General features: G+C 41.8%; 1 long non-coding RNA gene across 1 annotated transcript; it reads left to right on the top strand.

Annotated features, from left to right (window-relative positions):
• The first annotated feature begins 15,171 nt into the window (after positions 1–15,171).
• LOC118974016 (uncharacterized) lies at positions 15,172–40,042 on the top strand. Its single transcript, XR_005063608.2, has 3 exons — positions 15,172–15,380; positions 36,564–36,985; positions 39,629–40,042. It is a non-coding gene; the product is annotated as an uncharacterized lncRNA (long non-coding RNA).
• Positions 40,043–72,089: the final 32,047 nt, after the last annotated feature.

Consider the following 72,089-nt stretch of genomic DNA (forward strand, 5'->3'; position numbering starts at 1 on the left):
AATTACTGGGAACCAAAAGCATGTTCTGAGCAATACTGCAAATCCTTATGGGCTGGGCCAAGAAGAGAGGGGCCCGGGGCCCCCAACAGAGATCACCGCAGAGAAGTGAGGATGGGTGAGGTCGATCTGAGGGCTCCTGAGGCTTGACCCGTAGTTTCAGGTGATGAACCAGTCTGATGAGAAGGGTTAGGCTGGGTGCAAGGAGCCCCCACCCACTGCCACCAGGAGCTGCCCATCTTTCACTCATCTATGTTTGGCATCAACATTCCAAAATGCTGAATCAAGTATTAAAGATAAAAGGTTTTTGCAAAAAGTCAGAGCATAAAGACACACTTGCACGGGACGAATAATATATAAATAAAAAATGAAAAAGCCCAATTATTTGGGAAAACATTCACGGGTGTGTGGATTCCACAAGCTCATCCATGCAGTCTACACTGGGGCTGGGAATGGGTGCTTTCTCCCGCAGGTGTTCGTGAGGAAAGCCAGGCCCGGCGTGGATCCCAATCAATGGGCATTTGCTTGGTGCAGTTTCAAAATAGGGCTTCTTTGTTGTCTGAGGAGGTTACTTCTGGAAGTCAGGTGCAAATGGTCTTGTAATTAAATTAGACTCTCAAAGAAATGACATCATGGATCTTAATTCTTATAAAAAGCTAAAACTTTTTCTAGAATAAAATTCCCATTGCTTCATTGTGTCACCAAAGTCACATGCTTGTCAAGGGAAGTCAGTCCATTTTAAATAAAAAGAAACATTTGCTCCAGTTAAACCACAGTTTCCATCAATTATGCTCTTTTTCCCTTGAACACAATATTTTGTGCTTGGAAAATGTCCTTTTAATATTTCTGCTAACTCCTTTATCACACAGTGGAGAACGCGTTTTTCAGTTGTAATGTTCTTGTTTCTTAGCCATCACTCAGTGTAAAAGCCAGATTTAATTTACACCTGTTTTCCCAGATTAAGTCTTACTGACTTGCATTTTGATAGGAGAGGGGGCAAATGTCAGCCTGCTTCTGACTGTCAAATAGCTTCTAGTCAATCAGGTGGCAAAGGACTGTTGCAGGGACCCAGGTCCCTAACAAACAAAGAACAATGGTGAGTACTTAAGGGGGTGCGAGGACGTTGAGGTCAGGCAGATTGAGCTGTTACCATAGTAGCAACAGGGAAACCGTCCTGTGTGGTCCTGGCGTTGGGCATTCAGGGCAACGTCCTTCCTGGGCAACCGCCTGGACATCCTTTCCCGGGCAGCTCAGTTGCTGGGTCAGGTCCGACTACAAGGACAAGGGTTATCACTAACAATGTGTTCACAGTTCCTACTTTAAACAGTTCATCTGGAACAGTAATATATTAGTATAATAAAGACATTGTAGCCCTCACTTTATTGCCAGAGTATGCAATTGAACTCCACAAAGTTTAAAACTCTTGTCTACAGCTAATAAGTGGTGATATCAGTTGTGTATGTTCAGGGGTTACTTAGTTATGCTAAAACCAGATATTCTTCACTTTTATATAGAGGTACTTTTAATTGGACCGTGAAAAATTCCTACTTAAATTATCCTTCAATATTACCTCCTAAATCTTGTTTAAACATCAGCTAATTACAGAATCAATGAATAGATAAATTTACTGCCATCAATCTAAGGTCCAGTCAAGAAACTTACTGTTATGGTTTCACCATTTCCGGCAGGATCCCCCTTTGCCGTCTGCAGGAGAAGTTTCTCCAACCAAAGGCCTGGCTTGCTGAGTCCTGGAAAGGGAGGCACCACACTGCTGCTGCCCAAAGAAAGAAGTTTCCAGAAGCTGCCATGTCCTCCTTGCCACTGGGCAGAGAGGGTAGATCCTGAGTGAGACCAGCTCCCAGGAAGTTGGTACAGACATCAGTGGCGCCTCCTGCCCAGCAAAGCTGCTGGGAATGCAGACACCCCAGAACATTTACAGCACTTGCTAAGAGGGTTCAGAATTTCCTGCGTACACTGACCTTCAAATATTGACCCCAAATAGCCCACTATTGGGTATGCTTCCATATCAGAGTGCTTTTTTAATGGAACATTTGGGTTTAAGAGTGGAGCATGAGCAGTTGTGCTTGATGTCCTATAGCCAGTTTTTATTTCCTGATCAGTATCTTTTCAGTGGAGTTTTTTAAATGAGTCCAGCTTTTTCTGGTCAAGTTTCCACCACACTTGGGCTCACCTGTCTGCCGAGGGCAGGGTTGGTGAGCACCGTTCACAGTTCCTCATGAGTAAGGACAATTACCCATGCCACACAGGTTTGACCATGTCCCACACCTCTTTCCCCCACAGCTGTCCATGTTCCAATCATACCATGGAGACCTCTCAGGCTCTGCAGAAAATGTAAGTCTTGTCTTTCTCCAGCTTTTACCCAGTCTGGATATCCAATCCGTTGGCTATGCATGCAGTTATCAACTCACCCTTCCTAAAATGGACTAACATGGAAGCTCATCACGTACATTCTTTGTCAGCCTCATGCTGGCTCTGAGTTGTATGTCTGTCTGCCACCGTTGACCTCTTTGGACTGTAATATTTGCAGGGCAGGTGCTGGGTCCCTGCCATGCCTGTTGTGCAAAGCTCAGCCCCACATTCCTTCCTTCTGGTCAGTCACTTTCAGCTGGGTTGCCTGCTTTTGTCTGGATGATGAGAATGCACACAGAGCTACCAGGCAGGGAGCAGCAAGTGCAGACCTGCACGTGACTCTTCTCAGACTGGAGAGGCGCATGTACAACCCCCAGCATTTCCGTTTATCCTCAGCCCACGTTGTTCCGAACGGATTGAAAGCACCATCCTGGAACATGGATTGCAGCAATGAGGGAGAGGCCAGCCTTCTCAGAACCTCTCACGGAGCAGAATTACTCCTTGGTGACACACGGTTTTGTAGTTGTGTGTTTTTATCTATTTCTGTCTTTTAGCTCACTTACCATGTTTCCTCTTCTTGTTGCCCTTCCAAGGTTCTTTATTCTTATATCACCATTTCCAAATAACAGTTCCTTTAACCTTTTTTTTTTCTGTCCAAGGTGCTCTATTAGTTGCCTAACAAGCACAATCTTCCCTAAGCCTCAAAACCACCTGTGCTGTTGGGTGGTGGGAAGGGGCATTTGAATGGAGCGGGAGTACCTTGGAGGGTCAGGGGGGCTGAAACCCATCTCATTCAGGCCTCCGGCGGCTGGACAGAACAAACACCCCATGGTCTGTAGGAGGGACAGCAGTGAACCATGGTGCCAGTCAGGCCCGTAGATGGTCGTCAGGCAGTGCTGAAGACATCTGGGTAGGGGACCTCCTGCTTCAAAACAGCTCTGGGGAAGGCTTTTAGGAAAGCTGCAAGCTCAGGGATGTCTCAGAAAGGCCTGGGGGCTGTGCTAATTGAGGGAGGGGAGAGCCACCACCCTGCTTATCCAGAACTTGGCTTTAAATCAGCAGACGGAAAATTGGGGATTTCAGTGGCAGTTTTCTAGGCTCTGCTAATATTGTTCCTGGGTCAAATGTTCTGCTTGGTTATTGGGTTTAAGTGCAATCCCAAAATGTCCACCACTGCTTTTCCAAGACCATAATTAAGTTGGATTTTCAAAATGAATGGTCTTTCATAGAATGTTGCTGTCAGAGAAAAAGGGTTTCTACAGTTTGTTTTCCTTTTGTGGGAAAGTGCTAGGGATGCTTCGCTGTGGAACAAGCACAACAGAATAGACCCAGTTTGAGTTACTGTGATGAAGCTGTGTGTCCGTTGCATTATCTGGGGACAGTGTGTAATTCGTAGTGACAGTCATGGGACACGGAGGAGCATGAGGCTCTGACCACCTGGCAGATTTTGTTATATTCTCTTGGGGGATAATTTAAATACTGTAGAGGTTTGTTGATCACTGAGGACTTCTGGGTCTTGAGCAGTTTTGCTGATAATGTAGATGAAGTAAATCATTCCTTTTCAAGGTTCTTGAATTTTTTGATCACAGCAGCACATTCAGCTTATTATTTTTTTTTTTTTTGAGTAGGGAAGACTGATGTACACCCAGGCAACACCACTGTGATGATGGCGCTGTTAAATAATACAATATTTTGGGTCTCAGAGTTATATTATGTGGGGATAAAACTCAGTTTTTCATTAGATAAAACACTAATTTATGCCTCCTTGGTTACTTTGCTAATGAAATTAGTAACCGTGGTGGGAGACCCACAAGCTACATACACTTCATGGTCCCTGATAAAGTCACATTACTGTGTTTCACAGAATTTCTACAGCAATGTGCAGCTTATTCAGTAATGCTGACAGGAAGATGAGATTGGACGAGAACAGAACAAGGTGGTTTTGTTGATTATAGCTTTTTATCATCAGTGGAGAATGGGTCTGGCCTCACTTGGCCCTTTGGTTTGACTTGATTCACTCCATCTTCCCTTCTTGAAGCAGTGGCTGCCCTCTGCCAGCTCTGGGGCTGAGAGTCCTCCCCTGGGAACATGCTGTCACTTCCCAGTTCCTGTGTTTGTGGCATCACAGAGCTTCGCTCCAGCAAAGCCCTGAATGGCGTCTTTGTAATACCCTGCGAGATATTTAAGATGCTAAAAGGACCACAGTAGGAAAGAACATCTTTAAAGAGAGGAAAATTAAAGGACCAATAATAAAGGAATCTTCACAAGTCCCTATTGTATCTTTTAAAAACAAGTACTGATGTATTTAGGTCTAACCTGTCAAGGTCCACAGGAATTTGCCAAGCTCCTGCCCTGCCTGTCCCTGGGCATGGGAGCCAGGCTGGAATCTCAGTCCAAATTAATGAATCTGCTTCTGAGTCAAGGAGGAAGTAAACCACAGCTGTGGGTCTCAGGTCCCTGGGGATTTGTTGTGAACTTAACCAGTGTAGAGTCTCTGAAATTATTTGATTTGGGAACAGGATAAAAAATTGATAATATCTAATTTGCAGATTAGCCCTGGAGGGGAAAATACTAATTTCAAATATCATTCATCTTCTTTTTTATCTAGTCTCTTCAAACAGTAATGAAATTAACTGAGGACTCGGTCCAGCTTGAGGAAAACTCAAAGGAATTTGCACACTGAACTGGCAAATTAATCTGTGAATGGCCCACAGTTCAGCATTTATTTAGTCAATGTTCAGTGAATAATAAAGTTTGAAAGCACAGTTTTTAATTTGTCCATTTATTCATTGAAAAATATTCAATCAAGGCTACACCTTGAGATTTATTTCTCATTTCCAAAATCATGAATTTTCAGCTTAATTGAAATTTTTTCTCTCTTATTAAAGCCTGGACTATTCAAGTAAATGTATTTAAAAGTTAAACTTAAGAGACTGGATTGGAGGGAGAATTAGAGCAGGGCTCAGAAGATAAAAATATAGATTCAGTTCAGTGGAAGAGCTTATCATGGAATGCTCCCAAAGAGTTATGCAACTAATATAATAGGAGATATTATCCAAAAAATAGAGAGATAAGCTATTAACATTGCACATCAAAATAGGATTTCAGAATCTGGGGATCATTACAAAATTTCAGCTCATTGGGTATATGATATATGGGACATAGTTACTGCATATTATATCATTCCAACATTCTTGGGAGGCCAAGGGCATTATCAGTTCTTCAATTTATTCAATAAGTGGTGAGGCCACATAGAAATTTATAATAATATTTATTGCGTGAAATTAGGTACCAGTCCACTAAGCTTGAATCTGGCTGTATTGCTTATCATCTTTGAGAAGTCGGGCAAATCACTTGAACTCTTTGAGCCTTAGTTTCTTCTCTTTTATAGTGGGGATGACAATAATAAGTAAATGGCAGGGCAACTTCCAGGTTTCAATGACTTAATATATATAAATTGACTGGACTGATGCCTAGAACTTAGAAAGCACTATTAAAGACTTGTTGTCATAGACACTTGCTATGTACAGACTCTGTTCAAGGTATTGAAATGGGTAAGATCAAGTCACAACCTTCAGGAGCTCATGGTATGGTCATGGAGGAAAGCATGTTAACAATGACAAATAACAGCATCATAAATTCCACAACAGAAGTCCAAATGAAACACAAAGTTGGGAAAACTTTGCCTGGAAAGGTAAAGGAAGGCTTTTACAGCATGGAAGAGAAAGTCAGCCTTGTGTATGCAGAAAGCAGAAATTGCTTTTCCATGCTCACATGTTGAGGATAACAGGTGGCAATCACTCAGTGATATTTAATAAATAATTGACTGAGTGATGAACAAGTGGATACATGGAATCACAAATAGACATGTGCTCATACAGCCACAAGGAGAGGAGGAGCTACCTGGCTAGATTCTGGGAGAATTCCTGTGATTATGGTTAAAGAAAACACATTTACCTCTGATCCACTCCAGATAAGATATTTAGAACTTGAAAAGATATTGGAGATAATTTCGACAGAAACTCAGGCCTCCCAAAACTCTAAGATCAAAGAATTCATGGTGAGGACAAGACCGGTGTTCTCTCTACTACATCATGTGGCCTCTGAATAAGTTTCTCTACCATAAATGATTCCAATTGGAGAAATGAGTTGCCATGGGTCAGAAAGGCTCAATAATGAGAGAAAAAAGACAGAAAGAGCTGGGGTGGACGAAGGATAAGATGTTCTAAAAGACTTAAGAGAAAGGAGGCCTGAATAGAGACTTGCAGGGAGAGGGAGTCTTTAGGGGACCATTTTGTGAAATGACACTAATCATGAATCACTCACGCTGCCCTGCTTTTATGGGGAAGGAACAGAATGTGTCTTCTGTGTTCTGTTCTTAGAACTCTATCTTGGGATGACTTACATTCTGGGAAGATAAAGGAGACAAACCTGCCCCTGACCTTTAGGTTTTCATTCTAATTAGGGATACTGGTGCCCTGTGCTGATGGCAAGGCTTGTGGGATATCCTGTGGCACATTTGGAGATGCCCTTTGAGCTCTGCTGATTTGTGAAAGGCCTCCGGGTGGGAGGAGGGAGATGAGAGGGCCCAGGACTCACAGGAGAGCAAGTAGCACAAAGGAACCTGCTTCCGGGCTCTCGAGTTTTGTTTGGATGCCTGAAAACTTTCTGCTGAAAGTCCTAAATGCCGGAGTCAAGGCTGTGCCCTGGAGCGGCCGGGGCTGTTCCTCATGCGGAGCAGGCTCCAGTCCAGTAAAAACCTCCTGAGAAAATGGTGGGCTGGCATGGTTGCCCACCTCATACTGTGCCAGCAGGATGTAATAAGTCAAACGAAATGGGTGAGCTTTCACCTCCTATATGTCATTATACTCATGTAAGAAAAAAGACATTTTGATACTAAAAAGGGAGGAGGTTAATCAGAAAAAAGTAAGACGATATCTTATGCCTATATTTAGCTTTACAGAAAACTCCTAACACTGTTATTATTTTTTCTCATTTTACTATGAACCAATAAAATTTTGGCAAGAGTTTTTGTGTCTGATCTCAGGACCCAAAATTTAGATGCGAGAAGGATTTTGTATCTCTTCAGCCTGACTGTCAGCGGTAACTATTTGTAGTCAAATGCAACTATTCAGAACTGAAGGGCTCTGATCCACAGACACATGAGTCTCTCTTCCTGATTTTCCTCCTTCCCTGGAGACACTTCTATGTGTTCACTTTACCCAAATCTTGGAAACGGAGAATCCTGCTCCCTTGCTGGCATGTTCTGCTGGCCTCCCATCCTCTGCGGAGGCAGGATAAGTAGTGCAGGTGGTCTAATAGCTCCCAGGACCCGCATCTGTAAACGCTAAGCTGGGCCCATTTTAGCTGTCTGCACACTCTTTTCACCGCAGCTCCCAAATGTAAGGTCAGCAGGCCTGACTTCCATCGGCAGGTTCCCAGCCATGCGGCTCGTGGTGCCGCCTGCACATGCTTCTGCAGTGTGTTCAAAGCCTATGCCCAGATACGTCCGGGCTCTGTTGTGTCCTCATGATGATACTGAGAGGTTTTGGAATTAAACTCCATCTTTCATCTTGCTCACATGCAGTTATTTTATTTTTTTTTGTAATCTCTTGTGATTTACTTGAAGTGTATCCTCAACCTCTTCCTTTGTTTCCTGATTTGAGGGATACTGGAGTTGAGACAGAAGTGCCTTTGCATATTGATTGAATCGTTACTTATAGACCAGGATCCAGGATCCGTACATGCGCCTCCTGCTGTAGGACTGTTCAGTTCCGCACATGTGGCCTTTGTCAGCCTCCAGCACACAGAATGCTCTTGTTTGCACAGGTATAGTATAAGGTGACAGTGATTAGAGACAAATGCGTTAATAAGAGGCAATTACAGTATGAACAGGGCTTAGATTAGTGGGGTTACTTCCGTACTCTTTAGCTTCAATGATACAATTAAGCGCTCTTTTGTTTGGTGTTTGAAGAACCTATTCAAGAACATACTTGAGATGTGTAAGTAATTGGAGTCATTGAAATATGCTTATTTTTCAGCCTTTATTTTTTGAGGCAGGCACAGTATAAAGGCCACAAACTACTTAATGGATCAACAAACATCTTTTAGTGTACTGCATTATGTCAGGGACTGTTTATAAGATGAACGGATACTCCCACAGTCACCCTTGACTTGGTAAGGGACAGGTGGTCTTGGCGATGATGTCACAACTGTGAATTCCCTGAAGCCATTTCCATACCTCTACCAGGTGGGCTGGCTCACATGGAGAAAAAGGCAAATGCAGCTGGCCCTGTTCGGAGTGAGGAAATCTCTATACTTGGAGATAGTTTGCATTCATAGAAACCAAAGGATGTCTCCTACTCATGTGATGTGTCTGGGGGCATTCATTTAGTCATTCTTTTTTTACCCAACAAGTATTTCTCAAATGCCTACCACTTTTTGACTGCTGGGGACACAAAAATAAAAGATAGCTATGTTCAAGTCTAGTAAGAAGACAAGAGTATAAATTACATAATCTTGTAAGCACTTACTAGAAGTGAGCATGGAGGGAACCGAGAGAGCACTGGGGTCTGGAGGATCGGTGTCAATCAGGCGGGGAGAATGTGTACATGAGAGACGGGCTAGTACAAAGGTTTTGGGTCTTAGAATTTCTTTTTCTAAAAACTTATTCTTGTGTCTTATATTCCAAGAACAGCTTGAAGTGATAGGCTCTTAGATTTGGAAAGAGCGGCTGAGCACATTCAGCCCCATGCAGTAGGAATTCAAGCTAGACGGGAGCACCGCTCCGGGTCTCTGGACATTTCCTGGAAGAAAACACTGCACAGTCCTGTGTGACAATCCACTGACCTTTCCCTCAAGCACAGGGAAGGTTTAGGGTGGCTGAGTAAAAGGATACAGGGTGACTGCAGTTGTGACTTTCATGTATGTCCTCTGGGAGGAAATGGGACCGAGTGGTCCTCGGACATTGGCAGTGGGCCGTAGCCAACAATGAGGCCTCCCTGTGTGCCCAGTCCATTCCCTCCACGTGTTCAACTCTGAATGTTCCAGGTGTTGGCCTGCACGTGTCTCAGCTTACTTTTGCCTCATTCCCTTTTTACTAATTCCCGTCAGGCTCTGCTTTGTGTGGAGGCTTGTTGTTGCCGATCATCCCCTTCCTGCTCCGACCAGGCCTAACTCCCTGTTGAAGACACAGCTTCCCCTGCAAGCCTTGAGGGCGAGGCCACCTCTCACAGGTTCATTCCCTGGGGCTGGGAGCGGGGACAGGGTCCTCTCTGCTCCTTCTGGACCACTGTCTGTCTCTCTGCCTTAAAATAAACAAGCAAAGCCAAACAGATGACCCCACCAGCACCTTTGAAGCGCATGCCATCAGATTGCTCCAGAGCCTGCGTCTCCTCGTCGACATCATCCACCCTTCTCCCTGGGTAAGGCCGGAGTCCAGGGCACACATCTCTGCCCACCGACCCGGTCCTCGTTCCTGGGGACTTCCACATCCAGGTGAAGGATCATCAAATACCTGCCCTGCAGCTCATTAGTTCCCTCACCTCCAATGTAAATTTTCCTCCTCCCACATCTGCCATCCACATCCATGACTATTTCCTTGTACTTGTTATTACCAATAACCACACTCCCTACAAAATCTTTAATTAAAGTATTCTCTGACCCAGTGTCTTATCTTTCCAGCTCACTTACTCTGGGGCTTCTACACCAACATGATTTCATCTAAACTGATAACTCTGATTCATGTACCCTCCCCTTTCTGTCCATCTTATGGCACCTCCCACTGTGCGGCTCACCCAGCTTACCCTTCACAGTCTCTTACTATAGTGACTCTATTGCTATGTGCTCACTACTCTTGCCCCTCCAGCCCTCCATTGCATTCTCCAAGTAAAATCACCATTTTGGTTAAATGCAACTCTACTAACTGTGTCCATATCTGACTAGTTGCATGTGGCCTGGGAAAAAGTATCTAATGATCCTTCTGGTGGTGCGAAGATGCTCTCACTTCAAATTTCATTTCACAAATGGGAGGTGAGTGCTCGGCACTGGCTGGCAGTGCGGTAAGTCTCCCACCCCGTCCAGCCTCCCCTCCTGACGGCCAGTTCACACCTGGTCCTCTGTTCAACAGCCCCTCTCTCCTTCTCACTTTCAGATGAAAATACAGTAGCGAGTTATAGGGACGTGGCTCCTGCTCTCATCACAAAGCTGCCCCCTAGTACTTAGATGCCAAGGGCTGGTTATATGCCCCACGCTTTGCAGCCCAGCCAGTGACTCAGCCAGAGCCTCGGAGCCCCTCGGCCCCTCCCTCTCTCTCACTGTCCTCTGACGTTCATGAATCTATCTTCAAAACATACTCGATACCATCAGTTCCTGCCTTCTGTCCTATGCCAGCCCAAGCACCTTTGTGTCTCATTGAGCCATTTGTTATCTACGCAAGTGGCCAGTCAGATTTGCCTGACATAAATCCTGTAACACCACAGGCTCAAACAAAACAGCCTATTCCGTTTATTCTTTAACACAGAATTTCCGAGGCAGGGTATCCTTCTACCTTCTGCTCTGCCTTGCAAGATGTCCAAGCTGCCCACGTCACTCCAGCCAGCCGTTGCATTCAGCCCCCTGACCACAGCCAGGACAGCCGGCGGAGTAAACAGGGAGCGTGCCGCACACCTGTCTGCCTCTCCAGCAAATCCCCACCTCCTGATCACACCCCACCCGAAGTCCTCTCTGAATGAGGACAAAGGACAATAGTTGTCTCTTGCTGTCTAGAAAACTGCTGAATTCTTATACAAAGTAAGAAAAGGAGGAGAGCTGTGTGTGGGTACTAGCAAGGCTTGACACACCTGCGTAGTCACCGCCCCACTTCTGTTTATGCCGTCGCCAGTCCATTCTCCATACAGCAGCCAGTGTGGTATCTCACAGCACAAATCAGAACATGGTACTTTCTTCCTTAAACTATTAGGCAGTTTTCCAACACCCTTAAAATGAAATCAAAGGTCTTTACCATGTCTGTCTTGGTTCTTTATGATCTGCTCCCCAAACAACCCTAGATGCTATCTCCTCTGTTATTCTTCTCGGTCCTCTCTCCTTTCTAGCCATATTGTGTGACACACAAACTTATATCCATATCTGGCCTCTGCACTTTATTTTTCTCCCACACATTTTCCTCTTCTCTTCGGCTGTATTGCTGCTGCCCTACCCCCTCTGAGAGGGCTTCTGTACACCCACCATCCTGTAACACCCACCCTCTCCTCCATCCGCCCATATTTTTCCTCCATCCATCTGATCATATGTTTCTATTTGTTTGCTTGTCAGTGTCTGTCATCTATACTTGCTCACTGGCTCCCTAAAGGCAGCATCCACCTGTCTTGTTCACCATCATATCCCCGGTTCCTACAACTGTGCTGGAATATAATAGGACCTAGAATATTTTTTTTTTAAATGAAAGAGGTAATTCTAATGTTGAAGTGTTGGTTTTCCTTTATTTGTAAAATATCAGTATGTTAGCAGAATATATCTGTAATTTAGGAAAGGCTTCAAAGATAACCTTTTTAATGTCTTCATAATATACGATAGTCTTTACAACATCATATATACGGCAATTGAAAACTTTCCCAACTTCAGCTCCATTAATGACTTTCCTTGCAGAAATGAGGTTTAAATGATACTAATAGATAAGAGGTTGTCCACGAGTTTACTTGTGTATATTGATTTTCTGGAAGTCTTCAGAAATAATACAACTAGTAATTTGAAGTATATTGTTGAATGCTTATCAACTGAACACACATTTTGCATTTCAATTATGAATTGTGCATTCCATTTTAGATAGGTAGTTTTCATATGTGATGTTTAAATATGTATTTTACATTTGTATAAATTGTTTTTTAAATCTTGTTTTTTTTTAATACCTCAGTTGAGTATGTAGTCAAGGAGATTAAGCAAAATATAACACAGGTGAAAAAAACTATTCTTCAATAAGAAGCATGCTTTTAAATTCCTTAGATTACTGAAATCTAACAAATTGGAAAGCCTACAAGAATCTGAAAAGGAATACCCAGTCAGAGTCCCTAGTAAGTTTATATAAAATCATTGACCCTGATCCAAGGATAGACCTCTTTAACACAATCAATACAGGTGCAATCAGATAAGAACATTCTACTGTTTTATTAAAGTGCATCTAATTCAAAACTCAATAACCCTCACACACCCTTAATCAGGGAAGACATCCTGGGAGGTATTTACATAAGTGGTCTTAAAACTCTGGCTTTTGGCTCATTAGCAAGACTTTCTGCAAATCTTTCAGGATCTTGTTTCTTAACAGAATTCTTTTTATCTACCTCCCTATTTTTGATTATTTGTAGATATGTTGAAGTTTTCCTCAAATGGGAAAGAATTCTCCAGGGTTTTCATGTTCGCATTCTCAGGGTGGATATTGAAGGGCTGATCTATATTCCCCGGAGCTGGAGGGACATAGGGGAGGGTGTGCGGGCTCTTGTCTGGAGCTGCTAATAGCATCCCTTCTCCCTCCAGTCCTCCTGGCAGCAGCCCTTGAGAGAATTCGGGGAACTATGTAGCCAGAAGACAATTATCTTGTTTTCAGAAATCATTTGAATCAAAACAATACACACGGAACAAGGCAGAATGAATCTAAAGCGCAGGCTGGAGAGGGAAGGGCACTGTTTATTTCCTGGGGCGCAGTGTTTGGAGTGATCCATGGTGCTCTGCGGCAATGTGTGGGCAATTGTAATTGGGAACAGTCGAGCAGAGCGCTGCTTTATCTTCATTTTGTTAACCTGAAGTCTGTTGAAAACCGAGGTCTAATCTTTAAGGGTAATATTTTTTACTAAACTCTTCTCCCAGCTGGATTAGTCATTTGCTAATTCCTCACAGTCGCCACCTGTGAGAGAAGCTGTAAGAAGTTCAAATCCAAATCCATTACCTGCAGCCAGTGTCTCATCCCAGAGCCCGGACCCAGCGAGGGGGTACTGCCCTTAGCAGTTCTCTCTTTGCAAATACAGCGCAGTGCCTTCTTGTTAGAATGCCTCTACGAAGAGCCTCCTTTGACCTTTTCCAGGGTAAGAACAAGAAATGCCAACATTTCCCTCAAAGCATGAGGAATCTCCTGTTTGTCAGTGTGTTCATCTGCCTGCTTTACTTTGAACACCCGTACTTCCTATCCATGCCGGAGATAAACCCAGGGGACCCTGACACTTAATCACAATCATGCATGTGGTTGAAACTTTCTTTTTCAGGGTCTATGCAGTTTCATTACACACATTCTTTCCCTGGGTTTTCATTTAAGCATTTGCTCTTTCTCTCTCTTTTCTCTCAAGATGCCTACAGTATGCAGAATGATTGCCCCCAGATATTCACTAAGTTAGCAGTGTGGTGGGAGGGCAAGTGGAGAATTTAGGGTTCATTAGAATTAACCAATCAACTGAGTCACTTATTTATACATTTAGAAAGAGTTCATGTGTACCTGGAATTCTGCTAGATTTTGCCAGAGACTCAAAGAAAACCTGTTCATCAGATGCAGAGTTTCAGTAGGAGGAAAGAAGAAATTACACAAAAACAGGAAGAACAAAAAGAGTATTATGTCATATACATTGTGCCCTGCATAGCCCCAGCAGGGGCTAGTCATATACATTCTAATATGAATGGCTCTGAAAATAGCACCCACTGGAGTTGTGCAGTGAACAACCTGGGCAACTCTGCTAGTGGTCCAGAGAGGAGTAGAGACTTCTCTAGAGGAGCTTTGGAGAGGAGCTCACATTGAATGGAAGGAAGATGGTAGGATGCATAGGAATTAAGCAGGTCATAAGGAGGGGAGAACAGAGCCAACAACATATGGGAAAGATGAGAACTTGGGAAGATCTCGGTATCATTGGGGAAATATTGTGGGGTGGGGCCACTGAAAAGAAGTCACTTACCCCAGTCCTGTTACAGCACCCCACAATATTGCAGCATGGCACTGATATCTCAGGAAGGTAAAGTTTTAACTACCCAGAAGTGTTAAAGGGAGGCCTAACAAGATGAAGAGCATTGCATTCATCAGAATTCTTGAAAGGAGGTGATGTGCTTAGGAAGACTAATTGTGATAAGGTTTTTGGACATGAGACTCCGAGGGCATGCTGAACTACACTAATAAGAACTAGGTAGAACTGTCCTGGTGGGGGGCTGGGGGAGGAAAGGGAGCTCACACACACACATGCACATGCATGTACACACATGTGCACATGAACACATGCACACCCACAGACATGCACACACATGTGTGTACCCACACCTAGGGGAGGAGACACCTGCTGGAAGCTGCCCCAGAAATCCAGCCTGAGGAGTGCTTGAGGGAACAGAGGTCCCACAGAGGTTGTAAAGCTGACTTCTGTGGGGTCAGTGACCTCTGTTCTAATGTGCTTGGTGATGACCCCCTTGCTTACTCTTGGAGTGGGGCCAAGTGGCCCAATTCCATGCACCATGAAGAACTGTTGACCTCTGCAGTGCACTGGTGTGTGGGAGGGACAACGGGCTCCTTCTCCTCCACTCAGGAAAGCTCTGCAGATCACTCAAGCAGGCTGCCCCTGCCCCCGGTTACATACATGTATAAACGCCCCTTGGCAGGGCAGTATTTGGAGAAAGCAGGAAGGTGGGTTGCCCCTACATTATGATGAGGGCCAGGAGGCGGTGACAGATGCTATTTGAGGCACATCGTGGAAAGCCATGTGCATCCTGCTTCACCCCTCCCTAGAGGCATTGTGCCCTGTCAGAGGTTTTTAAACTTCTGCTTTTTAAGTTAAATAAAGTGTACATACAAAAGAGCATACACAATGTGTACACACGTAATGTAATGAAGACAAAGACAACCACCACCTGTGTGCCATCCTCTCGGATTAAGGAGCATCAAGAGCCGTGGTTTCTCCAGTGTGCCCTCCATCTGCCCCCAGCACCCAGAGGCCCAGCGCTGGCACTGACTGTGTACGGACACTTCCCGAGGAACACCATTACTCAGCGGTTCCCAGGTCAGCTTTGCTTTTGGGGGCACTGGGGGATGGGGGCAGTGGAGGCCTGTGGAGGGAGACCCCAGTGGCGGGGTCACCCCAGCGAGGGGCCAGGGCGAGGCACCTGACGGCGAGCTCGGAGAAAGTTAGCAGTTACCCTTCTGGGAGACGGAATGGAACAGAGTGGAGGGAAAAGCATGCCCATTAGGTACGGGTGAGTGGGTGGACGAGGGTGTCATAGCCGAGGTGGGGAATATTTGCAAAAGAGCAGGTTTGAGATCTGCCAAAACAATGAGTGCCGATGCAGGCATTTGGACTTTAAGATGACAGTGGATTTCTCCACGTAGGTAAGTAAAGAGAGTCATCTGTGTTCAGAAGTAGCATTAGTAACACTTCTAAAAATGTCTAATATTTATACAGGCATTTTTCCTAAAATTGCATATATTAACTCATTCAATTCTCAGTAACCTGATATAAAGAGCCAGTATTATGATCCCTATTTTAAAGATGAGGAAAGTGGGCAGAGATTGGCTCACTTTCCTGTGGTTCTGCCGCCGGGTGCGGGAGGGTAGTCCGGCCCCCGAGCCTGTGCTGTGAACCAGGAGGTGTGGGAGGCGAGGGGAGTCCTGAGAGAGGGGAAAGGGGAAAGGAGGCTGGGGTTTTGGAGAACACCCATATTCACTGTCCCTTAGGAAGGAAATGATTCACCTGTGGGAGTGGGGTAAAGGAGGCTGGCCTGGAGGAAGGTGGGGAGTGACCTGGGGAAAGGGGTGGGGTGGGGGGCGGAGCATCAGGGAGCTGCCCCCGGGCAGGAGGAGGGAAAAGCAGGTGGCCCTCGCTGGCCAGAAGGTCCAGCCCGCTTCTCCTCCGCATTGCCTAGTGTCACTTAGGATTGGCAGCGACCCCTCCCCAGCACCCTCGCTTCCCCACCAGTTCCCCAGGTCCCCGGCCAGAGCACCTGTGGGCACTTCGAGGGTGCGCCCCGGATCAGCACATGGTGCGACGGCCGGAGAGGCAGTGAAAACACCCGCAGGTCTCTACCGGCCGTCGTGAATTTGCAGAGCACTCTCCTGTCCTTCAGTCAGTGTTGTATATTCGCAGGGGACGTGCATACCTCTGTGGGGCAGAAGGTTGGAAAGGCCTGATTCCTTCTGAGGGCATTTGGAATCCAGTTTGAGAGTCTGGAATATTTGGCTCCTAATGAACCACAGGAATACCGGGGAAATATTTTTCTATGCCACGAATTGTTAGGCTGACGCTGACAAACTATTACACTTTAAGCTTTTTAAGTTATCTCTGTAAACTAAGATAAACACCCCCGGGATTCAGAGGAGAGAGATATAGGGTAGGGCATATGCCCAGAAATGTCAAGCACTTTCTAATTTTAGAGGAAAGACCTAGTGTCCCTACAGGGGCAAGGCTGGAAGGTCCTCTGTAGGCACCAAAGTGCCCAGCTTCCTCCACCCCCACCCCTCCCCCAGAGAGTTTGTGTTGGGCAAAACTTTGGGTGCAGGCAGCCTCTCTTATAATTCTTTGGAGACTTTTTAAAAATTGCAATTGATTTCTTAGGACCAATAAAATAGGTCTATGACAATTGTGGCAGAAGTGACTTCATAAGCATCATCTAATGAGTAAGAGTACCTGCTCCGGGAGGGCTGGTTCCTGAGCACCTCCAGTCACACAGGCACGGGAGAGCCTACGTAGGAGCTAAAACTCGTTTGGAAAGCGTATTGTCAGGGAGCTGACGGGGTTTACCTAGGGAAATGGGGACGCACAGGTGCAGATTTAGCTTTGTCCTGTGGGGAATGACAGTCTATTTTTAATCAGTGCTGCAGCATCGAAGTATGGCATGTATGCTTGCCATGAGCGGTGGCAGCTGGCTGGAGGCTGGCAGTTTGTCATCCCAGCACCAGGTCTAAAAAAAAAAATCCTCAGATGAAAAAAATCTAGACAAAATAGTCGTCGCTAGCATTTATCGAGCACTCAAGTGCTCAGTGCTGTGTGCTTCACTTGAATTATTTCATTTCTTCTCTCATCAATTCTGGGCAGATTCTGTAATTATCCATAAGGTAACTAAGGACAAGAGTTTCTTCTACTCAGAAAGTAAAATAACTTCCCCAAGTCCCCAGGACTGTGGGGGCACTCCTCTTTGCACACATAGGGTTTTCAGTGTGTATGCACTGTAACTGCTCTGCCCTGACAGGTTGCCAGTTACTAGAACCCCATGGAATCTCCATAGTTACAAAAAAAGGAAAACACAGGCTGTCGTTTCCTCAGGAGTCATACTCTGTCTTGATGGGACCCTCTGATCCAGCTCCCAGTTAGAGCCTGCCCTTCAATCAGTCGCCACCGTCGGTTGAATGAATGAATGTGTAGTGAATAAATGAAAGGAATGAACCATACACAGTCTTCTACTGAGTCAGCCTGGGAGAAAACCAGTCTGGGAAAAGTGTCCAGGATTTAGGAAATGGAGATTTTAGAGAAGGATGTTTATTTACAAGAGACACTGCATCTTAGCAGGGCACGTGGTTGCCTGCATAGCTGGTGAAGCAAATGCCTGTGACGCCATGGTAGGGAAAACCTTTCTTCTCCAGGTTCAGCCTTATCGTGGGGAAATAATGAATTCAGAGCAACATTTTAAATGCAAATGGGAACGAAGGGCAAACGAAGCAGAATTCAGTAATGTGAATGCTTAAATGATAAGGCAAAAATAAGTATTAAATAAGAAAGTATATTAAGTATAAACAAATTGAATAGAAAAAAAATCACATGCTAGATGCTCATTAAGGTTTATTGTAGTAAATATTTGTTGAATTGGATTGAATATGCCTTAGTGAAATGTTTAGCAGTCCTAGGCTTCCACCACCACCACCACCCCACCACCACTGCATTTCTCTTCCTCCAGCCAATGATCTGGGGTGGGGAAAGGGCTCAGCTTCGGTACCTGTTTCTTGAAGTACCTTAGTTTTAGCTCCATGTTTTGGGGTTTTCTTACTGCCTGAGAAGCACTGTATACAATATTTAAGAGTGCTGGTCAAGCCAAAGCAGATGCGGATTGTTTCATTATCTTGTAGCTCCTGCCTATAACTTATCCTCTCTACGCTGAGGACCTTTATTCTGAAATTCCAGTTTCTCACCCAATACCATGACGGTAATGCGCTGTTTACTGAGGTGAGCTGCTTTCTTTCCTCACGGCGGGACACCTCCATTTTGGGAGAGGCCAAACTGTGCTTAAGAGTGTGCATTTTGACAAGCACCTCGTTAAAATTCTGCATATCTGCCGAAGAAACCCTCTGCTCCTTTCTACGGAGGAGGGGAGGGCAGAACCACATTGTGCATCTTTTAACTTTACGCATGTGTGCATGATGGAACCCTCCTCCGAGGGTCGACCTTGGCCTCTAAAATTCAGTCCCCTCTCCCTCTCCTCCAGGAAGTGAGTGGAGGCAACGTCTGGAGTTATGTGTGTGTGCAGGGGGACAGAACTGCTGAGTGCTGGTGAACGGAGCCACATGCCTGGCCTCAAGGACAGAGTGAGCAGTCCATACCCATCTCACTTTGAGATTAGAATGACCAGTGCCTATCAGGAGATACTTGCGGGGATTCGCAGAAAGCTCCCTTCCCATTAGGCTTAACTGATGGAATGTTCATTATAATTCTTTATCAAGAAACTATTAGGTACTCCTTCTAGGCCAGACCACAAGGGGCAGCAGGAGGAAGGAGCAGGCATAGTACCAAGAGAAACAGAATTTTTTAAGAAGCGTATAGGAGCTCGGTCTCTCCCTGACCTCTGGCTGCACATGTTATACCAGCAATGGGTACTGTGTGCTTAAACACTGCGCATCACTAAGGTGATCTCTTGATCCTAGAGGAACATACATTTGATTGTGATTAAACCACATAAAATTTGCCTTTTAATTTCTGTAAGGACTGTTTGTAAAGCTGATTTAAAAAATCATAACTTGGAGGACATTTAAATAAAATTAAATAAGGGCCTAACAAATAGAAGACACTCTTACTGCATATATATATATATATATATATATATATAGTTAGTTAAGTTAACCAACACAGACATCATGTTTGGGTTGTGTTACCATCTTTGAAGGTGCAGGTAGCATCTTCTGTATGGAGTTTAAATGTCTTATCCTTATATTCTTTCCTAGCTTTTTAGTTTTATTAATATTGCAATCAAGTATCTAGCGTCTACAATAGCTCTTGGCTGAATTTTTACTGTCTGCACAATCAGGCTTCATATATCTAGGACTGTAACACTCACAGGGCTAGAAAAAGCAGTAGTTCGTGAGATTTAGAACATTCTGAAAAGGGAACATGAATACTTGTTAGGGATAAGAATGTTTCCTAAATAACCTAGTCTTTAGCCAGATGGAAAATTGTCCTTCTAAATTTCTATTTTTGATGTTAGATAACTCCACATGGTGTGTGTCTCTGCGTGTGCATGCATATGTGGACATATGTGTGCATGTGAGCATATATATATATATATGTGAGCACACGAATGTATGTGTGTGTTAAGCTGTATTGAACTTTTGATGTCACCTGAAGTCTTCACGTGTAAATTAAAATTCTGCCTGTTTTTCTTTCACTAGCTTAAGTACTCACAGGAAAAAGCAAGATAGCAGATTATTTTAACAGCCCGATAAACAGTACTGTTTAGTATAGTGAGTGAAAATAAGTGCTTATATTCTTGAAATATATGAGAATGTTTGGGGATAAATGCTTAGATGGCTCCAAAGTAGAAGCATTGCAAATCTTTCCCTTGTTTCACATGCATAATTACTGGTTTCTTTTAATAAACCAGTGATCATATTGTATTCTACAGGCAAAGAGGGATTTCGGAAAGATTTTCACACTCATTGGTTATTAAAGTTTCCAAAGATCTAAATACTTGTAACATCCTGAGCCTGTGATTTTCAACAACAAGGCTTTAAATTCTTCTGACATTTAACAGAAGTTTCTGTGGTGTTAGAACAGTGTTCTACACAAAATGCATCATAGAACATTTGATTTTTCTCTGAGGAAAAAAAAAGTAGCAATAATGAACTCTTGAGAAAGGAAATCTAGTTCAATTGAAATTTAAATATGCATGTTAAAAATAGATCGTATATACATGAGATGCTGGATGGTACTTAATCATCAGTAATTGTATTTCAAGTAAAGTGTGCCCTTTTCATATTGTGCTTGGCACCCCGTTCCATTAGCCAGGCTGTGTCATGCACAGGGATTGTGGCGGTATCTGAATTGCTGTACTTGAACCTCTTTTAAACCCTTTGGGGTAAAAGGTCATGCCAAGTGTCATTGCAAAGATAATGTCCTACAGGTTGTCAATAACATCTGTGATATGATTTATGACTTGGTGTTGTCAAGTGTTAATTGGATGGCAGCTGCCTTTGAATTGGTAATATTTTTCTTTTCTTAATGCTGACAGACAAAAGTGGAGATATGAGTTGAAATGAAGGCAATCTTAGGCCCAAATGGAAGTCTGAGGCTCACTATTTTTTCTACTTTTATTTGTTTATTTACTTACTATTTTATCAATGAAGAACTTGATTGTCTTGAAGTCAAGATTGGAAAACAACAAAGCTTCCAAACAGAATGGGACCAAGTGTGCTTTTCTGTCACCCAGACTGAGCGTGAGCTTTTCATCTACATGAGTTTTGGGGGAGATTAAGTGAGGTTATACAAAATCAGAAAGTTTGTAAATTGCCATTGCTAATTAAATTGGAACACTGGTTGTAATAGATGTAATGGTATAAATTCAGGTATTGGTAATGGGCCAGAAGGGTGGGTGTAGTATTCCAGCAACAGTGAGATATCCTTGCTGATTTCAAAAGAATACCTCATAGGGGCTCATCGTGAAAATTATTGGCTCTATGCGAAGAACAATTAGATTGTTTTTACTATAGGCTTTTTAAACAGTTAATTTTAAGGAAGACGTACTTCACTTCAGGTTTTCGTGAGTATATCCAGCTTCATCTGATATGCAAATGAATGATTTCTGGAGTCCATCTCCCCACTGTGGGGTTGTTTCTTCCCTTTGGGATTCTTCCCTGCTGCCCCCTCCCTCCACCCCTCCCCATCTCCAGGGCACTTGGTTACCCAGTGTCAGAACTGGATGCTTAATGTCCCAAATTGGAGGAAACCAGAAGGCTTGCTCAAGCCTCCGTGGAAAAGTTCAGTCTTCTTCACTCGTATTTGCTGCCACTGTAGAAATAGGAATGACCTGGCCGGTCTGGCTGCTGTTCTGTCCACTGGGGGAGACCTGGGTGACCGAGCACACTGTCCATCCAAGTCAGGTGGTAACTTCTCTGTGCGCACATTTGGCAAGAAGGAGTGGACTGGGTGGGTTATGTGCAGTGGCTCCATTTGGCACCTCCATTGGCCGGAACCTTTTCTGCATTTGCAGACCTTTATTGCATTTGCAATGATCTCTCCAAGGCATGCCCAGGGGTTCAGGGTGTTCACCTCGGCAGGGGTCTCAGCCTCAGCCCACCTGCAGGGTGAACCTGCACCCCGGGCCCAGGCTTTTTCAGGAGTCCAGAATTCTCTAATTCTACCCACGTGGCTAGTCTTCCCTTGGGAACCTCTGGTATTATTATATCAACAGAGAAGGTCTGACAAGGTCCAACCTCAAAGGAAGAGGCAGGGTTTCCATGCAGGTTCATTGGACTGCTATGCAAATAGACCTGTTTCTTACTAGGAATCCTGGAAATTATATGTTTATTAGTCAGGATCCTCCAGAAAAACAGGAAAAACATGACTAATAGGATATCTGTCTGCCTATCTATCTGTCTATCTATCTATCATCTATCTATCAATCATCTATCCAAATTATCTATCCATTTATTTAGAAAGGGATTTGTTACAAGGTATCGGCTGGCATAATCATGGAGGGAGAAGTCCCATGATCCACCATCTATAAGCTGGAGCCCCAGGAAAGCTGGTGCTGTGGGGTGGAGGCCTAAAAGACAGAAAGCAGATGGCATTGATTCCAGGTGGGATCTGAAGACCTGAGAACTGGGAACAGGGTGGGCAGGAGATCCATCTGTCAGTACACAGACGTTATGAGGACCTCTGACTCTTACACAGGGGAGGTTGTGCTCTGTGTTGATATAGATGTGGACTTCTCAAGGAATTTTTCAGTGAAATAATATAAACCAAACTAGAAAATGTGCTTGGCTTATGTAAGAGAAATCATAGAAGAGGAGAGAGATGGTTTAGATGGCATAACCATATTGTAGCCTAGGAGTAGGTGAATTATTTGTTGCACAGCGTCAGTGAACAATTTAAGCTTTGCAGGTCCATGACTCTGCTGCCACTATTCAACTCTGGTGTCCTAGAGCAAAAGCAGCCACAAGTGATGTGGGGCACATGGGTATGGCTATGTTCCAATGAAGTTTCATCTAACAGTGACCTTCAGATAGAAGGCAGCATTGAATATTAGCAAGAAAATGGGGTTGGAACCATGCACACATGGGTTTTAATTCTAGCTCCTACTCTAGTTGTCATCTCACAGGCAAACAAGTATGCTAATGTTTGTCAAAGCACCACTCACTTAACAGGCATTCAGATCATGAGAGATTCTCTGCCTTTATTCTGTATCCTAGAGTACACTTCTCTTTTTTTCTAAAAAAAAAAAAAAAAAACAAGGTGAAGCAGTATTTATTTCTGTTTTCAGGAATATATAAATTCATACTTGCACCATCAATTTTTTGTGTTCACAGTCATGTTCAAATACCTTCACATTCATGTTACTTCACTGGCTTTATTTCTCTCCGTGGTCTATTCAAAACATTTAATCCATCAAGCTGGTTTTGTTCATTGTCTCAGTAAAACAATCACTGTTAATAAAAACAACAGCAGTAATAACACTAATAGTTACTATTTATTATTACCAGACACTGTGTCAAATCTTACATAAATTATCTTGTTAACTACACACAACTACCCACAGTGTAAGCTTTATTGTTTTTATTTAAGAGATGAGGAGAAGGGCTAGGATAAGGGTTCCAAAGTTAAATACCCAGTTACAGAAGTAGTTTTCAAACTATCTTTTTACTTCTCCATAGTCCTTAAATTGTTCTCCCTCCAAATTGCTGCCCCCTCTTCACCTGTCAAAATATGATCAAATTCTGCTTAAATCTCTTTCTTTTTATAAAACCTTGCTGGAGTTCGTCAGCTCTCTTTGGCTTTTCCCTTCTCCAGCATCTTGTATCATTTGACATCAACACTGTATTAGTGTCTGTGTTGCATGACAGAGGATTTTAGCTCCTCAAGGTAAATGGCCAATAATGCTCCCTTTGTCCGTGCCTGCTATTTGATGGACCTCATAGATCCTTGCTCACTCAACAAATATTTACTGAGCATCTATTCATGACACAGGATTTCTAAAATGACAGGAACAAAGAGGAGATCGGTTTAAAATCAGAGTGAGAATAGATTTCTTGAGCAGATGAAGAAGTGTAAATTCAAACTAGGAAAGGGTGAAAATATTTGGAGGAGCCAGGAAAAATGATTCCAGGCTGAGAGATAAAAGTCTGTTCCTTCAGAGATCCACTCCAAAGGCATGAAGGAACCAATGAGAATTGTCCTGAATAGGTGGGGCTTTCCAGACTTTATGTATGTCTAGTTTTTAAAATTGTGGCCTGCTTGCTGCTCTGTCTATAGTAAAAATAATGGCAAAATCGAGGAAGAATCCTGGCAGGTGTGAAGATGTGCTGTGAGGACTTACTACAGGTCACAGAAATTGTCAGAAGAGATTAAGCACAAGGCCAGGAGAGCAGAGCTGAACTTTCAGAGCCACAGTGGCCGGCAGGAAGGGGTCTTCAGTCCTTCCCAACCCATGATGGGTGTTGTGTGATTATCTAGACGGTTTCATGGATAATACACAAGATGTAAGTTCTTTTTGCATGATCAAGTGTGCCACCATTTTAGAGGTTACCCAGTGTCCAAAAATACAGGATGCATTCAATACAATCTCCCTGCTTAGTGCCTCCCCCTCCCCCCCAGGTGTGTCTTGCACTATTAGACAGTAGTCAGGGGTGGTTAGAGAAAGTCGGGCTGTTTGGCTGCATGGAACTGTTCAGACTTGGGAAAGCCTTGGGAAACTGCACAGGGACTAATGAGTCACTGATTTTATTACCTGTCCAACAGGTTTTTAAATAGCACTTGCTTTCCTTTCATATCAAAGGCAGATTTAAATAAATGGCTTTGAAAACTGCTACTTAGAAAGACAAAGGGCTGAGTCATGAGGTCAGCCCCTAACTTGGTCTAAAGAGATGCTGACGGCAAACACAGCCCCTTTTGGAAGTCGCAGGGGCTGCAGGACCAATGCCATTCCATGCAGGACAGAATTCAGAGCACAGGCAAGCACTGGGTGGGCTGGGAAGCAACTGCCATTTGTCATCAGGCAGCAGAGCATTGGGCTTTAACACTGTGGGTCTTTTAATGGGTTCCCAGGAGGACATCTTCTTGGTTGACCAAAAGGTAGATGGAGTACGAATTCCCTGGAGACCTTATTTAATCTCCTTGTGTGATGCACAGAAGCCTGCAAGCCTCACTAGGGAATGTAAGATATTCACAAGTTTCTATTAGACAGCTGGATTTCAGAGGAAACTAATTGGCATTTCTGAATAATGCTGGGGAAGAGAACAATCCCAGGAATGTGGTGAATTTGTCAGAGACTCCTAAAATACCAAGGCCTGAAGAAAGCTGAGATTTCATTTTTGGTATTGATTAAAAGACTCTATCCAAGGCTTTATAAAAAGGAAAGAAAATTCTGGGGGAAAAGTTCCAGTTCTGTTGAGATGTGTTTTAGGATATATTATTAATATTATCATATGATGATGATTACAGCAATAATAGAGAGTGAATAATAGAGTGTGTATTTTCTTGCATTTCTCAAAATGTGGTTATTTGAAACCACAAGACAGGAAGCTGAATTCTTCTCAGATAGGAATATATCAAATAGATATGTCAAAAAGAAAAAGAAGGGAAGTGAGTATTATCTAAACTCTTACTATGTGCTGGGTCCCACATGGAAGCTTTACATGTGTATATCATAAACGCTGTTTATGATATTTACTGATTTTAATAAAGGAGTAATCAGCCAGTTATTAGTTAAGATGCACTTCCAATATTAAAATGTGCTTTTCACTGTCTGTGAGACAGCATCCACAGGATACTGTGGAGCCTCCTGGTCTACCTCCTTTGAGGCCATTGTCATGCATGAGACTCTAGGCTAAGCGCCAAGCACAGTTTGCAAGAAGGGAATCACTGGAGTTACATCTCAGAAATTATCACACCCTGAAAATGGATTCCCTTTGATGAGTGTGGGTAGTTTTTGCTCAGAAAGAAAAGCTGAGGGTTTTTCTTAAACTATGAATAGATAGAAATATTTTGCACAAGTCCACTTTGGGCAAATCATCTTGATCAGCAAGTGATCTTGATGTCTTTCATATCATTTTTATCCAATTGCTCTGTACGGATACAGCTGCTGAGACACTGAAGATGAAAATCAGGTGAAATCTGAGCTGAATTTAGTAATGACAGTCCAGAGACTCTGCAATCCCTAGATAAGAGGAAATAATAGGAACATGGAGCTACAAAGGGCTCCACAGGGTGTGTCTCCTGTGTCCTGGAAAAGGCTGATCTTTTTAATGATGTGGGAATTAGACCTTGCCCTAGGGTTCGTGAGACAGGCCCAGAGTTGAGCTCAAGTCCCTCTGAGGTGAGGGGACCAGCTTCCCTCCATCTATGAACACAGAGCCAGGCTCACTTCACCCGTGGATAAAAACCTATTTTTTTAAATGAACCAAATTAGCCTATTTCCCAGAGGAGGGGACTCCTGAGCTGGGGGCATGCTGAGCGGTCCTGGTGGGGCCAAAGGGCAGCCGAGCTCTGCCCCCTCCTCTCCGCTCCATGTGCCAGGCTGGCTCCCTGCAGCGGACTGCTCAGAGGCCCCTGGTGGCCCTGGGGAGGAGGGGAGGCTCCATCAGTGGGCTTTGGGCCCGAGAGGAGGCGGAAGGGAGGGACCTGAAGACAGGAGGTGAGTTCTCCTCATTCCTTGGTGAGGGATGTGTTGAGAAAGCTCTGGAAGTGTGGCCTGGTGGGACATGCTACTGCCTGTGTGCCTGCAGGGATCACAGGGGCCGTGGGATACTCCCCAAAACGCTGTCTGGTCCGGCTCTTTCCCGGACACGGATGTTTGAGATGCCACGGCCTGCTCTGGAAGGCTCTATAGCTAGAGCATTCTGTAGCTTCTCAGAACAGCCGTGCCTGGGGCTGCTGGTGTCTCACAGGGCCACAGGCTCACAGGCAACCTGCCCTATCATTTAATGGGAAGTTTGCTCCTCTGGTGGGGAGAGCACTGGCTGAAGCCCTGTCATCTGTCACCTTCCTCTGACCTTCCAGGACCAGGCCCACTCATGTCCCCATCTCTTTGGCCCCATGGCTGCATGGTATTTGCTGTATTTGAGATTTCAAGAGTTAGTTGGTAGCCAGCAGGTCTGGGAGCCCTTGGGGGAATGGGGGCGCCACAATGCAGCTAATGTGCTTTTTAGTTCGTTAGGAGGAAGTGAGGTCCCTTATCCAGCTGGAGCCATCTCAGCAGAGATGATTTCCCTCCTCTTACCTCTTGAGCAAGATCTGAGGACCCTTGCTTCATGCCACACATGGAACTGGAGCTTGGGGTGGTGATGGGCACCGGTTCATGGAATCTGGAGAGGGAAGAAGTCATGGCTGAGCCTCAGGAGGGGTCCCTGGCCACCTTTCCAGCTGCAGACCTGAGGTCACTCTCAGATCCACAGGCCCAGACCCCATGTCCTTGCTTCTATCCAGCTGCAAGTAGTCGCAGTGCTTTCACTGGCTGCTCAGCCCTGCTATTAGCTGTCACCGGGGCTGGAATTTCTCCAAGTGTGTCCCAGAAACCACACTCAGACTCAAGCTGTGCACCTGTGAAGCTGCGGAGTCCTGGTCCCACCCCAGAGTCATGAAGCAGCATTTCCATGGTTGGGACTTTGGAATCTGGGCTTATAACACGGACTGACAACAACTGATTTTGGCATTTCTTAGAAAGCCTCATAAGTCTGGCTTTACCAGCAGATGAGGGCAGAAGCTAGTTGCATTTCCAGAAACGCTGTGTCTGCCCTCATGCAGCCCATGTCCACCTGCTATAAGCTCCCCTTTATTCCTGCCTCCCTGGCCCATTCTGCACCCTTTGTTCCTGTCCTGTCAGCAGCCTTGACCAGGGCTTAGGCCTTCTGCCTTGCTCCTGTCCTCCTGCTTCTTGGTGGCCTCAGCCTTACTCTCTGCATCTCTGCTGATTTGGGTCCAGTTCTAAGTGGACTGATCACCAGACTCTCAAAGCAAATAGCTTCTTAACCACAGGGGCCACCTGCTGCCTGGGACCTCTGGCTTCTCTTTTTTCTTTTTCTTTTTTTTTGCAGGCAGCAATGATAGCTTTTATTACTCTCTTCTTTTTCCTACATGCAAATATGTCAGATGACCAATCTTACATAAATATTATATAAAACTATATATTACATAGAGAAATTATCATTTTCTAAGTCCATCAGTATATCATTCAGTTTAGGGTTAAATATTGAGGTAAAACTTGTTGCTAATAGTTACTGATAGAAGAGATTCTCTTACTGTCCCTGCATCCTCCTGTATTGCAAACCCCGTTGAGTGCAAGGATCATATCGATCTTGTTTGCTCTCTTATCTCCAGGTAGCACAGTGCATGACAGAGGACAGGGACTAACCATGTATTTATTGAGTTGCATTAACTTGTTTGGAGAGATCTCACTCTTTTTGGTCAACCAAGGTTATAGGTGATGGGTGGTCTTGATTCTTCAAAACTTTCAAGAGAGTTATAAAAAAAAATAGAAAATCATATATAGTTTTTGTTAGCAAATCCGTGACTCTTCCATATGGATTCTCACCACCTGTAGAGACCTTTGTATTTTCTTTTCTCCTTTCTCTTCCTTCTTCTCCTCCATCTTCTTTTAATATCTGGGGAGTTTCCTCAGTAGATGCATGGCCGTTTTTAGCGATTGTCTGGCTTCTCTTTTTTCATCAATAAGTCTTGGTAAGAATAGCTGCTCAAAGCAAGACTGAATTTCCTACTTCCCTTTAGAGAAATGGTTCTCAAATTTAACTGCATTGGAGACATCTGGGGAGCTTTTAAATATTCTCAAAATTGGAATACTGCCTTTATGGAACTTACATTCTAGTAGGGAAGACAGATGATGCATTGTCAAAAATAATATAATATGATTTTGGGTACTGGTAAGTTGTAGGAAGAAAAATAAAAGAGAAGGGGAGAGACAGAGTTACTGGGAGATGCTCAGAAATGTCTCTCTGAGGAGGCAACATTGAGCAGAGGCCCAGTGAAGTGAACAAGTCCTGCAAGCCCGTGAGGAAGGAGCCTTCCCAAGGGGGGACAGTGGGTGTTCGTGTTCTGGGAAGGAGGGTGCTCAGCCCACTCCATGAACATGAGAGATGGAACCCAGGGACCAGGACACAGGACGAGGGAATGACATCCGTGTGGTTGCCAGGCACCCATTCTTGCAGGGGTCTCATGGGTCAGGGGAAGGATCTGGATTTGGAGTGACTCTGAGAGTGACAGAAAGCCATTAGAAGATATAGGACAAGGAGTGACATGGCCTAACTTATTTTAAAAGATCTCTCGGGCCACCACACGAGGAAAAGTCTGGAGTAAATGACCAGCCAGGAGGCAGAGCCATATAACTGGGAGAAGTAGAGCGTCTGTGTGTCCTGCCAAGGGGTTTCAGCCCCAGGCAAGTTCACTATGGATTCAGTGAGGCTGAGGAATGACAATGAAATGTTCTTGGGGTGAAAGGGTTTGATTACTTGGCTTGTTCTCCCAGTGATACATCAAGCACTAGAATTACATCTGCATCCAACAATCTGCAGGTCTGCAATCCTCTTTCATGTCTCTGCATCCACCTAGAACTGGGCAGAGCTCTTTATACAGTGACTCAGTCAATAATAGTTTATGGCCTTTGGGTGTGGAAGCAGTAGCTTAGCAGCAGGCCAGTTACGTCATCAAGTAGTTTAGATTCAGGTGAGGATCCTGGCCACAGAAACTTCAATTTTCCCCACACTGTGTTAGGGCTGAAAGCGGCTCGAAGTGCACTGTGTCAAATTCTGGAACAAGGAAAATTTCCTTCCCGAGCTATGTTCCTGTTTCAGTGGAACTTGGGGTGCCTGGTTTCTGGTGAACTAGGTTACAGAATGTGTAGAGCAAGCCTGGTGAGACATAGGCAAAGGGAGCATGTCTCTTGGGGGGTGTCAGGTATCCCTGTATGGCGTTGGGAGGGAGACCCCCCAGTGGTCTGGGACAAGGTGGCAGACAAATGATTGCATCCCTTCTGGGTGCAGAGTTCAAGGGCTGGCATGGTATCCATCAGAATCGACGCAGTCTTGGGTGATTAATTTAACTCTTCTGCTTCTGTTTCTTCATCCACAAATTAGGAAAACTAATAGTCACAAATTAATGGGTGATTGAGAAGATTCAATAGGTGAATGCACCCCCAGGGCACAGACAGGAGCCTGGCACCTGCTAGCGTTCAGTGATAACTAGTTGGTAAGAAGCCAATGACACACAGCTGAGATTGTTGTCTCCCATCTTTGGGCAACAAAGAGTTTGAATAGGGCAAAATTCATCAAGATAAATAATCTGACATCTGTGGTACTAGTTATATGAGGATTACCTCATTCCAGTTATGAACAGAATTTCAAAACCTTAAAAGCAAGCCTGTTCATTATTCATAGCTTATTTCTTATTCAAAGGACATCTACACATGTGATCTTCATTACTTGGGCTGACAATGGGAATTTGAACCTCAGTTTCTGTTTGGGTGTCTGAGAACTGGGAGCTCCTTTGCAACTATATTTCTTTATCATTTCTGTCCTCTTCCACCTCCATAATTTAGTTTCCAGATTGGTATTTCTCAAGTGTGATCCATGGACCACCTCCATTAGAATCATCTTCCAGGACTTTTTATTTATTTATTTATTTATTTATTTATTATTTATTTGTTTTTGATGTGTTCATTGGCAATATATTGTGAAATAATCACCACAATCAAGCTAATCAACATCTCCATCCCTTCACATAGTTACCATCTTCTTATTTTGTTTTTCTGATAAATTAACACTGAATGTATACCCAGTTGGTATATTTCCTTTTTTACCGATGTATAGTTGATATGCAATATTATGTTGATTTCAAGTATACAACATAATGATTCAACAGTTACCCCCATTATTAAATCCTCACCCCAACTGGTGCAGTTACTGTTTGTCAACATAAAAAGATGTTACAGAACCATGGGCTGTATTGTTGCACTATTACCTCAGAAGTGGGAACAGGAAACATGAATCATTGAAAACCTCCACGGGTGATTCTAAAACTTGAGAGACACCAGACATTCCAACCAGCCATTGTTTCCTTCAAGTATTTGATGAGTTTCTCAAGTCATCTCATGATTTTGTGTCCCATTTTTCACTTTCTTTCAAGTAAAGAAAATTGTATATAGAATATAAAATCCCTCAAGGGTTTAGCACTCATATTCCTACTTCTACTTGTTAATTAATCCCTTTACATAATATAAAGAACTTCTATTTATATTAATCTATTGTTATAGTGTTCTATATGAAGATTAGTCATCCCTGTTAATCATGGTGTGTTCTTGTATCATATGCTTATTATTATCCAGGCAGAGTGCAGAAGCTGTGATGTGGGGGTGCACGTGCATTTCTAATTCTGACTCTTCAATTTACTTTGGGATTCAAAACAAATTATACGATTTCTCGGTGCCACAATTTGTTCATCTTAACATGAGGCTAAAAATTCTCATTTGATAATGTTATGAAGTGAAAATATCACATGACAGTAAATGTTAGATTTCTTTCCTTCTTGGTAAGAACCTGAAACCAGTTCTGTAGAAGAATTTCTTTCACTTGTATGATTCACAAAAATGTGTCCTGGAAGGGCTGAGGTGGGGGATAAGAAATTGCCCAAGGACGAAAATTCTGGACTCTGTTTCTAAAAGTGTTTTTATATATAAACTCACAAAAGACACTAACTCAGATAATGGACTTTATGTGCTAAAAGATTGCCTTAAGAGTTAAAGTCACAGAAAACAGGATTCTATTTTCAATGCCCAGATCATTCTATATTTTAAGTATTACATTCTAAACCAACAATATTTAATAACAAAAGATAGTTAAAAGAGAAAATTGGGAAGCTGCTTTATGATGGAGTGAAAGGATTCTACAGCATATCTGGTGAGAACATATATTTGCTAACTATGTGAAATTGATGGGATCATCTGATAGCTGTTGTGCTTTAACTCTTTGAAATGAGTTTGAAGGTCAAAACCTCTCCACAGACTTTTGTAAAAGGTTTTATTTCCTTTGGAGCAAAACCTAGATCAAGAATGAGTTTGACTTGCTACAGGAAAAGCAATTAGGTCCTCTAGGTAAACGAGGGATTTTTTTTTTTCTGTCTTTTAAGCAGCAGATATTTTGCTATAATGACTTTGTCAGAAGTGAAAGGTCTGGAAATTTACCTTTTTACATGATGTGGCTGGAGAACGAAAATCTTTTGACCAGTGAATATGAACAGATAAGCGAAGCAGCTCATCAGTCATCACTTCGGAAGGGTGTCCTGCAGGCCACCACCCCTGAGACAGCTCTGTCCCTGGAAGTGTAGGAGGGAGGTGCTGCCTGCCCGGAGCTGGGCGATCTGGGGCCCGGGGCCGCACAGAGTGGCCCCGGAGCCTCTGTAAGCATGGTGCTGACTTTGTGTTTTCAGATTTTGTCCATTTGACCTTAGTTTTTACCCTGCCAATAATCATTTTTTTCAGAGTCCTGGGGAAGCCACAGGGTTCATTATTTTTAGCTCCTTGATGGGATTAACACTTTTTGGTTCTAACAAAGCAGGACCTCTTACAGGTGAATGTAGAGAAGGCTCAGAACTTGGGAAAATATTGTGGATCCAGTAAAGTACTTTGGCTAATTTTCTTTTTCTCACTGGAATTTGAAAAGTCCTTTTAGGATACAAAATTCTTAGGAAGATTTTTCCCAAGGCTCTTAACACCTCAAGGCCAGCAGCTCTCCTCACTCGAGCCAGTGGGCACTTTTCATCAACTTATTTGTCAGTGACGGTTGAAGACAGAATATCTCCAAAGAAAAGTCCAGGGTCTTTAAGAAATAAGGAACTTTTGGGAAAAGTCCATTATTAAAAAAATTCCTCCATTTCCAAAGAGAGACACTTAAAACACCCAAACTCCTTTCTAGCAAACCTGGTAAAATATTACTAACAAGCTACTTTTTTTTGAGGTTGGGGGAGAACTGTGGTCAGAAGAGCTCAACTAATATTAAAAGATCTAAAAGGAAATTGTGTGGGCCAAGGAAATAAATGATGAAGTCCAATAAAAATGGAAGATGCAAGGCCACTTGTTCAAAAAGTGGGGGAGAAGTGCCATTAATGGTATAAATGTATTTATAAAAATATAAATTTTTCTGTTTAAAATCTTTATTACTTATAATGAGGAAAGACTGATACATGACTAACAGCATGGATTTATAAATTTAAAAAAGAGTACCTTTGGTCTTAATTGTATATGATATAGTAAATAATACTTTATTAATGTGACATACAGGTTTATCAAATGATTTTTCTAACTCACTTGACCAGAAATTCATTAATCACATCATCGTAACTTCATTTGCAATTAATATAATTGAAAGTGACATCTGTTGCTCATGGCAAATGCTAGATTGCAAGCAATTGGTTTTTAAATTTGAGAGATCTTTGTACGGATGCAACTGTTACTATAATGTTAAGATTATTCCTCTAGCTCACAACATTGGGATACATCTCAGATAAATCATTCCAAAATATAAATTTTAGTATATTTAGAGTTGACAATTCTCACTGAAAATTTCTCTAAAAAGATTTAACTCTTCATACAAATCAGTTTTATGCAAATCCAAATTTTACTTTCAGGGTAAATTTATGAAATGTCATTTTAATGTTTTCTCTGACATTTTCTGAAATTTGTGGGACTTGTTCAAGAAACAAAGTGGCTTTATTATTTGCATAAAATTCAAAATCCTGCAGTTTGCATTTTATCATTATAGCTTCAGTTACAAGAAAGACAAATTTGTCTTCCTTATTAATAACTGGTTTCTCTTAACTTTCATATGAAACTACATTCTTTTCCATAGATTGTGATGTTCTTTAAATTTAATTTCTGTTTTTAGGTGTGGATGCCTGCTTTGCAATATTGCACTCGTTTTCAAAACTGGAGATTCTGAAGTCTTAAAATTCATAACTTCTGATAACTTCGTGATATGCATTATGATGCTGTCCACGTGTACAGTTTTATTTTGTAATAACTTACTGACAAATTTTGCTGTGTGAGCACTGGTAGGTCCTGTCTGGATTCTCAGCCTGGAGGACTAGTGGCTAGGCAGCTGCTGCAGGGATGGGCCCCAGAGGAGATGGGCACAGCCTCTGTCACATGTCCTGGGGTTGCCTCACCCCCTGTGGCACCTCCCTCTTTCCCAGCTGAGGCTGCGGCAGCCACCTGTAACCAAGCAAAGCCAGGTCCTGGTCCCCCAGCACCCCACACCACTCCAGTTCACACACGTGTGTGCTAGGTCACCTGCCGCGGTCACCGGCACCCATGCAGGTGTTGCATCCCTGCGGCCTCGACCGTGCACATGCACCTGCTGCTTCTGCCAGCCCACCTCAGGATGCACCAGCTTCTGCCCAGCGTGTCCCCTCTACTCAGTTCCACAGGCCCAGTTGGCTTCACTCGCCAAATTCAACTCCAAGGATAAGATTATTTCCAGACACTGCAGCAGAGCAGCCGACCAAGCCCAGGGCGCTTCCCAGCACAGGGTACTCTGCCCCTGCATTGAAGCCAGCCGTGACTGTGTGCAAAATCACCTGGGAGTACATAGGAACCCCAGCTAATGGAGAAACATGTTCCTTAAGACACAGGTGAGAAAGGTAGAGATGTCAGACATCTGTGGAGGAGCCATGAGTGGGGAATCAGACTCAGACTAAGAAACGCTGTGCAGACACATGGCCTAGTAGTCCTGATTGTAGTCTCGTTTTTGTTTCTTTCTTTTTTTTTTGCAAAATGTGCAATCATAGTGAGTTTTTAACAATTTCTACTTCTGGTTTTCTTAAAGAGTAGTTATGAATTCAAGACATTTGTGATGTAATCTGAGCCAAAGCCTTTGAGATTCTAACTTTTCTCCCCCGATACGTCATAATTCCCTTCCCATATTTTGAGAACAAATATTTTTAGAAACTCAGCTTTGTAGTACTTTCTGCAACATTCAATTTAGTTTTCATAGAAATGTCTTTCTTTTTGCATTCATGTATTATTGATCTTTAAACTTTTTTTTCAAGTAATTGCAATTCTGAGTTCAATTAGTGTAAATCAGGTTCAGCAAGCACAGTGAATTTAGAGTAACAACTCAGTTGGAGAGAAGATAATAGAGCTGTGAGAATACAGACCCAGATATCAATCAGAATGTTTTGCAGTGGACATGGACAGCACTGGTTTCTGGTGAGCTGGTTTAATGGGAATTAGTTAAATATGGTTTCGTAGCAGTTCAACTCCACTGTATATGATGTGGGGCACAAATATTTATCTCCATATCTATTTTTACAAAGATCTGTACCCAATAACATTCAAAGATAATTATTTTTATTTTACTTAAAAGATGATACTTTTGAATTAAAGTGGTTGTCTACTTGACGATGCACACTTCTCTCCTTTTTCATTCTTATTCTGCTTTGTTATTTTCACCGCTTAGAGGTTAACCTATGGGATAGTCAACGGCATGCAAAACTGCTTTCTTGTCTGAAGAATGCTCTCCTCCTAAGCCTGAAGCATCATCCTGTGTGTGTGTACATTTATGTGTCTGTCTGCTTTGAGGACTTTATTATAAAAGGTGTTAGTTAGGTGAGTGACTATTCTTCTATATACTCTACATTGTATCCTTAGATCAAACAAGCATATTAGTATCTAAACTGAATTATGTTAGCTTATAGCTGACTTTTATCATATGAAATGATGCCTTGGGGTCATGCCATGGGCTTGAATTGGTGGGTCTTAAAATAAGCATTTTTGCATTTATTCTAGAGATATTTTTGAGGACATGGTTCAGTAAATTTCAAAAGTCTTCTTCTGAGGATCTAAACTGTTAATTTCTTTACCATCCAAGGATCAGAAGAAAGCTGTGCTTATGGGTTCTTTGTGTGTTGGGCACACAAGCATCACATCTTCTACCCTCTACTCATTCTTTCAAAGGAACTTAGAACATATGTTCACTGGCTTCATTTTTCCCCTACTCATTGTTTTCTTTATCCTTGTCTCTATTTACTTTTAAAACCTTGCTATGATATATGTAATAATGTGAATCACTTCAAACCATTTTTATAATAGCTTGGAATTAAAATAAACATGCATCCTATTAAAAACTCATAAACCCCTTTTTATCTTCTTATTTCCACCTTCATGTGCTTAGTTATAATTATCAGGCTCTCCTAAGGAGAGAAACCTGTTTCCCTAATGTTGACAACTACATTTCTTACATCCAGATGGTATGAGGCTAAAACTGTCGCCTTTCAAACACTCATATGTAGCTGAGAGGGAGGAAGGGAAAATTTATTAAGTCACAGTTTCAGTCCACGAAGCCCGAACTATTGGTGTCATCAAATGTTGCACAGCCTACAACTCTCGGAGGGCTCCAGGATCCTGGCATGGTGCCACTCTAAGCCATCCGTTTTCCTAGGGGAAATTAAGTGTATCTGACAAAATTTCCCAGTCTAGTTCATTTGCTCACAGTGTTACTGTGATGGGAATCCAGGCCTTGAGCCAAGGTTAGGTCCCACATATTCTGGGCACGTCTCCTGATAGAGTTCAGAAGTTCTGATGAGCTTCATACTTTCAATCTGCAGGCATCCTCACCATATTACATGTGGTCCTTCAAAGTGTCATCAGCATTTTATGGTTAAAATATTGTAAAGAAAACTTTTTGGACCATTAGCAATTATAGGCCTAGCTAAGCCCAAGGGTTTTCCATTTCAACTTAGCCTGCCTGCCTTTTATGCTCTATTTCCCTGCAGTTTCAACACCATGAAGGTGGCCGACAGCAGCAGGTGGGACCTGACTCTTGAAGCAGGGAAGTTCTCCGTTAGAAGGAAGAATCTACGGAAGATACCAGGCACATTCCCAAGAGAGCAGACGTTGTGGCCAGTGGAGTGAAAGTGGGCTGCATATGAGTTAAAACTGTTGATACTCTGAACACCCTGAGTAGGTATTTCTGCCAGATGGTGTCCTAACAAAACTCTTAAATGAAACACTGAATGAAGTGGAGAAATGGCCCTGTTTAATAGAGGTTCATTGCTGACGGTTAACTCTGTGACTACATTATAGCAGTGGGGCTGTTGTCTAAAAGTGAAAATGAAAGAAAACAAAGACACATAAGCTCAGAGCAGGATGTGGCCGGACGATCAGAGTTTGTCCATCTGCCTTCTTCACCGAGAAGGTAACTTTTTAAGACCATTTGTGAAATAATCACTGAATAAGGAAAAAGGTATTCTGACCTCATTTTTTCAAAACTGCAATCCTGCACTGACATGTGTGGAACCTGGGGCTATGAGACCCAGAAAAATTGAGCCCAGGATTGTTGTGCTGTGTTTATTACATCAAGTACTGGCTTCCAGAGGTCCCTGGGACATGGGGAGTTGTGGGGTTGGATGGGCTTCTCCATGGTGGGTGTGGCAGGGGGAGGTGAACTTGACCTCAACCTTCTGATAAATGGCTTCCCAAAGCAAGTGGGGTGCAGGGCCTGAGAACACAGAGTGAAATAATGCTGGGGTCGCAGTCAGTGTGTTCATGCCACAGAAAGTAAGGCCTTAGGGAGCCTCCAGGCAGGTTCCAGGGTCTCAGGGCTGGAGACACAGAGGTGGGACGTTGCACAGCTGGAACTCTTTGAAGGAGCAGAGCAGCAATGAGTGGGTCACAGAGGTGTCAGAAGACATGCACAGGGGCACTGGGCTTTTTGTTGCTGAGACGGTTTGATAATGCTCATCTTGAAGTGATTTTTAAAAAAAATAAGTTTGAATAATTCAGTTTCTGTTATTTTGCAATTTAAAATGCAAATGATTTCCAAGGCTGCTCAGTTCGTTCCCGACTGGAATCTTACAGATTGCCTCCAACTCTACTTTTTTCTTTCTTTTTTAGTTTCCTCAGAGACTTAACATACCTATTCTTTATCAACCAAATTTCATATTATAATGATTTTTATCTTTTCATTTAAAATCACACATGAAGAAAAAAGACTTGAGGGATAAATAATATGTTGATATGCTATCAGTGATTATTTCTAGAGGATACGTGATGCCATTACGTCTGTCATGTCTCTGTATTTTTCAAATTGTCATCATTGAACCTGTATTGCTTTAATGCTCAGAACTAATTGATGCTGGCTATATCACATTTTTATCTAAATATGGCTATATCTCCAATAACCTTTTTAAACCCATTAAACTGCTTCCTTTAATACACATACACATCTTCACTGAAAACAAAGTTATAAAAAATTCAGTCTTCAGCATGTCACAGTTTCTGTATATGTCTGTATAGGTATTAGCTCCCACATCACACTGGAGATCATAACATATCATTCTGTACAATATCTCGCTCATTGCCAAGGAGCAAAGTTACATGGATTTCTGTTCTCTAAACCTTTTACATCTCTGTTATATGTAGAGTTTTTTACATAAAATTTTATAAAAATATGAACAGCTGAGAATATATGTGTATTATGCAAATGTATTATACATATTTTATACATATGTTTACATTTAATACTTAGGATTGTTTTTTGTATAGTTACCTTACTAAGTCTTAAAAGTATTTTTCCATTATTCTGAATCAATTACACATGGAAAAAAAAGGGGGGAGCAATTTAGGTAAAGTTCTTCAACTCTTCAGATGGTGGTGATTGTAGATGCATAGTATCCTATACCTGGGCTCTGTACTAAACACATCTCAGATAGGACTGTTGGCTTCCATTGTTGCAGCGCAGTCAGAAACTTCAGTAGCTGAACTAATATTTTGATATTGGAAAGAACATCTCACGTGAAGCCAGAATAGACAACGAAAATTATCCTTTGCCTGGTGTCTGGGAAATTTGCTGGTAGTCAACAAGTATGGCTATTACACGCAGAGGGGTTCTTAGTCATTCAAAGTCACACAGAATTTTTTAACTGAAACTTTATTTCAATATCATTTTGTAATCTTGTATTTTAAACATTAAATGCCTGGGGGATAAACGATTTTCTTCAATATACTGCAATGCTAGTGTATCAAAGGTGGAAGAGATTGAAATAATATTTACTCAAATCTTATCATTTTACAGTTTACATAAGAGGTTCAGTTCTGAGCAAATGCTGTATATGGTGTAAGGTGGGGAGATCAGTTTTTATCATTTCTAATTAATGGATTACTATTTATTGGAAAAATTGGCCCTTCCTAATGAATTGCAATCGAGCCTTTGTCATCAATCTGGTGACTTCTTGGGCTACTCTCGGGCTCGCTAATCTAATCTCCAGTGGTCTGTGTATCTATACTTGCCCAGCATTACTCTGTATTGATATTAGTGTTATTTCTTCTCCAGCTTTATTATTTATTAGCATTGGCTTGCCTATGCTAGTTCCTTCCTATTTACATGTAAATATTAAAATTATCTTGCCAATTTCTACAAAAACAACCTTTTGAGATTTTGATTGGGATTGCATTGACTCTGAATCAATATTGGGAGAATTGGTTTTTAAAAAAATTGATCTATCTAATCCATAAACATGGTATGTCCCTCCACTTATTTAATCCTTCATTGCTCTCAGTTTTATTTTTAAAGGCTGTGTAGATGTCAACATTTTTTAAGTATTTAATATTCTATTGTAAATGGTGTTTACAATTTTACTTCCCAGATATTTGTCACTACTTTAGAGAAATAAAGTTGATTTTTATACTGACCTATTAGCATTGTTGCATGCACTTGTAATTTTTATTAAATTGTAGATCTTTTAGCTTCTAAAAAGTCCATAAACATGCCATGTATGAATAATGACAGATTACTTTTTTCTTTTCCAACTATAATGCCCTTTCTTTAACTAATGGCCAGAATGCAGAACAGTGGTAACTGTAAGTGGTGATGGTGGATGTAATTTTTCTGTTCCTGACTCTGTGTGGATGAAATGAGAGTTCCTGTGGCCAGGATTCTCACCTGGCCTTGGTTGACTAACTCACTGCACACCTGTGGGCAATACATGGCTGTTGACTCTATAAAAAGAGCTCCGCCCAGTGCTCTGGGCATGACATGGTGGCAGGGCTGCAAAGCTGCAGGAGAGCAGAGCAGAGGCTGGAGTGGCGGCAGTGCCAAGGACAGAGGCCCAGAGAATGGCTGTGCGGGACAACTGTGCAGACAGAGGAGCCCAGAGGCAGAGACTGGCTTGCTGCATACGCCTCGCTCTGAGTGAATTGGATTCTAGTGACTGACCTGCCACCTGAAAATAAAGTTGGGTGTAACCCTTTCACCCCAAAGAGCATTCTGCTGTCAATTTTCTTTGGTCATATTGAATCCATAGTGAACTTGCCCTGGGCTGAAACCCATTGGCAGAAGGTTTTCAATATTTAACCATGAAGTGTGAAAGCTATATGGTTTTAAAGATAACCGCAGCCTTTGTAGATAACCTTTGTGACTACAGAAGTCCTTCTATTTCAGTTTGATGGCTTAAAAAAAACCTTAAATGGGTGTGTAAATTGGGATTAATTAAAATTAAGAACTTTTGTTGATCAAATACACCATTAAGAGTATAAAAAAAAGTCACAGACTGGCAGTATGTATTTACAATATGTGGGGCTTATAAAATAGATAATTCAATTAAAATGGGCAATAACTCCTTGAAAGGGTGGTTGATGGCCAAAGCTGGTATAAAATGAACAAGAAAATTTTTAAAAACTCTTGGATTATACTCCAAGAATAAAATAAATATCCATGAGTCAATACTGATATAAAGAAATGGTTAAGTAAAAAAATAAATGAGAAGGGACAAATAATCCTTACTAAAGAATTCAAAACAATATGTGCAGATGCTCCCCACCAGGATGTTGGACTTAATTCCTTTTCCCTTGTGTGTGGGTTGCACTTCAGTTACCACCTCCAAATGCAGAGGGAAACAATGACGGCCAAGTGGAGAAACCTGTTGCATACTCCCTTGCCCAAGCCATGAAGGGTTACTCACCAGTCCTAAATTGCATCAATCTCATCTGCTCTCTGGAAGGTTGCAATGAGATGAATGCTTCAGCTCTATGGTACTCTACTGAGAGAGTTACCTTAGAGAGAAAGAGTTAGTGCTTGTAGGGCCTTTGAGACCACAATGATGATTCTAAGTTTTGCTTGAAAATCAAGAGAAATATATTCAGGGTACACCAAGTTGAGATTTTTGCAGGAGCACAGGAAGCAGAAAGGGAGGTCAGAGGAGCTAGGTGTTCTGGGGCTTAGGAGCCATGAGCAGGGCCATCTGGTGAACAATGCTATAGAAGGTCCCACAGGCAAGGAAGACCTCCCCTAGCGGCCAACAGCAAGCAAGAGGCCATGCTTCAGCTTTGAAATCACACAGGCCATGAAAAAATGCGTTTATCAACATCCATATTGAAACAAAAAAAGATCCAACTATATTGTTCAAAATTATTCTTTAAATGCCAATTAGACATCAATGGAGAAAATAGTACCTAAGGCCATGTTTTTCATATTGCTATAATACCCATTACCTCCAAAGTAACCAATGCTAATACAGAAAGTCATTTTCTCACTACACACTCAGTAATGAAGTGACTTCTAGAAGGGATTGCCTAGTTGATTTATTACTGCTGCTTGGTGATAGGAAGACTTCCACTGGAAGGCATTTATAATTTATCAAGTTTTGTTAGCCTATAGAAGAGTAATTACTTTTCCAGGGCTGATGTGATATATGGACCAATACAAGCACTAGGGGTATGAACAATGACCAATCCTTTACTCAAACAAAATTAAACTGTAACACATTTACTATATGCACAATACTCATTTAACATTTTCCAGGAATGGTTCTGAAAATATCCCAATCTCCAAATCCCCAACTATGATATCATAGAGACATTGTCCCTCCATGCATGTGACAGCCAGGAGCTAGGGGCAGTCATTGACCAAGTGATATGTTTTTGTAACTGAAATAAAATCATGCTCCAAAAATTATAAAGCAGCATATGGCACAACTTTCAAAGTGACTCATGAATAATGAAATCACAAAGGCTAACCTTAGAGGTACCAGTGTGTTTTTAAGATTCAGTGATGCTAAGACTATAAAGCTGATTTTCTAATCATAACCTTTTTATATCTTTCTATACTACTAAGACATTCGGATATTAAAACTAAAAGATGAAAAATGATGAGAGCACAGGTGTCTTCAAATAGTCATGTGGAATGGTGTGGGGGGTCACGGGGAAAACAGGGTAGTACAGAGAAAAGACATAGGGGATCTATGGCATCTTGCTGCACTGATGGACAGTGACTGCACTGGGGTAAGGGTGGGGACTTGATAATATGGGTAAATGTAGTAACCACATTGTTTTTTCATGTGAAACCTTCATAAGAGTGTATATTAATCATACTTTAATAAAAAATTTAAAAAAATAAAAATAAATAAAATAAATAAAAACAATTAAAAAAAATAGTCATGTGGAAGATAAAATAGATTCTATACCACAGAGTGTAACACAAAAATAATAATGATAGTGAGAAAGAAAATTTAGGTCTATTATAAGAAGAACATACCTAATGATTGCAGTTATCTAATAATGAAATGGTCTGTTTTCTGTTTGTAACTACAGGGGAAAATCCTGGGGCAAAATACCTTTGAAACCAAAATCAGTCAAAGGGAGAAATAAAGTGGGAAAACCCATTTATTTCTTACAAGCAGTCGTCCACTTCTGCTCTCCCATTTCTCTTGAGACCCGGCTACAGAAGAAGGGACCCCACCCAACCTCTCTGGTCAAGATATGCCCTCACTTGCCCTTGTAATTACCTATTGATATGGAGATGCACTAAAGACAGGTGAGAGATTCTGGAAATATTGCAATTTTACCCGCACTGTTTGTTTGCAAAGCAATGGGTTTCTCATCATAGAAAGTATTTAATAGAACCTGAGATCAATGTCAGAGAAAAGCTATAAGTAATTCCTACATGAAGTGCAGTTTGGACTAGATTCCCTGGGAAATGGCTTGAGACTAAGTATTTGGCTTGTTGATATACCATAAAAATAAGTCAAAGTTCTAGGTAGCATTCCTGTTTTGGAACAGAATAAAATCTATTAAATGAGTGAATGACTTTATCCATTTTGGTGGTACATTTTAGAAAATCTTGTGTCAGACTACATTTCTTGGAGAAAAGTAGATATACTTTTAAACTTCCTGAGCCCCATAAACATGAAGGAAATTATTTCAAATACTGTATGTTTTCAAATGCCCCTCTGTTCCTCCTTATCCCATCAACACAAAAGTCCTAAGTTGTTGAGAATGAGGTGGGGTGGAAGGTGAAGCCAGCTGTAATGAACAGTCACTAGTCGCTCTGGGGTCCCTCTGACCTTTTGACCTTTCTTCTGACATGAGCGCCTCCCTTTCCTTTGTGGGAACTGTCCAACCCCTGTGCTTCTGTTCCAGTCCTAATCCCTCTTCTTTCCCACCCTTTATCACAGTAATCAGTTCAGGAATTATGTGACCCAAGCTAACCCTGACCAGCAGCTTCCCCAAGGTTCCCCAGATGTTGACAGAACATGAATTGTCCCTTTCCTTGTGATTTCCTAAGCCGTGGCTTGTTGGCTCAGCGTTACTGGAGTGCAGATTCCCTTCTCTAAGGATAGAGCCCATTGGGAGTAAAGACAGCATTCTAGCCCTTTCTCTATACTACCAAAGAGAAGAATTTCTAAAATCCAACTGGAGCTAGTTTTAGGGAGAAAGCGAGGGCTATTATCTACTGAATAGCATCCTAGGGAAGAATTACATGAGCCAGGGTAGTTCTAGGTCTTGTACCTTCAAATCTGAGTAAGGATCCAATGGTTATTACATCTCAGCACATCTCATCTCTTCTTCTATATGCAGATGGGCTCAGTCCTCTTTGAATTCAGTGTATTTTGAGGCCCTGCCAGGAATTGTGAATGGTGGGAACCGATACACACAGGTGACCATGTGAATCCCTGGTATTAACTTGTGTTGTGGTTAGAGACAAAGAATGTCAAAGAAGCAGGTAATCAAGACCACTAAAACGCACCTCTGGGACAAGTACCAGACACTAAGATCATGGAAGGGGGAACTTAACCCTGCACTGGAGATTAGAAATTCATGCAGTTTTGTGGAACATTTCAGGAAGCCTTGTATTCACATGTGTTTCTTGAGGAAGTAATTTGAATTACTCCCAAATGGTCTGAAAGAGATAGCCAGGTTGAGGGGCAGGAAGAGCGCTCCATTACATTAGCAGTGACATCACTAAAGCTAAGAGTGTGTTTGAAAGGCTTCACATTCCTCTAGTGTCCTTGTCTTTGTCTCCCCATTGTGTCTGAGCTTCCCTAAGGACCCCTCCTTAGGTAGAGTTTTTGTGCTCCTCTCAGCTCTAACCCACTGTTATTATACCACAGCCCTGCTGGTGTGACCTTGTGATGAGTGGTGGAAGTGTCCTAGTATCTTATGATTAAATCTAAGTCTTCTAGTGGAGTTCTGTCTGTAGGTTGTAGCCTTCACAAGTTTTTCTTAGCTTTACTTGTCCCACTTAGGCCATGCAGGAAGACTAGAAGTGGAAAGAGGTGGGAAATACCCTTTCCCAGGTGGGATGAGGTGTTTGGAAAAGGCTTGAACACTGGAGAACAGGTCTTTGTTACGGAGAATGGTCCAGGTGTGTTTCACAATGGTTGCTTTCCCTACCCTTCTGCCAGAGCCTGGAGGGGACCTTCTTGATTCTTCATCTCCAGGGTCTGGTGGGTTACTGAAGATAAAGTCATGAAAGCATGGCCTATCCTCAAGAAGGCACCCTCTAAAGTTTTTTTATTCTCATACTATTCCACATTCAGCTTGTACAAACTCATCAAAATTACTATTTCAATGTTTCTAATAGTTTGTAGTGACTCCAGCAGCTTCTGCTCTACATATGTAAATCTTGATGGTAACTCCCTGGATTTGTCCATCTTTTCAGGTTTTGGGGTGGCAGAAAGACCTGGGAACTCAATTTTTGGATGTGTCCAAGAAAAGTCACTAGTTTGGGTTTGTTCAGCTTTTTAAATTCGAAGTATAGGAATGAGGACTTCTAGACTCTTATTGTCAGAACTGAAACTGGAAGCACCATAATGGAATCAAACTAGTAATTCACACAGAACAATAACAATAAACTCTCTGAACAGTTGGAAACTGAATAGAATAACATGTTTCTAAATAATTCATCAACAAAGAAGAAAATTCAAAGATGAGAAATATATTGAACTGAATGAAATGATATACAACATATTAAAATTTGTTAGATATAACCAAAGCAGTGCTGAAAGGAAAATTCACAGCAATAAATGCTTGCATTGAGGGAAGGAAAGGGGGAAGTCTCTATTCAGTAACCTATGATCCCACCCTAAGAACCTAAAATAAAAAGAGAAAAATAAACCCATATAATTAAAAAGAAAGGAGCAGTAATGATAGGAGTGAAAATCAATTAAATTGAAATAAAAATCAATTAAACAAAAGCTGTTATTTATGAATATCATTATAATTGATGAGCCTCTAGCGAAATTTACAAAGGAAAAGAGAGAGAAAACACAACTTACCTATATCAGGAATGAAACAGTGGATATTACTAACTTTACAAATATTGGAATATACCTCTACACATCCAAGTTTGGCAACTTAGATGAGTTGAACCAATGTCTTGAAAAAGCACAAACTACCACAGCATATACAATATGAAATCAATAATCTGAGTGGTTCTATAATTTTTAGGGACATTGAATTCATAATTGGACCCTCCCTCCCCCAAAAAGAGAGGCTATTAATTCAGCTGGATTCACCAGATAATTCTGTCAAATGTGTAAGAAGAATTAAAGAATTACACACAATCTCTTCTAAAAAACTGAAGAAGACAGAACATTTCTCAATTAATTTTATGAACCTAGTATTAACCCAAAACAAAACTATATAAAGACAGTTAAAAAAAACAATAACCCTCATAAAATAGTTGTAACATTTCTTAGCAAGATATTTGTATGTATAATTTAGCAATATAGAAGAAGAATTATATATCATAACCAAGTGATAATTTACTCAAAGTATCAAGGCTGAATCAATATCTGAAAATCTATCACATGTAATCTAAATACTAACAGGATAAAGATGACAGATGGCAAGATTATATCAATTGATGTAAAACTAGTATTTGACAAAACTCAACTCCCATCATGACTCTTGGCATACTACAAATTGAGGGAAACATCCTATCTTGAAAAAAGGAATCTACAAAATACTTATAGTCATCTTTATACTTAATAATGAAAGATTAATGCTTTCTCCCTAAGACCACAAAAAAGAGAATTATCCTTTTTTCCAGATGACATGATTGTTTACATAAGAAATCCTAAATAATACACATAAAAACCCTCCTACAGCTAATAAGTGAATTCAACAAGTTTATGAAATCCAAGGTACACATATAAAAGATCAATTTTGTTTCAATGTATTAGCAGAGAAGATGTGGAAACAAAAACTAAAAATACAACAACACTTGTACTTTCTCAAAAATATGAAACATTTTGGTATATATCTAACAAAATATGTAGAGCACTTATATATGAAAAACTGCAAAAACACTAATAAGAGTATTCAAATTCTAAATAAATGGAGAGGCACATCATGTTCATGGATTAGAAGACTCAACATGGTAACGATGGCAATCCTTGTACATTGATAAACAGGTTTAACACAATTGCTATCAAAATCTTGACAAGATATTTTGTAGACATAGACAAGAATTTTCTAAGATTTATATGTAAAGCAAAATACATAGAATAGCTAAAACAATTTTGAAAAAGAAGAACAAAGTGCTAAGAATCAGTCTACCTGATTTCAAGATATACCTACATTAATAATATCATGTGTTGTTGGAAGAGGGTAGATAATTAGAACAATACAACAGAGTAGAGAACCCAGAAGTAAACCCACATAATACGCCCAACTGATTTTGACAAAGGTGCAAAGGCAATTCAGTGAGGGAAGGATGGCTCTTTCAATAACTAGTATTGAAGGAAATGGACACAGCACACAAAAACATGAATCTTTACCTAAACCTCACACCCTGCACAAAAATTTACTCAAAATAGATCACAGACTTTAATTAAATGGAAAACCATAAAACATTTAGAAGTAAACATTGGAGACAATCTTCAAGATGCAAAGCTAGGTAAAGTACTTTTAAATTTAACACCAAAAGCAAGATTCATAAAATGAGAAACTGATTAATTGAACTTCATCAAACTTCATCTTGTTAAGAGCAAGACCCTGTTAAGAAGAGGAAAAGAAGCATTACAAACTGGGAGAAGATATTTGCATCCTGAGAACCCAGCAAAGGACTGGTATGTAGAATATATGAAGAACTAAAAAACAACAAAGTAGAACATGTGAGAAGGACATTTCATTAACAAGGGTATGCAGACAGCAAATACAGATGTGAAAAGATGTTCAGTGTCACTAGCCTTTAAGAAAGTGCAAATTAAAACCCAAAAGATAAACCACATGCCTACCAGATTGACTAAAATAAAAAATAGTGACAGCAAATGTGAGCAAGGATGTGGAAAAATTGGATCACTCATACATTGCTGGTAGGAATGCATGTAAAAATACATACCATTTTGGAAGAGAATTTGGCAGTTTCCTAAATAACTAAGCATACAAGTGCTGTATGACCCAGGAATGATCCCAGAGAAATAAAGTTTATGTTCGCACTAGAACCTATATACAAATCTTTATCACAGCTTTATTCATAACTGCCTCAAACTGGAAAGAACTGAGATGTTTTTCAATGGATGAATGTTTAAGTAAACTTTGCCATATCCAAAACAATAAAAAGGAATGGATTATTAATACATGGATATTAATATATTGATACATCTAACAACTTCAACGAATTTCCTGAGAATTTTACTAAGCAAATAAAGTCAATCAAAAAAGTCTACTTACTATATAATTTTGTAAATATACCGTTCTTTAAACAGTATAAATTAGAGAAACAGAGAGTACACTTGCAGTTGCTAGGAGCCAAGGATAGAGAGCTGGAGGGAAGTGGATCAATCTGTGGGATCCTTGTGGTGACAGGAACGTTCTGTTCCATGAGAGGCTGGACCTTAGTCTGCCAGCTGTGGCTTGCAATGCCACAGCTAAGAGAGGCTTGTCCGCAACCAGATTCTGGTTCAACACCCCTCCTCAGCTGCCTGCAGTAAGAGCAGAGCACCCTCTCTTCCTAATGTGCCTGCTCACTTCCTGCGCCAGGATGGACCATGGCCCCGGGGATGACAGACCATTGGAATATCCATTACTTTGGACAACCAAGGAATTTTGAGGTTTGGTGAGGTTGACCCATGGTCCTATGACATAATATCATCTAGATTTGGTACATTCCAGAGATTTGGGGTAGTCTATTATGTGGTGGTAGTAGCCACATAAGCTACTTACTTTTTAATTTAACTTGATACAGATTTGAGCTGAGATGCCTAAAGCGCCCATCCCTGAGATGAGAAAGACCGCTTTGCTTCTATGGTTTTAAAAATTACACTGCTTCTCTCTGCTTTCATTTTAGTCTGAGCAAGGATAATAAAGTTCAGTAAAACCAAAAGCATATTTAGGCAGCAGTGTGCTCTTATGTGGAAGCTGGAAATAAGATCATTTTATTCAGGGTTGGATCCTGTTTAATACAAATGTCCTCATTAATCTTTTTGCTTTAGAATTATAAGGAACCTTGTTAACAGCCTCAGACACATCTGTATAGTTCTTGTTGAGTGCTAACAGTAAGACCATACTTAGTTATGTATTTATTGAAAAATAGCTTCTGTTTTCCCTGATCCAGTTCACCAATATTAAAAGATAATGGTGACATATTTGTATTTCTTTTTGGATTTAATTTGCTAGATTATTGGTCCCTCAGGAAATATTATAATTGTTATAATTATTATTTTCCAAATAATCGAATGCAAACATTTCAGGGTTATTTAGTTGAAGGCATGGAACTGCGAGTGATTATTTAGAGAAAATCTACTTATAATACAATTTACAATTGCATTATGCCACTTGCTCTAGGAGAACATGGGTAAATTGATTTGCAAGTAAAATATTTCATAGAATTATTATTAGTGCCATTGAATGGGACTTGTAAAACCCCAGTCTTGTTTTAGAGTGGTCTACTCTTGAGTGCTAAAATTACTTACATATCTTATAAGTTAACAGTGAACATGAATTGGTTAAAAACATATAGATTTGTTAATGATTCTGTCCTATAATTTAATTTTTAATTTATAGAGAAAGCAAACATAACATATTAGAATATATCTTCATTTTATGAATTTAAATATGCTTGCCATTGTTGTACATTCATGTTTTTATATTTTTGACCTTTTTATATTTGCAGTTGAGAATAAGTGTCTTGACTTGCAAAAGTACAATTTTAATTATTGTCCAGCTTACATGAGCCAGATTCACACACTGAATTCTGAACATTGGGCTTACAAGACTGACCCATTCCTTGGAAAACTGCTCATGTCTACATCTATCTCTAGTTGACCAGTTTTCCAGTTGACTATTTTTTCTGATAGGGTTTTTCACTATTAGAATCCAGGATCTATACTCATGTCACATGAAGCTTTGTTTCAGTAAAAGCTTCATAAAGAATATGAAATGTAAAGGTGGCCATCTGAATGGATATTTCCATTTGTATTTAATTTTGTGAACATATGCTGAGATTATTATGTTACTTTGGATTTCTAAGGAAAGGCATAGAGTCCAGTCAAAACCCATGAGAATATAAGATTATTTTCTGCCATTTTGACTGTAATCTAAAAGCATATAGCAGTCTTATTAATTTGATATAATTGGCTTTAAAATATATATGTTATGAGCCTCAAAAAGAGGGCATAAATTGATTATGTAGAGTTAAAAGAAATATTCTTGCAGTCAGCGTCCAATGTAAAAACTAGATTGTAATTCATATTTTACCTATTTATTTTTTCTCTCTCCCTGGCTCTGCATCCAACTAGAGGTATCTGTTTTCCTGACTTTCACATTAATTATTCCCTTGTTTTCTTTATATTACTACCAGCTATGCAGATGTCTCTCATCTACATGCAAATGAATTGTTTGCATGTCCCTGCCTTGGAATGAATGTGGAGGGAATCATACCTCATGATGTGTGATTAACTTTTTTTCCTAACCTTATGCTTTAGAGGTTTCTCCATAGTGACACAGGTGGCTCTAATGGACTCGTTTATTTTCACTTTGGAGAATCACTGAAAATATATTTTGCCATTGATTTGTCAATTCTGCTTGATAAGCCTTCCAATTCTTTACTTCCTTTTATTATGTTATTGTGAGCAGTGCTGTCATAAACATTTGTGTATACTTTACTGGTTCACATGAGCAAATATTTTTTGGGGGGTATGTTTAGCCATAAGTCATTCCTACAGCTTTACAAGGTAATACCAGACTGTATTCCAAAGCATGTGTACCAACTTATGTTCCCACCAGCACATATGGGCTCTCATTTTTCTGCTTCTTTGTCAACACTTGATATTATCAGATTTTAATTTTTGCCAGTGTGTTGGTGTTGAAACAGACTTAATTTGTAGATTTAATTTTCATTTTCCTGATTACTACTGTGATTGAGACTCACTTAATGTATTTGTGTGCCATTCATGTTTCCACTTTTGTAAATACCTCTTCCTGTCTTTTGGGGGTTTTTTGGCTAATTTTTTTATTGGATTTTTTTTGTCTTTTTCTTACTAGTACATTAAAAAATACTCTGGACACTAATCCTATATGCATTTTAAGCATTCAAAATATCCTGTCTCAATTTGTGGCTTGTCATACTTTATGGTATTTTTGACAAATGGGAGCTTTTGTGCTTTAATGCAGTCAAAATCATCAATCTTTTCCACTCTTTTGGGGATGGTCTTGTTCGGGAAATCCTTTCCAGCCTAGAGATCATAGGATTCTCTCACATTTTTTTCTAAAAAGTTCAGTACAAACTTCATTATTTTTCAGCATGAATGAACACTTATTGTAGACTTCATGCACTCTCAGGCATCCATGGCTCCTTCCCACAGCTGTGGGTCTGTTTCTGGGCTCTCTTTATATTTGCCTCTGCTTTGGAGTCACTCTGCTTTAATTACTTTTATTATACAATACCTTGTGACTGCTATGACTTTATTAGATACTTGTAACTTAACTGTCTCTACTTTATAACAAGCCTGGATATCTAGTGGGGCAATTATTTCTACCTTGTTCTTCTTTAAAAAGGCCTTGTTGATCCTTGACCATATTTGTTCTTCTTTCTAAATTTTAGAAATATCTTTTGAAGGCTGTGGAGAACTGTACTGGGAAATTTATTGGAATTGCATTGAATCTATAGACTAATTTATGTAGCACTGATATCTGCTCAAACTTGAGTTTTTATTATAAAATTTTGCTTATCTTTTTATACTTAGGTATTCTTTGTTATCTGTTTCTAAGTGTCTTCCACATCTTTGATGAGATAGTATTTCAATAGGATGCTTAAAATTTTTACTTTAGGTTCATTCTGAGGCCCTATTCGCTTTTCTTTCTACTTGAAATGGTATCTGTCTTTTAATTATTTGGATAACTGTTTGTTGATGTAGAGTAGAAATGCAAGTATGCCTTAGTATTTTAATTTTGCATACAGCATCTTTGGCAAATTTTCTTATTAATTGTAATAATTTACCTGTAGATTTCTTGAGACTTCTGTAGACGATATTTTCTAAAAATAAGAAATGTTTAGTTTTATCTTTATGTGTTTATTTTGCTTTGCTTACTGTTTTCGGTTTTTATCATAAAGAAAATATTTGTCACTTTGCAGTCATTCAACAAATAGTCAGACCCAGCTTAGCAGGTACCAGCAAACCAGACCAGCGAGATCCTGGGCTTCATAGAGCTTACATTTTAGTGGAGGTTGGGGTGAAGACAGAAAGTAATCAATCGGTGTAATAAATAACTAAACTATATGATATTTAGAAGGTGACAAGTGTCATGGGGGAAATACTACAGAGAAAGGGGTGTCAGTTCTGGGGGCATGCAGGTGACGGTTCCCAAGTTTGCAGAGTGCCTTCTGGTCCTGCTAATACACGGATGGGGCGTTGCAGGTGCTGGAGCTGTTAAGCTTATCAAACGGACTCATTTAATACTCCGATCCGCTCTCAGCAGATCAGCTGCCCTATGGTAGTGTCTTGATATTGGTCAGCAAGCCCTCACATCCTGTCCTGTGACAGCTCACTTGTACATCTCAGATGTTCCAGCTCAAGTCTTTCCGTCTGCCTCACTTCCATCCCCGAGTGCGACCTTCAGCGAGAGTCAGCTGGTGTCAGTTTGGACTTCCCTGAACATATCTCTATTTTGCCCTCATTCTTGAAAGATAGGGAAATTTAGATGGACAAGTATTTTCTATCAGCACTTTGAAGATATTCATTCACTGCCTAATAGCTTCTGTTCTTCCCATTGAGAAACCGTTCTTCAGCCCAGCTGCTGCTTGTCTGTGGTGACCTGCCCTCCCTCCTCGGCTGTGTGCTGTTCTGTGGTCCCACAACAGTAAGTATGGTTTTTAGTAATGTTTTGGTCGGAACTCCTTGGGCTTCCTGGATGTAAGAATTGCTGTATTGTTACAATTCTGGAAAGTTTTCAGCAACTGTCACTATCTTTTCAATAGTGATTCTTATCCTTTACCTTTGTCTCCACCTCTGGAACTACAGTTAGACAAAATTGAAACTTTTCTCTTTCTTTTCTGTGGTTCAGCCTCTCTGTCATATTTCTCACCTTTTCCCGCCTCTGTTGCTGCATTCTGAATGATTTTTTCAGCTTTCTGCTACTTTGTTTTTTTTCATTTTCTCCAATCTGCTATTTAATCCATTAATTTAATTTTAATTGCCTTTGTAGACAATGAAATTGTGATGTCATTCTTTTAAAAACTTTCATGGTTTAAATAAACCTTTGCTGCTTTATTCTACAGCTGACCCTTGCACAAGTGGGGGTTTAGGGGAGCTGACCCTCTGAGGGGTCAAAAATCTGCATGTGACTTTTGATTCCATAAAAACTTCACTACCAATAGCCTGTTGCTGACCAGAAGCCTTACCAATAACTTAACAATTGATAACATATTTTGTACGTTAAATGTATTATATACTCTATTCTTAAAATAAAGTGAGCTACAGAAAAGAAAATAGTTTTTCAAATTGTCCCAAATATCCAAAAATGTTTCCAACATACTGACTGAAAGTGATCCACATATAGGTGGACCTATGTAGTTCAATGCGATGTGTTCAAGAGTCCATTGTGTCGTCCAGCTCTTATTTCTTTAAATGTAGGAAATGTAATTTATATTCTGATAATTCCCATTTGTAAGCCTTGTAGATTTCCTTTTGCTGTCTACTATTGCAGCTGGCCTTCATACATGCTGCCTAGTTCCTTCTGAGTTTTATGCTTTTTAAAATGTTAGCTAGTTATTTTCTTTGGACTTATGCATGGGGCTATTTCATATTTGGTTGCACTGGGCGAGGATTGGACCTGCTTCTGCCCCTGGCCTGGGATCCCCTGATCTGGGGCAACTTTAAATTAAATTCTTCCCTTCCACACAGATATTGTGACTTTGGCTGAAAATTGTGTGAAGTTACAAATTCTTCGGGGAGGTTCCCTCCATGCAGACAGTACTAAATCAATTTTCCTTCTGGACTGTGGCTGTATTCCTTTAGGATCTCAGCTTTATGAGGGACAGCAACCTATGGGATTCCTCACATTAGGCAGGCCTGTTTTACCTCATTTCACATCAAAGCAGAAGCTCAGGGGCTCCCAGTTGCAGTGAGACCCCCAGGCAAAGTCGGCTTTGGCTCTCGTGGTTGTGGTTCTTGTTTATTTCCCCTTAGACCTCCACAGACCCCTTCTTCTGTGTCCACCCTGCAGTGTGGCCCAGTATTACCAACTGTACATCGTATCACTATCGACCAGTATGTTATTGGTTTCAATAAAGAAAATCAAGGTCACTCAGGGTATCTAGTCTGCTAGAAATGGAGGCCCCACTGAACATTTTGATAAAATAATTTTAGAATATTATGGACATTTTAATATCAAATAGTCATATCTAATAATATATTTTTAATACTGTCCTAAAATTTACATTGAGGTGTGTATTTCTGTTCTTAAACTCATAACATTTTATGGCCTAAGAACTAGACACTACATATCTCCCATGTTATTATATTTTACAGTTTTGATATACATCTTATTTCTTTTTAAAATTATTCTCAGGACCTTAAACTTTGGAATCCAAGAAAACTTGTTCTCTAATAACAGCTTAAGAGGTAGAATTGTGTGTGTGGGTGTGGGGAAGGGATGGAAACAGCTCTTATTTGTGTTACTCCTCTCTGGGTTTTGTTCTGTAATTGTAAATAGGTTATGCTTTTCAAACACCCATGCAGACGTTGTAATTTTAAGCACTGACACTTTTCTAACAGTATCCACTAGGCACTTAATGACGCTGCCTGATGAGAAAAGAGAAGATTCAAAAAGGCAAGATACACACTGGAAAAACAAGTGTAGGCCGTTGATCCACTTTGTAAGATTAAACGGTCCTCTGGTGGAGACAAAAGGAGGAAAGGGTTTTAATCTTGTTATTTTTAAAGTAAGAAGGCAATTTAGGAGGCGAGGTGCAATTCTGTGGAATGCCCAATCTGTTGAACTGTTCTTTTAGCTCGGTTAGCATCAAGGACACCTGTCTGAACCTCTCTGAATCCCTTCCTGAAACACTTCCTATAGGACATCCTGTAAGAATAAAGTAAAAATAATGAGAAGCTAGAAGCAGAGGGAAAAGAAACCTGGAGTCCCCATGTGTCGGCCATAGAGTGGGATAACATGTCTCTTTACTATTGTCCTTCCCTTTCAAATGGCGAATGCCTACCTAAGTGGTTGCACACGTGAAGGAAATACTGTGATCTCGCGGCGCCTCCTGTGTTCTGCAGCTGGGAGGGTGAATGAACACTTACGGTAGAGAGGCCCTTCCTTCACAGAAAGACCTGGAGTTTCGGTGGGGGTGGGAGAACCAGCCAGACTTCTCTGCCTTGGCTTAGACATTTGGAGATTTGAATGTGGAGGGAGGGTGTTAGGTCTGTGAGAAGGCATCATGAGCAATGAGAAATTCCCCAAGGCTGGCAGTATGGAGGGGCAGTGTCTGAATATTAAGGTAATGGCCCTATTTTTAAGTGTGGCCCTACAAAGATGGGAGTTTTGGAGGACACCCTAAATCCAGTGTGCTGAGGCCCCTGGGACTTCTAGCCTTGTGGGTTCACACTTATTTACATAAATGAGAGAAAAAGTAAGTATACATGAAAGCTTCCTCTGCTTTTTTTTTTTTTTCCAGTGAAAATGGATAAAACTGAGAGGGATCTGAACTGCGGCTCTGCACCTCATTTCAAAGCCTGTGGGACTAAAGCCAAGCATTACCAGAGCGTGCAGTACTTGATTGGAAGGTTTTGGGTTGAAGTGCAGGATGAAATGCCGGAAGCTCGATGAAGTATGTGTGCTCTTCATATTAAACAGGGGAGGCTGACTTGAGAAATTCACATATAGCATGCTTAGATGTAGAGAGTGGTGGGGAGACACTGGAAGTGGCACGGGAAGGGGGTCAGGAAGACTCACACACCCACCTGGGAACTCAGTCACTGGTGCATTTCAGTTCCTGGTTTCCAGCTCACTGTTTCGTATCTGCTCGTTGACACTGGCCCAGGGAAAGCAGAGCTTTGTCTCTGTGTGCAGCCAGATGCATTACATCAACAGTATCCGTGGACTCTGCCTGCCCCTGGGGGCAGAGGGCGGGGTAGGGGTTCAACTGGACAAGTTTGAACCTCTGGGAGTTACTTTATAACAAAGGTTACCTTTATTAACTAGGCTGTCTTGGTAAATCCCTTTTATAGTTATGCTATTTCAACAATTATGATGAAGAGTATAAAAGGCTAAAGTCATCTATAGTCTCCTAAATCTGTCATGAAAGCAACATATTCTGTCAAGAAGAAATTTCTCCCCATGGCACAGCACTGCTCAGTCAGGCCCAGCTCTTCATGGCTCTGAGCACTTTGGAGCACAGTGTTATTAACTGGGCACAGTTTTATTTATCATACTGCTAGCACAGTATATGTTTATATATATGCCAAATAAATATTAAATAATAATGTCTCCCTTGGAAGCATCTACCATGGGCCCCTGTGGGAGAAGGACCTAGAAGCCACTCCGTGTGACCACAGTTCTGTATTTTGGGTAGCCTAGAAATTGTCTAGGTTAATAATCTGAGTGTGTTTCACTTACATCAACATATATTTTCAAAATTGGTGGAATGCCATTCATAACATTCAATCTTGCCCACTGGTAATGTTGACACCAGCACAGGACTTGGGAAGTTTGCATTCTGTAAACATCCAAGTGCAACTGAATCAGGCAGGAATCATCCATGGGTGGCAAATATAGAGGGATATTTTGATGAGGAGAATCAAAATGCTTACCCACAAAATTTTTATTTTATTTGTTTAAAAAAGTGATACAGTGGAGAAATCAACCGAAACCTTGATTGGCCACAGCCAATGTCACTAATGAAGGACAGGTGGACTCGGTGTGCGGACAGGGGTGACAGTCCAAGAAGGACAGAGCATCGCAAATCCGCAGCGTCCTGTCTGGAAACGCAGGGCCAGGAGCCGGTCCTGAGTGAACATCAACACGCCATGCATGTTCTGTTGAAAGGGGGGAAGCGGGCACTGTATTCCTTAAAACTGCCATGGTCAGGGAAGAAAAAGGCTAAGGACATGTTCTAGGTGAAGGGAACTGAGAAGCCTGGTCACCCAAGTGCAATGCCTGCCCCTCGGTGGGAGTCCTGTCCTGGGGCCAGAAGTTGTAAAGGACACCATGGGGCTGCCTGCAGACCTGGAATACAGGCAGCAGATGAGGTGAGCCCGTGGGGTCTGCATGGCACTTACTGAAGTGGGGTTCATGCCGTGGTTATGCAGGAAGCTTTCTTATTAATGATCAGTTCACACAGGAGGATTTGAGGGTCAAACTAAGACCCTGGGCAACATCCATTAATCTATTTTCTGTGTCCCTTCATATATAAAAAGTATTACGTATTACCCCATTTCTTCATTATTAGGTATTGTGTTTCCGATGTATAAGACCTGAATTCAGTGTCTACCTTTTGAGAAATAGAGAAACTAGTTCCATGAGTAAAGGCCTGTGATAAAAACAGCATTTTCTCACTTCCTTGTCCTAAACAGTGCTGCTTCTGAAGCTGTAACTTATTTTAACATGAAGAGATTTTTAAGCATACGTGTGTTGTACGGAGGCTTGAGGAGCGGCTGCAGCTGCCGGTAGAGCAGAGCGCGTGCAGCCGGAGCGCCCGGACCCCACCGGCCCGGCCTCGCGCTTCTCAGGCCTGCCTCCTCCTCCCCGGTGGCTCCGCTGAAAGCCCGTGGGTGCCGACGCCTCAGAGCCCCCGTTCCTTTCCGTTCACCCGCAGCAGACCTGCAATGGCCCGCGGGACGAATGCTAGAGGCCTTGGAGGGGGAGAGCGCGGGAGCAGGAACGAGCCGCCGCGACCTCAGGTGCAGGGTGCACAGCCTCCCGGCGCGGTCCCGGCGGCTCCTGCGCTCCTTCCTGCGCTCACGCGGACAGGGCTCAGGATTGCATGGTGTAAAGTGGAATGACCCAAATGCAATTATGAAAGCTTATTAATTTATTTATTCCGGGTCACTAGCCCTTCGCGGGGCTTTCTGCCTGAGAACCAGAGGATTAGAGCTTCCGTTCTGGATACCTGGATTCTTCCCTGACAGCAGGAAGAAATCAACAAACGGCTTGTTTTAATCATTGCTCCCTGTTAAGAACCACTTGGTATCTAATCTTTAAAGAGTTAGCCAAATTTTGCACAAGTAGTGGTACATAGCACCACAAGGAAGCCCGCATTTGAAAGGTGACACTGAAGGACTAGTCTAGGCGCTGTGAACCCAGATAGGAAGCAAGAGGGAAAAGCAGAGAAGAAACATATCTAAACTTTTATTTATGTGCAGAGGAAAAAAATTCCTATCACACTTTCTTCAGAAATTTTTATTCATTGTTAAAAATATTTTGGAAACTCAAATGCTAACAATAAGATTTTTCTAGAATCAAGTTCTGATACAGAAGTTTGGTGAATTTATCAACTTCAAAGAGGTATTGGGGGAAAGTACTTTTCTATGTAAGATCCTGAAAACCCACATCCTATTAGAAACACATCCCTCAGTTATTAACTGGTTTTAATTTCACTTTCTTGCTGCCTTTAAAAATGTAGGTGTACTCATTAAAATGCACAGTTGAGAGGGACTGGAAGTTGAATCTTTACTCTCCTCTGTATGCAGATGAGGTTGTAAATTGCCACATCTGCTGTCATTTTTCTCTTAATATTTCTATTGATACCATTTCAAATCAGCTCTTGGGACCCTATTTGTTTAATGGCTATTTAAACAATAAGCAATAATTAAGCATGTGGGTGTGACTGTATGCTTAGCACAAAATAACACTGACTATAAATGAGAACTTTTTAGAGAAAGGAGCCTGAGTGCCCTTCCCTGCGGAGTCTGAGGGGAACTTCAGCTCCAGGGCTGTCCTTGAGGCCATACTGGACAGCGTGTTCCTATTTTCCACCCGGATGGGGGCTAAGATCCCACGTCCTTTCCTGACAGTCTCTCTCTGGGCTTATTCTTGGAGATGCCTTTCTGCACACTCTTTTTCTGGTTCTCTCTCATTTAGACTCATTGAAAGCAATATCAGGCATCTTCCCTACGACATGCTATCATGGAGCAGGGATAGAGAGTCGCTGCCACCAGTTACTGCCTTTCAGGGATTCACAATCACAGCAAGTAAGTGGTTAACCCATGCAGCCTGCCAGGGTCAGTGCTGGGCTTCTGCCCTGCCAGGAAAGGCCCTTCAGTCTCTGTAGGGCCTCTGCTCAGGGCCCTGTCTCATGAGCCTTGCACTCCTACCAACTGTGTTAAACTGCTCCTCTGGGTCTTGATGCAAATGAAATACAGCGTGTGAATGCCTTGAATATTATAGCAGTTCCTTTGAATTATGGATTTGAGTAGACAAGTGAAAGTTCTTAAAATGTAAATCCCTGGCTGCTTTTCCAATGACGCTTTTCTCCTAAACTTCAAGGCACAGACGTCCAAGTGGTGATTGGTAACTTCATCCAGGAATAGAGCTCCAGAAAATTTACTGGAATTTCCTCTGGTATACCACACCCCATAACAAGTCTGTACCGGAGCTGTTCCCCAGGTTCTAATGGGGAAATGCCTTTTGGTTAAATAAAAGGACCGCTTTATTCTTGTACTAGATCTGGGCTGTTAGGCTAGACTTAGTGCTAGCACTTTCCTTTTATTAGGCTGAAGCTGACATATTTGTTTATGGGGTAAAAATGACCCTGTGAAGCGTTTGGATGCCCTACGCACAGACTCAGCCGCCACCTCTGGCAGCCCTCCCCGGAATTCCGTGGGCAGAGCTGGAAGGCCGAGGCAGTGCCCCCAGGGTCTGCCTGATCATCTGGATCACAGAGTGCTCTTTAGACGCTCATGCAACTGGACCCCATTCCAGAACTATTCGGTCTGAGTAGCTGAGGGAGGGCTATGGAGTAAATTTGTGTTTCTAAAACTTTTTATTTGGAGATAACTGTAGGCTCACATGTAGTTCGAAGAACTAGCACAGAGAGGTCCTGTTTACCCTTCACCCAGAACCCAGTTCTCCCTGTGGGGACCTCTGCATAATTACAGTGCACTATCACAACTAGGTATAGATGTGTGTGTGTGCGCACACATGTACACACACGTGCCGTTAGGGCCAGGATTCTGTTACATGTGCAGACCTGTGTTACCATCAGCCAAGATGCAGACCTGTTCCATCCACTGGATGCCTCCTACTACCCTCTCATAGACACAGTCCCGCTCTCCCATGCCCCACCTCCGCCGTGCCCCCTGGCCCTGAGGACAGCATGTCCATGAGGAGGGAAATGCCCTGGTCCTGCTGCCCAGTTGTTCTCCATCGTTGTTGGGTAGTGGCCATGTGACACATGGCCTTGGCATGTCACCACAGCAGATCGGAAGGGACAGCAGCTGGAGGTAAGGGTGCTCCCTGCCCTGCCACCCCTGGAGGCCCAGTGGTGCACTGCAGTGGCCACACGGCCCCTCGTTGTGCTGCTGGTCCATGTCTCCTGCACATCTAGGGAGCTCCTCTCAGGGTCCTGTGAGCTGCTCTCCCTGAAGGGACACCTAGGAGACAGGGGCTCCTGTGAGCAGCTGCCGGTGGTCTTGGGATGACACTCTGTCCTTGGGCTCCTCCTCCTGCTCCATTGTCCCCCATGCCCACAGATGGCCCTGGGCTCTAGTGTTTCCATGGGTGCTGTGACAAAGCGCCACACCAGGTGGCCTAAAACTGCCTCAGGTTGAGGAGGCAGGACCTCAGATGGGGGTGTCAGCAGGGCCGTCTCTGAAGCCTTCCGAGGAGGGAGACTTCCTGCCTGTCCAGCACCCAGCAGCCTGGGTGCTCCTTGGCCTGTGGGGTCATCTCTCCTATTTCTGCTGCTGTCACATAATCGTGTGCTTCCTCCTATAGGACACCAGTCACAGGGATGGAGGCCCGTCTGAGCAGAAGGTGGCCTCCCCTTAACTTGCTTACATTTGCAGAAACCCTGTTCCCAAATAAGGCCACCTCCCCAGGTATCAGGGTTAGGTCTTTAACATCTTTTGGGGGACACTGTTCAGCCCTTAATGGTGACCTACCTGGTGGGCTGACCACCACCTCCATCCCTCAGGGGTTGAGCCCTTGGTAATCACACCTTCCCTGGTAGGGTTGTTGCACTTGTCCCTTCACAGCTTCTGCTGGACAAGAGGCAGACAAGAGGATGCTGAGGGTTCTTTCCTGCCCTGAGGTGGAAAAGCACCCTCCTCCCCTGCCAATCAGAATGAAGCCCCTCATCAAGATGGTGCCCCCTCTTTCTCCCCTCTGGTCCCTAGATATGAGGAGTCTTGTCTCCAGGTGGCAGCCCCAGCCTGCAGTTCACTGGAACCGTTCCCGCGACACCTGGCGAAGGTGGGTAGGACCCCCTGCCCTGTGGCCCCCAGTGTGACAGACAAACTCCGTCAGTGGGTCACCGAGATGCTGGCTGCTTCCATGCCGACATCTGCCTCTAGGTTTCCCAGCTCAGTGGAACCAAGGATCCAAGTGGCTCCCTCCAGTGGGGGCCCTGAGCGGCACATGCACAGTGTCCCACGTGGCTCCTCACCCTTGCAGAGTGTGGCCTCCAGGCCAGTGCCACCTCCTGCCCTCAGTCAGCTGTTCCAGTGTTCAGGAGGTCGATCACCTTGGGCCCACGTGGCATGTGATGTGTCCAGTGGGCTTTATGACCTTGGGCCCACTCCCACACCCCAACACCTGCGAAGTGGGTCCTCTGGTCAGGGGTCAGCTGATGGATACTGGTGCCGGCTGAGGCTCTGCAGACAAAAAAAGCAGACTCACACCCACATAGGCTTGTGCCCGGTGCTCCTCGTGGGTTGTGCCCAGATATATCATTCATGACGGGCTTTGCTGTTTTACCAGCTTAGCATCCAGGACAGGTGTGGAGGCAGCTTCTGTGGACCTGAGCACCTGCAGCTTTGCAGGGAGGAACCCCTGCAGTGTCATCCTGGGGGTACATGGCAGCTCTTACTGGGAAGGACACAAAACACTGCAAGGTCTAGGATTTCCAGCATTCTGCAGAATTAAGAGGCTCAGGGCCATCCACAGATGTCCCCATTCCATGTTTCAGGATCTGACAGGGACATCTGAGCATATCAGACCTGCTGTGCCTGAGTGTGCAACATCTCTGGAGCTCTCAACTCCAGCGATAGGTCCTGAGGCTGCTTCTCAGCTGTGTCCTCTCTTCTCTTGCAGAGCCTCCCAGGAAGCTACCAAAGAGGCCTGCTGGCTCTCCCACTCAGCCTTTAATTGTTAACTCCCCTTTTTCATTATCCATCTCTAGGGATTGTTGCAACTTCATAAAAACCAGCCCACTCTGCTGTCCTTCTAAGTACTCTTCCCTCTGAGTTCTTCAAATGCTTGCACTGTCATCCCACCACCAAAGGCCTTCCCTGTCCAGCCGGTCCCCTCAGGTCCCAGCCAGTGAAATGCTCAGCAAATGGATGACCACCTTCTTCCAGGGACTGTGCATGCCCCCTTCTGCTCAGGACAGGGTCTTCCTTGTCAGCCAGGCATTATGTGACGTGGTCCCCATGCCACCTGTTTTGTCAGATCACTCATGGCATGTTCTGGGTTAGCCCAGGAGCATCAGGACGCAGATGCCGTAACAGAATGAGACACGCCTACTACTTTCCTAGGGCTTCCTGGGAGGTTCAAACAACAGACATTTATTGTCTCATGACTCTAAAGGCCAGAAGCCCAGAATCAAGGTGTCAACAGGGGTGGTTCCCTCGGAGCTTCCGTGCTAGGCCATATCCTTTTCCCTTCTCTCCATATGGCCTTCCCACTGGGTGTGCCTATCTCCAAATTTCCCATTTTATAATAAGGACACCTGTCACATTGATTAGGGCCCTCCTTAATGACCTCATTTCAACTTGATTATCTCCATTGAGACCCTGGGGGTTAGAATATCAACATATGAATTGGGGTGGCACAATCCAACCTGTATCAATGAGACAGAGACCATGGGCTTAGACAGAGTAGGGTGAGGGCCTCTGGAAAAAACAAAGCAAGGTAATCCACTGTGGGATTTGCTTTGGCCTGCTGGGAGGGCCCAGCTTATTTTTCTGACTTTACCGAGGTGCTACTTTTCTTCCTCCAGCCCTAGAAAGTGATTTGCCCCCTGGGCATTCAACAACAAGCCCAAAACAAACAGGAAGGATTCCATCTTGAAAATAAGACTGGATTTTAAAACCCAATTTGTTTAAAAGTAACTTTAACATACTCTTTAACAAACAGACAATAACTCAGCCCACCTTGGGAGCAAAGCAGGCAGCCTTGAGTGATATGCTCCCGGACCAGGAAGCCGCTACCTTGGGAGGAAATCAGAGCAGTAAATTTCTTGCACCCAACCAGGAAGACTAATAAGAAACTTAATGTCTCTTCAAAGATAAACATTTTGGGACCACTTAGCAGGTGTACATCTAGCCCTTTGTCTCTCAACCACCTATAAATCCCCTAGACAGTGCACCACCCTGGGCCTCTCTTGTCCTCTCCTGGTGTGAGCCGGGGGGTCTGTCCACTCGCTTTATCTCTAAATAAAAGCCTCTTACTTGCTCTCCTATCTTGAGTGTATGCAAAGTTCGTTCTTCAACTCCATGTACAAGAACCCTGGCATCATCAACGTGCAAGAGGCTGTGGGGGAAATGCCTGAGACTGAGAAGGGTAGAGAGGAAGGGAATGAGAGCAGTCAGGAGACACCTTCACACTGTGGTGAAGTTCTGAGACTTTTCCAAGGAGCCAAGATGGGAAGGTTTGGAGAGGAACACCTTCAGATGGCTGGGAAGTTGGGAAGAAACCTTGGCCAGGCCATGGGGTGGGTCACTGAACAGAGGCCGCCCCCTGCTGTCAGCAGGTAACACAAAGCAGCCCGTCCCTTCCCGAGGGCTCTGTCTTCCTTGACTTACAGTTTAGTTTGTAAGGAGTAGTAGGTCCAGTAGATTTGCATCTTCCACACCTGGGAAACATAGTTTAAAAGCCACAGTTGAGTAAATTTTTGGGAAGTAGGTAGAAGAGCAAATTAGAAGGTGGTTGGCAGAGGACTTGGGACATGGAAGCAGCTCACACAGGTCAGGGGATGGATGAAAACAAGAAGGAGCCCTGGGTGACTAAGGGGAGAGATGGGATGGATGCCTGCATGACAAAGGGGCCCACCTGGTGGCCTGACTCTACCGGGACCAACTGTTTGGGTTTTCTAGGAGCTGCTTTTGTTAGGTTGTTTACTCTCTGCTTTTGATAGAATGCACATAAGTCATATCAGAGCAATGATTTTTTTTTTCAGGCGTTAAGCTGCTCTCCAGGAGAGGAAAGCACAGTCATTCACGCCTCTTCTCACCACGATTTGTTTGAGCTGATTTGACATAGCTGGTGCGTTAGTGTCCACGGCTGCAGTCTTTGCCAGGAGGGACCTTGGGCATTCCAGAAAACGTGGGCCCTTGTCTTCCGTTGCCTCTGCACCCAGGTCACACGTCCTTATGAGACTTCTGCTCCCCTCTTTGTCATTCCTTCTGAGAAGGCTAGACAGCATTTGGAAAGCTTCCTCTGACTCTGTAGTCGGGTACATTTTTGAAAGCAAGGCCTCATTTCTTGTGAAAGCTTTGCTACTCTTCTCTGCTGCCGTCTGTCAGAAGCACACATCTGGTTTTGAAGTGTGGAATGTGCAGGATCGCACATTTGCTTCCTAGAGGCCCCGCGCCTGCTTCCTGCCGGCCTGGGCCTCCTCCCTCCCGCCCTGCTTCTGTCCTTTCCCATCCTACACCGGCCCCCCAGCCCTGGCTGAGGGGGGCCAAACTGGCTGGTTGCCACTTTCATTCTCATCCTCCTTTTCAAGCATTTTCTACTTGTCATGCAAACACCAAAGTGTGGAAGCACGGCGTCGCCATGGCACTGGTGTTGCTGTGAGCCTTTAGTGGATTTGAGTTCTAAACTTTGAAAAAAATAATGGCCTCAAAGAAGCGGGAGGGAGACAGCAAGAGAGAGAAAGAGGAGGAAAATAAAACCGGGCATGGGCTTAAGAAGAGGAGAGAGCAGGGAGAAGCAGAGCAAAACCCTGAAAATGCATTTGCAGTGACATCATCGTCTTTCCCACAGAGACTGTTGACTTGGGAGGCACAGCATCCATTCACTGTCCAAAAGACCACTCTCCAGGGCCGGGGGAGCCATCGCTCTCTCCCTGAATGCCTTTTTTGTTGGGAAACAGTAGACTGTTTTCTGAAGGCCTGCATAAATGACTGAGTAATTCACAGCAGTTGCCAGGGAGTCTGAGCCACTTGTGCACTAACAATAGTGAACTTTATCTCCCACCCCATGCTGGAAGCTACGGTGAGAGGTCCGCATTTTAATCAGGGCTTTGCTTCTGCCTCTGAGGTTATGGTAATATTTTATCCATCTATTTCCATCAAGTCAGAGTCACTGCTGCCATTGAGAGCTGGAGGCAAGTACTGAGGAGTGGGGTGCTGGGGGTGCAGGCAGCTGGGGTCTGTGAGGGGGAGATGGGCAGACACAAATCAGGGGAAGAGGGAAAATGCTTCCGTGTTAGCTTGGTGGGTTCGCTTTTTCATATGAGACTCTAAGCTGACTTAGAGGAGGGAAGACAACATTTTCACCCTGACCCATAAGTCCCTGAGCCAGGAAGATTACTTTTGGGAACTGTCCGTGCTTCGAATGCTGCTTCTCTCCTCTCCTTCCCAGCAGCACAATCAGCAGCTGAGGCTGAGGAGATGGGCAGAGTTCATGTGAGACTGTCAGATTTCCTTTCGCTTCCTATTTGTAGGTAAATGCTTATGTTTATTCTTTAGTGACTTTGTGTCCCAGAAATCTCAACTCTTTCTTTAAAAAATGCACCTAGCTTAGTGCCCTCTTGACTTGTTAACTTCGTGCCTTATAGCTTCAGAGGCTATACCCTAAAAAGTGCTAGAGAAGAGAGTCAAGGGCATTCACTGGCTGGGAGACACTAGAAGGGCAGTTCTGAGTGACTGGTTACAGTGATGACAGGTGTTTTAAAGTGCCCACCACGTGCTATGTGCTTTCAGGTTTATTGCCTCCGTTAATCCTCATGGCCGGCCTGAGAACAGAGCGGTATTTTCCCATTTGGACCCACATAAACAATGGTTACTCATGCAGGGCCACCTTGTAACACTGCTCCATCCCTCCCATTACTCAAGTACACATTCAGGTTTCTCATACTCTTTGCTGCTTTTTGGAGAAATGTAAGGGTAAATGGGCAATTAAGGAATGGCATCTTCTTGGGAGGGAGGATCATGGAGAGTGCCTGCCTTTGATTTCCCTATACACCCACCCAAATAAAACCATATATGAGCCACACACTTAGCATTGCCAAAGGTAGATGATATCATAACCTACAGAATTACCCCTCAGGAGAGAAATAAACAATTTCAGCAGAGCTTGCCATTCACCATTGCAGAAAGGAAAACCCAACACTAAATGCTGAAATACTGATTAAAGTTCAGGACTTGGGGTTTCCCAGTACCAGCTACAGGGAAGTAAGCAAGCCTGGGACTGGCAGCCCCAGAGGAGGGCTACCTCTGGGGAGAACCAGATGCATAAAGGGGGGCAGTCACAAGACACACAGCAGTGCAGCAAAGAAGGAACACGACGGAAATGGAGACTACAGAAACAAGACCAATGGACACAGCAACCCATCCCTCAAGGACACTGTCCAGAAGAAGCCAGACACACAAAGAAACTCCCTTCCTCTGAGAGCCATAGAAATGAACGACTCAGATCACATTTAGACAAGACTGTGTAAGAAATAGGAAATGCACATCTACACATACAAGCTGATGGAAATTCCCTGAGGAAAAAAAATCAAACATGAAGCAGAACATTGTAACAACACAACTGAAACTGAATTAAGTATACTCAAGCATTTGAAGATGTGAAGAAAAGACCGTGGATCAAAAAATTAAAAACGGAAATGGGGAACATAACAAGAAGAGATAAAACAAGAGTTAATGAACTCTGGAAAAAAATAGAAGAAAATGAGACAATGATACAAGCAATGGATGCTAATTACATGGTAGTTAAAAAAGACAAAATTCAACTAAAATTTTAATAAATGTCAATAAAGAAGACACTAAGGAAAACAACCCATAGAGTAAAATTAAGATATAGAGGGAAATGAAAAAGGTAAGAGAGAAAATGTTTGAAAAATTAGAGAAAGAAGATACAAGCATATATGTGATCTTTAGCTTAACTATTCAACTTGGTTGGGCTATACTGTCCAGTTATTTAATCAAACACTAATCCAGATGTTGCAATGAAGGTATTTTGTAGATCTGGTTAACATCTACAATCAATTTAAGTAAAGGAGATTATTCCAAATAATGTGGGTGGGCCTCATGTAATCAAAGGCCTTAGAAGCAAAAATTGAGGTTTCCTGGAAAAGAAAAAATTCTGCCTAAAGAATGCAGCATCAACTTCTGCCCAACTTCCCAGGCTATTGGTCTCTCCTACAAATTTTGGACTTCGTAGTCCTATAATTATATAAGTCAATGTCTTAAAGTAAATCTATATATACCCATTGGTTCCATTTCTGGGGAGAAATATATGTATGTGACAGAAGTTGATGCTGTAATCTGAGGAAAAACTTTTCTTTTTCCAGAAACCAATTTAAGGACTTTAATAAAATAGATATATTTGGTATCTCTGAAAAGGAAAACCAATGGAGCAGAGCTAGCATTTAAAATTATAATTCAAGAAATAAAAAAGAAAATGAAAACACTATTTTATAAAATTCTATGACAACATTTAAAGCAGCCATGAGAAAAATTCATAGCACTTTGTGTATGTCAAAAACATATGAAAGAATGAAAATAAATAAACTGAAAGTCCAATTCAAAAAAACAGAAAGAAAGATAACAAAGTAAAACAAAAGAAAACAAAATAAAGATTTCATAGAGATACAAGGAGAAATTTATCAGGCAAAATAAAAATCTTGTTTTTAAAAAAATAGTAGACAAAAAACATTATCTATAACTAAGAAAAACAAAAGCAAAATTTTGTAAAGTGAACTAAGGCAAGGAATAAATTACTATTGATTTGGAGGAAATGAAGAAAAATCATAGGCGATTATTTATACACACCTATGCAAATAAATTTATGAAGCTTGATGATGTGGGTAATTTCTTAGTAAAATATAGTGTACCAAAACTGACCCTAGTAGATAAAGAAAGCTTAAATAGTCATTTTCTATAGAATGAAGAGAAAAATATTAGGTACTATGACTGTAAAAACACCAAGCCAAATAGTTTCACATGGGAATATTATAAAATCTTTAGAAAATGAACCATCCCAACATTACATAAAATGTTTCAAAATGTCATTTTTTTAGAACATAGTAAATAAAGGGGAATGTCCAAATTCTTTCCATGAAGGATGGATAACATTAGAGCTAAACTTAAGAAAGGTAGCACAACAAAGGAAATTAAAGATTAATCTCACTTATTAATACCGATGTAAAAATAAATGCTATTAACAGGTGCAACACCAAATTAGGAAAATACTTAACTATGATCATGTGTGATTTTATTCCAGAATTTAAGGATGGTTCAATATTGGGAAATCTTATTAATTTAATGCAGGATACAATTAGATCTAAGTACACAAATTATCTGACTATCTCCAGAGACATAGAAAATAGTCTTTGACAAGATTCAACTCCATTAAAAAAAAAAAAAACTCTTGAAGAAATAGGAACAAAAGGAATACTTATGTGATGGGTATATATATAATTCAGTGTTAATTGTAGAATCTTTCTTAATTTGGAAACATTAGAGCCATTCCTATTAAGTTCAGGAAGAAAGCAAGAATTCCCACAATTTCCATTACTATTTAAGTTTGTTCAATAAGTTCTGGCCAAGGTAATTAGACTGGAGAAACATAAAGGTGACAGAATTGGAAAAAAGAAACAAACTCTCTTTACAGGTAACATAACAGTGCACTTGGAAATCCAAGAGAATTAACAATAAAACTGATCAATTATCAGGAAATAAAATCACTATGTAATATCAATAGTCTTTATATACATGAATAATGACCATTTAGAAGACATAATAAATGAGAAAAATCCCAGTTACAATAGCAATAAAAGATAAAATACATATGAGTAAGCTTGAAAATAATTTTTAAAGCCATTTAAAAAAACTGTTAAATACCCCAGAAGGACCTAATAGGAGACAGAGATGTTTCAACATTATCAGAAAGACCATTCTCCCTATGACCCAACAATAAATCAGAAATCTGGAATAATAAAAAGATGATATTTCCAATCACTGGGGGCAGAAGTGGACTTTTTAGTAAATGAGATTGAAATAACTGGATAGTCATTGAGGAAAAGATAAATTTAGATCCATTCCCCATACATGTACAAAAATAAACTTCACATGAATTAGAGATCTGTATGTAAAAATGAAATTCTGAGATCTTAAAAAAGGGAATTCTTCTATAGCCTGAATATAAGACAAGGTTTCAAACCATTCAAAATCCAGATGCAATGAGTGAAAAGATTAATAAGTTAGCCAACATCAACCATCCCCTTAGAGAAAAAAAAAACCCCTCTTTCTAGGTCAGAAAGCATCATAAATAAGGTCAAAAGACACACTGAGAAAAAATACAGATGAAGCCCTATAAAGTTAATATACAAAGAACTTTTATATATTGGGGGAAAGGGACCAAAAATCTTATAGAAAAATGGATACATATCACTCATGGATAGAAAATTAACAAAAGAGATGTTAAAATAACACTTATTTAAATGCAGAATATATTCAATTTCATTCTTCATAAGAATAATGTAAGTTAAAATTACACTTAAATACCATTTCTCACCCATCTATTTGGACACAATTTAAGGGCTGGACAATTCACTCTGTTGGCAAGGATGTCTGGAAAAATGCATTGCTGGCAGGGATGCAAATGGCATAGCTCTTACGGAGGGGAATTTGACAATGTCCACACAACTACAGATGCATTCATTCTTCATCTTAGAGATCTCACTTAGAGAAATTTACCCTGACGGTGTATCTCCAATAATATTTATTAAAAAAACTTTTCTGAGATTTCCTGTTTTATGTTCAAGATTTCAAAGCATATTAATATTTTAAATATCAAAAATTTTAAATAAAAAATGAAACAAGAATGGGAAGGAAATAGAACTGCAAGTAACCTGAAACAGATGAATGCAACTGTGTTTAAAAATGAGTAACAAAAACCCATTGTGGTGGGGGAGGGAGGGTGGAGATAGTCAAGTAATATAAACAGAGTGTTGACTATATATGTCCTCAGTTTTGGGGTGTTGGCAGGGGGAGGGGTGAGGTGGGAAATAACTGCCAAAAATCCTCAACTTTTTATTAAGGTATGCATTAATTCTGAAACTGTTTTAGATCTATTATAGGTTGAGCAAAGAAGTAAATGGATTGAAATTGGAAACAGTACATAATATAATATATATATGATATACATACATATATAATATAGACTGTATATCATAGATAATATATAATACACATGCAGATATATACAAATATGTATAATATACATACAGATATATATATAAATGAATTTGGATTTGGAGTAAATTGCTTTCCAGATTGAAAAATTGGTACACACTCAAGATTTCTAATATAAGAGCATGTAAGTTCATGCGTATGTGTCATCTATGTGTATGCGTTATGTATATTTATATATTTTCCCCCAGCTCTGCCCACTGAAAGGGGCATAGACACCCCAGAAGCAATGGGCACACTTGGAGTGCAGATCTTGGTTTCTAGTTCCATTCCTCTTTGAATGGAACCAAGACTCCCTGGAGAAATGGCTGATTCCAGTACTAGGCCAAGGAAGTTACAAGATGAGCCTGGGATATTTTGTTACCTCAGAAAGTAAAAATTCAAAAAGTGATGGCAGCTTGCCAAAAGAATACTAAAGTCACTTTGTAAGGACTCTCAGTGATCAATCTACACAGTTTAAGCACCAAAATAATAAAGGAGAGTATTGAATTGTAAATGCTGGAAAATGTATGAATCCATGAGACTAGACTGGGATAAATAAATAAATGATCACACAGAATTTTTCTAGAGCTTCTAGAAACTGGAGACAAGGCTAATCACGAGCCACGTCTGATAGATATCCTGCTGCTTTCGGTGGGGTGCATGGCAAGTATCAGCCCTTTTATCCCTTAAGGTTGCACCTGCTTGAATTTGCTTGTTTAGAAAAGAATACTTGAGAAATATCAGAGAATTCCAATTGAATTAAACCCCAGAGTGTGTATGACGCATTTCAGTTTACATAGTGGTTTTGCACACTGTGTCTTACTGAGCTTCCCAGTGGCACTGCATGGTCGAGGTTTAATCTTCATGTTTCAGATATGGAAATGGAGGCTTGGAGAGCTTATAACTGGTGCAGGGCCACTAGCCATCTAATGTGTAATAAGCCTAAAAGAAACACCATAGTGCATGCAGCAGATGGAATGTTAATACCAGAACAGTAAACACTGCAAATACATTATTTTTATGTTTTATCATACAGCTTTATTAAATATTGGGATTCATCTTCACTTAGCTCTTTGGATTTACCAATGGAGGCATTAAGTTGTTAATTTGGTCTCTCCTCCAAATTCTCATTTGGCCAACATGCAGAGTGAAGTGAAAATGCATGTTTCTCCTTGCAAATCCCCTACCACACTGCCTCCGCAGGAGACCCTGACCTTAGAGGGGGGAAAGAGTAGGCGTCATGTGCATTCCTGTGTGTGTGCGTAGATGTATAATTACCTCTCCACTCACGGGAAGTGTCTGGGGATGAGCTTTTCTTTTTTTTTTTCCTTTTCATCTACAAACAGGCACAGAACAGCACTCCGGTCTGGACACTGGCCCTCCTGCACTGCGTGACAGCCTCGTACCGAAGGAATTCAGCAGACTTAGCAACTGACAGTCCTGTAAGTCTGCTGCCCGGGAGCAGAGCAGCTCTGCAAGCCCATCTACCTGCTGCTTTGAGAAGTACATTGATCCCGTGTATTTTACCAATCCTGATTCACTTTTGAATTGAAAGCCTTGGTTGGTTAATATATTTTTAGGATATTTGAATTCTGAAGATGAAAGTTTTCAACCTCTATTTTCTAAAATCTTGGAATAGATTATGTGTTCTTGAAAACTTAATGTTAACCAAGTCTGCATGAGGTGGAGAGGCATGGAGCACAAGGAAAAGGTGGCTGAGGGTCTCTTTTCGGGATCACCTATTATCCTGCAGTTCTGGCCCAAACAAACACCTTCATCGCTCCCAGTGAAGGTCTACAACTCTGTATAGCTGTGAAATGATACAAGTAAAATAGCTGTGCTTTGAGAGAAGTACTTTCAGGGTAACTGAATTAATCAAGAAGTATTTTCTTTAACAGTTCAATCAACTTCAGAAATCCATATAATTGTGGACTTATTTGTACAGCAGCTCTCCAAGCTCCCTATGGAATTTTAGATTATCATTGTTTGAAACTAAGGAAGTGTTAATCTTTGACA

This window comes from Manis javanica, chromosome 13, assembly GCF_040802235.1.
Source record: "Manis javanica isolate MJ-LG chromosome 13, MJ_LKY, whole genome shotgun sequence".
Taxonomy (NCBI): domain Eukaryota; kingdom Metazoa; phylum Chordata; class Mammalia; order Pholidota; family Manidae; genus Manis; species Manis javanica.